Genomic DNA, 72,089 nt, shown 5'->3' on the forward strand with positions numbered 1-72,089 from the left:
TTTTTCTAGAACTTCTTTCATAAATGTTTTTCTGTTTTAAGGAACATACATAAAAAGAGTTCTAATACATATAGGTGGCAACAATGAGAACATTGGGGTGTGCTGTTCAATGAGTGTGCACGTATAATAGGTGGAAATTGGCTTTATTACAATAACAATTCCAGCATAAAAATAACTAAAATAAAATAACCATTAGGATTTAATTGGATTATTTTGTTTCACTTATGTTGCTTTTTATGTTCTTGCTTATTCTATAAAATTAGATACTAATAGCATCTATGTTTATACTTCTGGGTGTCTTATGTTGTCACTGTCAGTGTTTCATAATTTAAAACAGTACTTATTGAGCATATATTTATTAGCCTGACCACTGTGAATTACAGTCTTTAATTTTTATAACACTGGGAGCTAGCTGACCATGCAAATGAAGTTTGTGTGAAACTTGGCTATTGTAAATAGCCTATTTAGAACTGTTAAGATTACTTCCTAGTTATTGGCAATCCTTTTGATGTCTGAAATGACCAAATATGGGACACTGTATAGTGGGGTGCTGTGATGTAGTTTAAAATATTGGTTAGGAGTTATATTTTTTTTGAAAACAAAGACACAATTATATGCTATTCATCAAAATACATTAATAGTTGTCAACTTAAGCAAATACTTTCCACTGCCAGTTAAAATTTATACTTAATATTTATATACTAGTTGATTTGTTTACCTTCCTAGTATTAAATGATTTAGTTAATAATGCACTGATTAAGATCAATAAACTGAGATGCATCTCTTCATATGGAAAGAGCCCAGGGGGATATTGTGTACAATGAATAAATAAGACCCACAGCTAATCATACTCAGATACATATTCTACCATCACATCCTGCCAAATACCTCAAGTTTTCCCATTGCTCTTAGACTGTTCCACAGGACTGAGTTTTAAATATTTTCTTTCTCTCTCTAGGATTTTCCTGTATCTCCCCTTGGCCACATGTCTCCTAACTATTTGTAATATCTTTAGAAGCCACTTTTGTAGACTATTTAAAATGAATGGGCTTTTATAAACAAAAGCCAGGCCATTCCCCTAAACCTTTCCTTAGAGAATTTTATGGATGCCATGAAATAATAAATTTTCAAAATATATGATTTACAAATATCATTTTCTCCCATTCAGAACTTGAAAAATGTTTTCTCACATTCATCTAGTTATACCTTTTTATAACTTTGCAAACTTTATTTCTAATAAATAGTTTTAAAAATTACTTTGCAAATGAGATATTAATCATGAAGCATTACATTAGAATAAAATTTATTTTAGGACTCTTTTTCAGAAACTCTGATGATTAAAATTAAAAAAAAATTAAATACATCTTTATTGATTTCAGAGAGGAAAGGATTCTAGAGAGAGAGAGACCAAAGCATCAATGATGAGAGAGAATCATTGATAGGCTGCCTCCCTCATGCCCTACCCACACTAAAGATCTAGTAGCCCATAACCAAGGCATGTACCCTGACCAGGAACCAAACTGTGACCTCCTGGTTCATAAGTCAATACTCAACCACTGAGCCACAGCAGCTGGGCAGCTGATGCTTAACATTCAACTTAACAAAATATTCTTGATTTCAAATGTACTTTATGTCACTAAAAGCTGTCTATTTTCTTACCAACTTATCATGCATTTATCTAAAGTGTTAACCATGGCTTTTGTGAATAATGCTCTTCACATAAAAGAGAGAACAATATCTTACCTTGAGCAATTAACTTGAATTCAATGGATTTTCTGAGAAAGAGTGAATTCATCTATGTAAATAATGTTTTCTATCACAGTGTTATTACTTATATTCTATGAGACTCATTTAAGAAAATAAGCCATGTGGATTAGAAATATACACTTTATATTTACATCAAAGGTTCTTATTTGAAATGAAAATGGAAAAAAAGTTTATTGAAAATACAAATACTACTTAAAAGGGTCACTTTAAAATATTGTAAAACGTTCCTTTGCTAGTAAATATTTTGTGAATAGATAAAGAATGCATATTTTTGAATCATTTTTTGGTGCTTCCCCACCGATGTTTTCTGTTCAACATAAAGACAAAATAAAATTTTGTTTACTATCTTCTTTTATCCATTCCTAATGAGATAAAAGAAATAATAGAGAAATAATATTAAGCATGACATTTTCACCTCTGAAACATCTACAGCACCAAGGGCACCTAGAAAAAGCATAATCATTGAGTGAGTCTCATTCTGTATTAATTTCTATTGTAGTACTTCCTTTAAAGGAATAAAGGCTTTCTTTTAATATATGTACATATTTTTAAAAGTCAAGTAGATATTTTTAAAGTCTCTGCAGTATATTAAAAGTAATACAGCTCTATAAAAAAACAGCTATTCACAAATGTTCTAAATATGATAACTAGTATATTAAGGAGTCTCAAATCAGAGGGCTATAAATAAAATATTGCTTCACCATTCATTAAATTTAATCTGTCTCTGTCAAATATCCATGCTTACTTTTTAACTATATTTTGAGCTGAATCCACAATTCTCTGGTGACTACTGATTTTAAAGATCAATCAGGTTAAGGATGAATTGATTAAATCTTTCCCCTTCACCAACCTCAGTTCATGTTTTAGCTGTAAATAAATAAATAAATAAACAAACAAACAAATAAGTAAATAATAAACCGTTAGCTTTGAGTTACTGTTTCCATTTTCCCTCTTTAAAATTGATTCTTCCACATTATTGTAGAGAAAGGAAAATGGTGGGAAGTATCTTTTTACCCAAATGTCACTTGCTTTATTTTACTTTGCTGGTTTGACACACTGGGTTGCCCTGGTTGGCCATTAATGCTCTCTGTGAAGTCCAAGTCCAAGAACTTGCTTTTCCAATAGGTTCAGGTATGTGTTCTTAGGATCCTGGGATTCCCATTATGAAGATCCAGTTCTACTTAGTCCTCCTCTATGAATCCCCTTACCTCCTGCTACCTTTTGCATTCACAAGCTCATGCTTTTGGCGTTCATCACCTGGCAGGCAATCCTCTTGGGAGAAATAACAGCAGTTCAAGATCTATAACTCTCTGGGGTGTCCACTTCCCCAATGAAAAATTCACTTCTGTCCTAGAAATACAGCACGGAATGCTAGTACTTCCTGACTGTTTTTTTTCTCTGCTCTGTGATATCTTCCTCATTCTATTCTCTACTGTGCAGTTATGCACAGGAGAAGGTCCATAAGCGGTTTGTTTAAGCAAAAGTCCAGCTTTTATCTTAAAGTACAAACATCCTCACCCATTTACATACACCTGGCTAATGGGAGAAAGAAACACATCCTCATCAAAGCTTGGGCTTTGCAAGCTCACAGTTTGACTACACTGACGGTGTCTTTTTCTTCTTCACACAAGAAAACCTTTTCTCCTTCCTGGTAGCTTTATAGATCCTGGAAATTTAGGGAACATAATATGATCACCTCTTGGACCTAATAAAATCTCCTAAATCCCATTGACTCTCTCTTTATACGTTTGGGCTGCTTTTGGCATTTCCTAGGCCCCAATTCTGTTTCAATGAGAAATTCTTTATTTCTCATAGATATCAATATATATTCTGGATTTTAATTTGGACTGATTTTCAGTGACCTATTTCCAATGCAATTGTAGACTCAAAATCTGAGTAGATAATGTCCTTCTATAGTGAGTTGGCATATTCTTATATTCATACGCTGCTCTGTGTTTTTATGAGATAATTTTTAAATTTTATTGTTTATTTTTAAAATGTATTTTTATTGATTTCAGAGAGAAAGGAAGAGGGAGAAACAGATAAAAACATCAGTGATGGAGAGAATAATAGACCAGCTGCCTCCTTCACACCCTCTACTGTGTGAGCCTGCAACCTGGGCATGTGCCTTGACCTAGTTCCTAGGTTGATGCTCAACCACTGTGCCACACCAGCTGGCATATTGTTTATTTTTTGATATTTGAAAGATCTTCAAGACCAATCCCCTATTTATTTCCCTGTCTACAAACTAAATTCCTTTCTAAACAGAAGTACTGGTTTTAGAGTATAGAATAATTATGAGTAACATTTTAGTATTTCTACTTTCTTAATCTTATGAATATAGCTATATCAATTGTATTATTATATTATAAAATCCACAGAAGCAATATATATATATATATATAGCCATATTTTTCCAAATTTTAATGAATAATTTTCAATACACTTTATTCATCAGTTATTTTGCATTTTAAAACTGTCAAATTTACTTAAAGAAAAACTTTACATTCATTTGAAACATCTTTGAAAATAATACCTAATCATCACAGTGCCTTGTGGAATTTTCTATATATATGATAGAATAACTTAAGTAATATTAAGTTTCTCATTTAAAAAAAAATGATTTACCATAAAAAGGAAAACAAACTAAAATTATAGAGAAATAAGACATGGACTAAAACCAGCAATGTAGAAAAGAAATATGGTCAACCATTTAGGGAAACAAGTCATATCTTAACACCACACATTTATAATACACCTAGCTCTGTTTGCAGCTATTCACATGTATTAATTTATTCAATCTTCACAAAAATCTAGTGAAGTATATGGTAATATCTTCATTTCACAAATAAAGAAACTTAAACCCAGGAATATTATGTAACTTGTCAAAGTTCATATATATACAGGGGAAAAAAGCTGAGATTCACATTAGATTGTCTGTATTTTTAACCATTGCTCTCTACTGTTTCTTCATATGGTGTCCAATCACATTTTATCCCTTTTGTGTTTCTTCTAACTTTTAATTGTTTCTTGAAATGTGAAAAATGAATTTTCAAGTGATATAATAAGGTCAGCCACAATTCAATAAGTCTGTTAATTTTTCAGACTCAGAGTAAAAGCGTACGGACTTGGCAGAATGTATATTAAAATAAACACATTCAATTGGGAATAATTGTTTGTATGTCTCTTAAGACTTTTTGTGCTTAACTAACACTTCACTATCATTATTAGAGAACCAGTTATGTCCAATGCAATGTAACAAAATTCATCAAATTGATGCTAAATACCAAGAGACGATTTGTCATTTGTTACTCAATTTTTGTGGTTTCTTTAGAAGCTCATTGAGACCTTGTACCATTTTATTGTTTTTAAATGTAAAAAGGGGTTTTATTATAATAAGAACGGAGGATCGAATGGCAAAGGCAACTGTGTCACAGGTAGTTGATAACCTTTATGCGTTTACTTATTTGTTTCTTTATTCTCTAAGAAAAAGAATACTGTCCTCACTAAAGTGTTTCACCTTGTAATGCACTGGGTCATTTAACTTAAATCTGAATGGAATGCCAGTGCTGGATGGCTCTCTGCTTTCTACAGGCAGGGACTTTACCCATGACCTTATCCTAGGCCCTTCAGCAAATACCTCTAACTTTTTCATCCACTACTCAAGTTAAGTCAAAGTTCTTTAGTTACATTTTTCATTCTCACTAAAAAATTTAAAAAGTAAAATAAAATAAATAAATAAATACAAAGAGTTTTCAATTTTAGGTTTTCCCTTCCTCAACTTTTCTTATAATAAAAATTATGTGTTTTTTTTTTCTAATATGAGCAAAGAAAATAACAAACTTAAGCAGAAGGATGATTTGGTGTATATCTCAGACATACTTGACCAATAAATAAAAATAAATTTTGAGTAAAAAATTATTTCTAATATTATTTGTGGTATAGAAGACAAGATAAGTCAGGAAAGCTCATTGATCACTTTGCATGAAGCTCCCCCCCCCATTTTCTATTTTCTTTGTGGAATATTTTCTTAAATACATAAAATGGAAACTTAAGCTAAAATATTTTTGAAGTGCCATTTAAGAAAGGATTTTGGAAATTCACTAGTAGCTCTAAATGTGGGTAACAGGGTGTATGTAATCAGAATAAGCAGAATTTTGTGAACTTTTAGCTCATGATTAAGAGTTTTTAACTTCTATCCTTGAGACTCACAATAAACATCTCATTTCTTTTCATCCTCCTAGATTTTGCTCCTTGAGCTCTTTTTTTGTAAACACCAATCACTTGAAATTGAATATACAGAAGATTAGCCATTTCAAGAGTCATATGTCCTGCCTTACTAAAATATGCTAATATAGAAAATTATAAGGGATGTAGGGTTTTTTTTTTAATCTTTTGCTCTTTTCCATTCAAAGCAAATGTCACCACTAAATACTGAAATATTATTGCAGGCATATTTTATATATATAGCAAACATTAAAAACTGTGATTTAGTTGGATTTTTTTTAGGTTCCAAGATTGCTCCCAAAAATCATATACGACTAACTCACATTCACAGCAGATTTATTAAGGACAAGTAAAATATTAAATCCTTGGAAGTTATATTTTGCATTAAAGGTAAATTAAAACCATAAATTAAATTGTGCACAGATGAGCCCAGTCTTAGCAAACAGTAATCAGGTACTGTTTAATTTCCCTGTACTGAGGAGATAGATTCATCAGGACTCACTGAGTTTCTCTAGTAATTTTCAGGATCCCCTGCATGTTTGACATTTGCTCTATTAGAATCAGGTCTCCTTATAAACATAAGGCAAAGCATTCTTATATTAAAGAAAAAGAATGGCTTTGCCATACCAATATTTTAATCTAAAAAATATATATCTGCTGTTCTCTATAATGACATGCTCAGGAAGAAAAATATCCTTATGATAGAAGTTTACTATATTAAAGTCAGCCTTCTCCTTAAACACTTTAATAATGAATAGTTTTGTATGTGAGTGTGCTCAAGTTCAAAGTATACAGAATTTACAAAGTATCCCAAATTAAGTAAATTATTTTGTCAACAATTGATATCTTGAGCATTAATGAGTGAAGAAGACATCAAAATAAAAGTTGCTATAGAGTTCTTAGGCACAGTGTATGAACAACAAATTATACACACAAAATAATAAATGCAGTTTAGGATGGAGGCAGTCAGAAGGGGAGTGAATACAAACTATCGCATAGGAAGTCTTCCAACCGCCCTTGAAACAGGGCTGCTATTACTCTCATCTCTTCTTGTGACCTTGAACTCCTTTAAAAAATAGAAGTAGTGGAGCGACACAGTTGGTAATTCACAGTGTGTTCTAGAGGCTACCCAAGGCATAGACTGGCTGAGTTTCACGTGGTTTCCGTGCCATCTTGTTTAGCAGGATGATCGACTGGAAAGCATCCTCCGTTGCCATACTAGTCCACCTCTTGGGTGTTATCATTTCTTCCATACCATCATTGCTGTAAAGGGCGCCATAGCAACCTCCACCCAACTCTGCTGCTGTGCTGGCCGCCTCCACCACCAGGGCTGCTGCTGCTGCGACAGCCACTTTGGAGCTGGAATGGCTGGCATGCTACTACCTGGATAGCTCGGGCACCAAATCCTCCACAGCATTTATTCCTCTTAGAATGCCTGTGACTGCCATCTTTTGGCCGTGTTTCTATGCCATATTTTCTAACCAAGATGACACTTCTTGTTCAGCTTCCAGAAGAAAATCCAACAAATCCTTGATAATATTTATGTTCCTTTTGTTGAAGAACAAGAAGCAAGGCCATGATTTCCTACAAGTCCTGTACAGCCAATGCGATGTCCATATTATCATTCAGTAATTCAAATTGATAACTTGTTTCACATTTGAAGGATCCAGCCCTCTTGCTGCTAATGCTACAGACTCTGGAATTCGGCTTTTTCGTGAGAGAAACTACTGAAGGCCTCTGCTCTTTTTCTCTCTAAGGTCACTCTTCATGGACACACGTACAAGCATATTGTTCACGGAGTAAGAAACCCTTGAGAGACTCTGCCCTCTTTTTGGTTTCCACAAATATTGTCAGTGCATCTTTGCTGTTGTTTAATAAGGTCAAGCAGAAATGACTGGCTCTTTCTGTGTGATGTCCTCAGAGCTAAGGCCAAATCTTTCCGTAGCCAAAAAGCTATGTAAGAAATCATGACCAAGAATCAGTATTTCCTTAGAGGACACTACATATCATGGTGTGAATTTCCTTGGGTGGCATTGTATCTTGTTTATGTATTCTACTTATTTGAGATTCAAACCCCATATTTAACTTTGGGTCAGTTTTGTCCAACACCAAATATTTGTAGAAGTCTAATCCAGTATTTTATTCTTCCCATCATTTCAACCAAGTGTCTGGGAGAAGATAGTAGCAAGTGGCATCCATGTTCTAAATCTCAAATCTACTGGCTAACATCAGTACCACAGTGACAGTGAAAGGACTAACTAGATCTCTATAAAATTTTTCTGGGGTCATTATCCATCAGTACTGCCAGATCTTGTTGGTGTTAATACCAAAGAGATGGGTTATTGTTTGCAGCACCTGTACCTTCCATTTTCCTAAATGCCCTCAACGTCTCACCTGGGCTATATAGATAAATCTGACTGAAGATGGGCAAGAAAAACGCTGAAGTTTTTCCAGATGTTGTTTGAGCACAAACTACCAAGTGTCTTTTCTCTTTGATAACAGGAGTAGCATACTTTCACATTGGAACTGGGTGAGTCGAATGAGTAAACTAAGTTCCCCATGGTAGTTTTTCCAAGTGAACATCACTGAAACTTTCAGTATATGGGGACAGTTGTTACCTGTTGCCTCTATTGAAATGCCATATTTCTCCCAGGTTATCTCTAGAAGAGTTCCCTCCGCCAAATGCTCACTTTATGGGAGTGGGTTTGACCAATCATCTTCATCTGATTTGTTACACCAGTGACTGTATTCCCTAAACTCAAATTCACCAGGCACTTCTCAACATGCTGCCAAAGCTGTCATAGACACTTCATCTGTGATTATCAAATCTTCCCCTCCATCCACTTCTACAATCACTAAAGATACTAGACTTTATGAATCACTATGAGAATCAAAACTACTGTATACATTTTTATCTATATTAGAACTCCACCCTGAATTGTCTTTATCCTAGACTCTTTGTAACTTCTCTGTTCCTTAAGTGAGAAGGAATATATCATCCTGAGCTCACTGTACTTTTTCTACTCTATCTGAAGAATAAAGAGGAATCAGAATCTTCCATTGCTGAGAGAGTGTTTGATTCACAGAGAAGGTCTTCTTACCAGCAAACAATGACTCTCTAAAATGTATATTATTTTGTCTAACAAATGAAGTCTCCAGATATATACATTTTTGAACAATTTATGATTCAAAAGAAGTTTTAGGACATTACCTCCCAATAATCAGCAGATATGGCTAAGCAAATTATTAAATATAAGTATGATATAATGTTTTATATATTTTAAATGGATTCTAAATTATTTAATTTTAAGATAATCTCTTTAGATTTGTTTAATTGATACTCTAATTATCTATCATTTCAGATCAAAGATGATTGTATAAATTTTATCAGAAAGGCTGATTAAGATTTTACAATTTTGGCCCTGACTTGTGTTGCTCAGTGGTTAGAGTGTTGTTCCACACAAAGAAGGGTTGGTCACAGGTTCTATTCTGGGGCACATACCCAGGTTGCAGGTTTGATCCCCAGTAATGGGGCATGTGTGAGGCAGCCTATCAATGTTTCTCTCTCACATTGATGTCTCTTTCTCTCATCAATTAAAAAACAAAAACATATCTTTGGCTTAAAAAAAAAATTTACAATTTTGTATTAAGAATGACTTACTGGTCTATGCTTTTCTGTGATAAGGAATTAATAGAATTAAGTTTGGGGCTACTAAGCAAAGAACTGTGAATTCACTTAATGATTTGCAAGTAGCACAATGCCACATGGTAATTAATAGTACAAAGTTAAAACTATAATTTTAGAGGTAACTCTGAATTCCAGTATTGACCATAAATGGTTTTGTGTCAAACAATATCACAATTGGAATCACTGTAACTAAATGTATTTGTGAATATATTACACAAACAAAGTCATCATGGCTAATACTTCTAGTCATATTCAAAGTTAAATGATAAGTTCAATACAAACTTTTCATTCTTGCATATAAAATACAACATATGTAAATGCTTTAAGTTCATAGATTTTCCTAGCCCTGAATCTATAAAAAATATTTTCTTAGGTCTCAAGATACAATGATAATAAATAATTCAATGCCCAATACAAAATAAAGTATTTTACTAGTGTTATTTTCTGGAAATATCAAAACATTCCTCCTTATAGTTATTTAAATGGATAACAAACATTCCCAAAGCCGTTTAGTGTGGTTTTGTATTGAAGAGATTAGTGGTCCCCGGGGTCTCCTGAATTCACTAGTTTGCTCAACTAAACTTAGAAAAATGAAAAACTACATGCTTGGGCTTATATTCTTCAAATTGTAAATATTTCCAAAACTAGCATACTAGTTTTAAAAAAATTAGCATAGACAATAAAAGTCTACAAACTCTTCTAATACTGGCATATCCAACCCAGCGGATAATCGGGCAACTGGTCTTCACATTATCACTGAGTGGGAGCTAGATAGGTGAGGGAGTCTTCCTGAGATCTGCATATTGTCAAACCATTAAAACTCTTTTCTTCAAAGCCCCAGGATTGAAAGCTATATCATTAGGTGCATATAATTTTTAATTATGATTTCTTTTAATATATATTTTATTGATTTTCTTACATAGAGGAAGGGAGAGGGATAGAGAGTTAGAAACATTGATGAGAGAGAAACATCGATCAGCTGCCTCCTGCACGCCCCCGACTGGGGATGTGCCCACAACCGAGGTACATGCCCTTGACCAGAATTGAACCCGGAACCCTTCAGCCTGCAGGCCGACGCTCTATCCACTGAGCCAAACTGGTCAGGGCAAAATTATGATTTCTTAATCCTTTTAACCATTTCCTCCCACTGAAAAATAAAAGCAAGAAAACTATCAAATATCCTAGCTAATGGTTATGCAGAATTATTTGGATTATTATTACATTAGTGTTATTAATATGTAACAGATTAGTCTATGCTTATAAAAAATTCTATACCATATGTAATTCAGGGGGAGATTCTTACCCAGGACAAGGTCATATCTGTCAGTCAACTCTTATTTAGTTTCCCTAAATTTATTTGTCAAAAACGGTAAAATAATGCAGAGTTTTATATTTTCTCTTCATTTTTATTTTTCCTTGCTCTTGTCTTCTTTTTAACTTTTACACATTTCTGCTCCTTTGACTTTCACTAACTGATTATTAAAAAAATCACCAAGCATTTAAAGAACCTCTACTGTACGCTACACCATGTGCCAATAACTTTTTCAAACATTTCATTTTTTTTCACCTTTGCAGCAGTATCATGGACTCAATAATCTTCCAGTATTTCAAATGAGGAAATTGAAGTATGGAAAAATGAAGAGTGTTAGCAAAAGTCAAACACTATAAATTCTAGATGAGGGTTTGTATTCAGATTTCCTGATTATAAATCCATAGGCATTTCCTTTAACTTGGGTACCTTTGTTAATTTTTAAATTTATTTCTATATTTCTATATAGTGATGATGTCTAACATCATATTGCTTGGTCATTTAATTTCTTCATTCTTCTTTTCTTTTCACAAGTCTTGATGTGTTAATAAATTTGTCTTCAAAATAAAAACCTTTGGCATGAGAGATATGGAAAGTAGAAGTATCTTATGAATTTGAATAGAATACATACCACAAAATCTCCATTCTGAGGAAATATAATTCAGGATCTATTTCTTACTACTTTTATGTGGTTTTTTTTTCTGTCTTCTGAGCTCTTAACAGAAGTTTACTTGACTTAATCATATAAACCATTTGCACGGTGGGTTCAGTGTTAATATCGTTTATTATACAGTAAGTGGGGACACAAATATATTAATAATTTGTCTAAAGTCAAGAGGAAAGTCTAAATAGCAGTTGCAAACTTAGCAAAAAATGAAATTTATTTTCTTGTCTTTCTGTTAAGCACTTACCTTCCTTTAATATCAATATACAATCTATTTATATTTCCAGGTTTTATTAGTTATATGTGAACCTGAAAATGGCCACACTATTAAAACTATTTACTTAAGTTTATACAAGTCATCTTCTCTCTTTGTCCATTCTGGACATTATAGCAAAATACCACAGACTGGGTTGCTTTTACCCAATAGATATTTATTTGTCACAGTTGTGGTCTCAAAGTCTGAGACTTTTCATTGTGTTCTCACATGGCAGAAGGGGCTAAGGATATCTCTGTAACCTCTTTTATAAGGCACTGTTCCCATTCCTGGGGCTCCACCATCGTGACTGAAGCATCTCCTAAAGGTCCCACCCACTATATCATCTTAGGGTTAGGATTTTGACATATGAACTTGGGATGGGGGACACAGACATTCAGACCATAGTATCTACTCATACTAAAAACAGCACCAGCGGTTCTCAACCTGTGGGTCGCAACCCCTTTTGCGGTCGAACGACCCTTTCACAGGGGTCGCCTAAGACCATCCTGCATATCAGATATTTACATTACGATTCATAACAGTAGCAAGATTACAGTGATGAGGTAGCAACGAAAATAACTTTATGGTTGGGTCGCAACACTCAACATGAGGAACTGTATTAAAGGGCCAGAAGGTTGAGAACCATGAGCTAGATGCTTTGGGACTTGGATTGTCTTTTGCCTTATGCTTGGTTGCCGACAGGGAAGTTAACTTTATCATTTGGATTTGCTTCTCAGTATCTTTATCTAGTATGCTACAGGTTTTTTTCTTGTCAAGGTTGTTATGAGATCAATTAGATTATATAAATACCAGAATCCAGAAGATAGTCATCAATGGCAAGATTAGGTTTTGCCTCTCTTTAATTACTACGTATGCTTGCCTTTTTAGCTGGTAAATTAAATCAGATAATATTGAATGTCTTTAAGTGTCCATTGGTAAGTTATATGCACCTAGAAAAGAAATGTTATCTGTATCATTTATGTTGCATCCCCTCATAGTGGATTCCTGGCACACAGTAAAATTTTAGTGAACATTCACTAAACAAAAAATAATTCTGAGGTTTCTAGTTCTGCTTATAGTAAAACCTTGATATAATGAATTAATTCGGGCCAGGGGGTGTCCATTAAAGTCAAAATTCTGTTATTCAATAAAGTAAGTTTTCCAAATGTGTACCTTAAAAAGTTGACAAATTAGTTTACCTATTTTTGCTCCTATAGACATGTTTGTGTAATTAAAATTATGTATGAAAAGTTTAATTTCACAGAAGAGCTTTCTATATACATTACAGTAATTTTAAATTTATACTAAACAGGTCTAGTCAATGTGTGCATTCTCCAGTCACTGGGAGTAAACAAATGCACATGGCTGGGGCGTGGCTCAGTGCGGTTGGAACATGGGTGGGCTTGACCTAAAACTGCTGCAGAAAGTCAAGCCATGTGACAACAGAACCAATTACTGTGTAAAATGTGGTGTGATCACGAGCTAAGCATTCATGGACCATTGTTTATGAACGGTGACTTGCATTTAAATATGTAAACTATAGTTGTAGATATGCAATGTTTTTTCATGTTGGCAAATTTACTAGTGTTTTTTTTCCAACATATGGCCTATTTGCTAAAATTTGTTTAAAATAATAGTGAATTAATAATAAAAAACCCTGCTGACTTAATATAAGGAAACCTTGGTTAAAAGCATTTTAAAATGAACAAGGTGAAAATGTCATACATTCTACAAACTTCTTCATAATTATAATTTTTTTCGAAAAAGTAATTTTGTGAGTTATTTTATCTACTGATATTACTAGAATTATTAGGACATAACAGCTATTAAACAGTAGCGAGCTGTAGGATGTCAAGATAGAGTTCGGAAAACACTTATTAATAATCAGTGGAGTTTTCTACTGCCTGCTGTTTAGGAAAGTTTGGTCCTGAGGATATGTAAACCATTAGACCCTGGAAAAAAGAAGTGTCTAAAAAAAATGTGCTCTTACCACAATACATAGCTGGCATATGTTGCACCTGGGTGTCTTGAGCTGTGCAAATTAGCATGTGATCACAAACCAAGACCAAAATAAATCCAAGCCATGAGGGAAAGATATCAAACAGAGAAGATGAGAGAAAAGTAAAGAAGAACCCCTGTCTCTTTTTCCAATTGCTTTTCTATTAGCTTTTCAAGGAATCTGTATTGGGTGAGAAAGATTTTTATTTTCAGATTTACAGATAGATTTTCTTATATGGGAAACAGTGGGGGGTAGAAAAAAAAACATGGACTCAAGATAGGATGAGAGAGGCAACAATACTTGAAAAGATTCAATGAATTAGAAAGAATTGTCTACTCTTAAACCATTTAAAAGCTTGGCTAAATTAACTGCATCTAAAAATAAAAAAACACACAATTCTTTCTAATTAGGGAATATTTAACAACATCAAATATATTTAACTATATATTATTGTAAACTAAAGTAAATGTTAAGGCCTTTATGATAGTATTTTTGATTACCTGTTATGGGTCATTGTGTTTTATTCCACACATACCACATATACCAGTGATGGAGAACCTATGACATGCGTGTCAGAGGTGACACACGAACTCATTTTTTTGGTTATTTTTCTTTGTTAAATGGCATTTAAATATATAAAATAAATATCAAAAATATACATCTTTGTTTTACTATTCTTGCAAATATCAAAAAATTTCTATATGTGACATGACACCAGAGTTAAGGTAGGGTTTTTCAAAATGCTGACACGCCGAGCTCAAAAGGCTCGCCATCACTGGACTAGATTGTGGTGAAGATTTTCAGAGTCTGGCCTTGTGAGGGATGAACTTCCCGCAATTGCCAAAGGGGGCAGTGCTCAGGCTTTCTTATCAGCTGGCCCAGATAAGTCGTTTTATGGCCTGAATGTGGTCGAACTGTAAATCTTTCTTGAGAAAAATGTGTTTCTGTTTTTGAATGGGTTATTCTATAAATGTTAATTCAATGAAGTTAATTTATAATCCTGTTCAGATCAACTCTATCCTTACTGATGTTCTACCTGTTTTATCTATCAATTTATAGCAGAGAGGTTTCAAATTCTCTTTCTCTTTGATACCATTTTATATTTTCTCTTTGTGTATTATTTTTCCTTCGGGCTTTTTTTTTTTTTTTTTTTTTTTAGAAAAACTAGTTTACTTGTTAGCCTAGGGTTTACAGTTTGTGTGTTTAAATAATGCATGTGCACCATCACATCTATAATAATAAAAGCGTAATATGCTAATTAGGCCAACATCTTCCGGACATCATTCCAGACGTCCTTCCTGACCAAGCCCTGGCTGGAGGGAAGCCAGCCCGGGTCCCGGGTCCCGGGTCCTGGATCCCTACCAGCAGCCAGAGGAGGGAAGCCCGGGTCCAGGGTGCCAGAGGAAGCCAGTGCTGGCTGCCGGGAGAAGGAAGGCCTACTCTTGCATGAATTTCCGTGCATTGGGCCTCTAGTATTGCTATTACACAGTATGTGTGCTGCAGTTACTATTAGGAGCTCAGCTGAGCTGGGTGAGAAAAAGCTGAGCTGTCAGATGTCAGAGTAGTCAATTCAAGCAACAATCCAGGAAAAAAATAAAAAAGCTAAGTATGTAATTATTTACTGCAATGGAAAATCAGCAAGAGAGCCCTCACCAGTTTTGCTCAATGGTAAGTGGGCCCGAGGACTGAAGGATCTTATGTTTGATTTTGGTCAAAGGCACGTACCTCAGTTGCAGGCTAAATATGCAAGTGTGGGAGGCAACCAGTCGATGTGTCTCCCACACATCGATGTTTCTCTCTGTGTCTCTACTTCTCCCTTCCACTCTCTCTAAAAATCAATGGAAAATAATAACCTCAGGTGAGGATTAACAATAAAAAAGATAATCAGCAAGAGGCTAAAAACAAAGAAGCCCAAAAGACTGGGAGAGGGACAGACAGACTCCGGCACTGTTATGCACTCTGAGGTTGCGGAAGGTACAGGAGTAAAAGGTATAGGTACTGAGTCAGCATGGAGAAAAGTGTCTTCATGGATTCCTGTCCCCTTCACACCCCCAAAAGGCACCTCAGAAGAGGACCCTGAAGAAGACCCTTGCCCAAGGCCTCATATAAATCAATTTAAGAATGAAGCTGCTGGGGTTAAAAATCTAAATATATGAAGAGCATGGATGTCCAGGGGGTCTCAGACCTTGCCTACAATTCTCTTCATAGGCGGCAAGGCATGGGCTATGCCCCAAGTCTGGTGTGGGGAAACAGCATTCCCATGTGAGACATGACAGGCACAGCTTTTGTACTTGCCTATTGTCAGACCTGAAAAATCACAGATAAGTTTTTAATCAGGAGCCACGTGTTCAGTTAATTGCCTTTAAGAAGTTTCCTCAATTCCTTACCCCCATACCTATGGCATTGCTGTCATTTATGTCAATTATCCATAGGTTATACATACCTGATATACTATTACTAGATTGCTTTAAACAAGAAACTGTTTTTTTATATCAACAAAAAACAAAAACATAAAATACTTTATTTTGTTTTCACTTATACCTTTGTAAACCTCTACTTTATGTAGTTCCAAGTTTCTGACTTATATCTTTTTTTCTCCCTGAAGAACTTTTAACATTTCTTTCAGAGCAATTATGCTAGAAATGACTTCACTCTTTTTTTTATTTCTCAGCCTTTATTTTCCGTTCAATTTCAAAAGTTAATTTCACTGATTATAAATTGGATATAGATTTCTAGGTGTTTTTGTTGTTGTTTTCTATTTAACACTTGAAATGTTCCAACACACCACTTTTTTGCAAGGTTGTTTGATGATAAGGTTGCAGAAACTCTTGTTTACTGTTTATCTATATGTTAGACTTTTTTAAAATTTTTATTCAATTTATTATTTTATATTTTTCCTACAGTTTGAATATGAGCCTAGTTTTTTGTTTGTTTGTCTTTACTTTGCTGTTGTTGTTGATCTTGCTTGAGCTTCTCTGAGATTTTTTAATTTAGGGCTTAGTGCCTGTCATTAATTTAGTAAAGTATTTGGCCATATTACTTCAAATATTTCTTCTACCTTTCTCTTTCTTTGCTTTATAGTGCACAAATTATTTGTTCTTGAATGTTCTTTTTTTTTTTTCTTCTTTTTAATTCATATTTCTCTTCTGGGAGGTTTCTATTGATCTATCTTCAAGTTCACTGATTCTGTCCTCAGCTGTGAAAAGTCTATTAATAAACCTGTCCCAGACATTGTTCAGTTATAGTACTGTATTTTTAACTTCTGGAGTTTTCTTTTTATTCTTGCTTAGAGTTTTCACCTCTTTCTTATGTTATCTATGTAGTCTAACATGTTGTTTATTTTTCCTATCGGGCCTTCTAATACTAACTTTAAATCACCTCTCCAATAATTCCTACATGTGTCATGTCTGAGTCTGGTTTTGGTAACTTCTTTACTTCTTCAGAATATTTTTTCTTGTTTTTTGCATACCTTGTAATTTTTTTAAAATATATTTTATTGATTTTTTACAGACAGGAGGGGAGAGGGATAGAGAGTTAGAAACATAGATGAGAGAGAAACATTGATCAGCTGCCTCTTGCACGTTCCCTACTGGGGATGTGCCCGCAACCAAAGTACATGCCCTTGACCGGAATCGAACCTGGGACTCTTGAGTCCACAGGCTGACGCCCTATCTGCTGAGCCAAACCGGTTAGGGCCACCTTGTAATTTTTATTGAAGCTGGTATTTTATATTGAGTAATAGGTACTGAAATAAATAGACCTTCACTGTGAGGATTTATGTTAATCTGACTAAGACTTGAGCTATGCTGATGTACTTTGTAGGTATTGATAGGATAGACGTCAGACTTCTTTAGTGTCCTTATTTTTTGTCACCTAATGTGTGTTTTTTTCAATTGTTGATACTATTACAGATGTCCATCACCGCCCCGCCGCCCCCCCCCCCCAACACCTTTTGCTTTTCTTTGTATAACTCCTAAGAGAGAGTCTGTGCCTGACATTTCTTTTGGCTTCACTTTGTATTTAGTATCTTGGAGACTCATGGTATGGTGGTAGGACATAGGGAAGAGAGTATTCCATAATTTCATGACTTTGTCTCAGTCTTTTCATGGATTATTTCTTGGGGTTTGTCTTTCACAAGTATTTCTGTCCCTACTCCAAGGGTATAAGTTTTTGTCCCTCAGACATCTATTCCCTTTCCTAAGAGCAAATTCACATCTACTTTCTGAAACCCTGTCTTCTATTGAACTTTTACCCCTTCGGTAAGACAAGAAGACTGGAGCTGGGGCAGAATTATTTCTTCAAGTTGTGGTAAGACTTTAGAATTTCCTTCTGGGGAATGTATTCCCCCCTATGATTAGAAGTTTTATAGGGAGAAGATTTGGGGCAGTTTTCCAGATCGGTGCTCTCCCACCCCCTCACCTTGACCAGGGCTATGAAGGGATCTTCCTCAGATCCTCACATGAGAAACTGTTGAGAATCCTTATGTAAAATTCTGCATATCCGTGGTGGGCCACTTATGACAGTGGACCCTGGGAGTTTCTCACATGCACAATATTCTGAACTCAGCCTACAGAAATTATGTGAAATAACCATTTTAGTTTTCCTATCATCCTATTGATTCTAGCAGCTTTTGCTGCAGGTGATAAAATCTCAGGTTCCCTCTGGATGTGCCAGTCTTCTATATGTCAGTACTATGGTTTGTCCAGCTAAGTCAATTATCTGATGGGTGTTAGAAAAGCCATAGGGTTTTAGACTGTATAGCTTTTCATTGTTGTAAGGACAGTGACATGTCAGATCTGATACTGGCAGTCTTGTAAAACATCTTTAAAAAAAATATATATATATATTTGATTGTTACAGAGAGGAAGAGAGAGGGATAGAGAGTTAGAAACATCAAAGAGAGAGAAACATTGATCAGCTGCCTCTTGAACAACCCCGACTGCGGATGTGCCCACAACCAAGGTACATGCCCTTGACTGGAATCGAACCTGGGGCTCTTCAGTCTGCAGGCCGATGCTCTATCCACTGAGCTAAACTGGTTAGGGCTAAAACAGCTTTTGCTTCAGATCTCTAAGCAGGTCCAAGCAATGCTGATCCAAAAGGAATTATACATCACACAGTAAACCCTTGACTGCATACATAGGAAAGTGAACTTTTAGTCAATTTAATTAGAAGTCTTAAAGAATATTTGACTTTCACACCATTTGGTCAGGGAGAAAAATATTTTAATTATATATTTTTTAATTTAAAGTGCAGTATTTTACCTATATAATATTAATATAATATGGATGTTTGGCTTAGGAAATTAAATTAACCATTATAAGATACCATTGCTCATATGGGAAAAATATGTTGTAGGCTTTTTATAAGTAATGGTAAACAAGTCTTGGACTACAGCAAGGCAATAAATTATAGCCTGCTGTCAGAAGATAGATTATATCTGAAATCTGAAGAAAGTTCTGGAGCTTAATCTTAGCATGAAAACTTCTAAGAAAAAACTACTTAAAAAGTATTTTTATTATTTTGACACATCGTGATAATTACTTGTGTTTTATCTCTTCATGTCATTTAGTTATTATAATATTTATTAATTTTTATACAGATTGAACATGGAGGTACATTGCTTTGGAGTAAGTGGTGTATTTGACTGAGGCTTCAGTTATCTTAAAGAAATCAATAAAAAGTACCATGACTAAGGGGATAAAGAGAAAAAAGAGAACACAAATCAACGGTATTATACTGTTATGAATATCTAAATCTAAGGGGGAAAATAAGTGCATATTCAGGAAAACCCAAAATATATGAGCCATCGGGACGCCCTTGACTCATATATAAAATCTGATTTCTACCTATACTTCACGATAGAACAAATAACTCCACTCAAAATGAATTTCTGAGTTTTACAATATACCTTACCCTGAAGAGTAAACAGAAGATAATCCTTACAGTATAAAGAAAAGCTTACACTGAAATAGTTTTGTGGAGTTATATACATAATAGGCTTGGGTAAATTTATTGTTTGATTCACATAATCATCACTGTCAAATTCCATGAAATGGCAGGCATGACAAATTGCAAGCATAAGCTCCCTGATGTTTTTTCCTTGTTTTCTGAGATCGAGCTGTTGTTTTTAGTATTGTGTTTCCTACAAATCCTTCCAATTCCCTCTGCCTTCTCTTCACCAACTTGAATAGTGTCTAAAGAAACTAGCTTGACAAGTTTTAGAAACTTTTGATTTTGGGCGATTCTAGATGCCATTAGAGATAATCATAAAATGTGTTTATTTCTTTCAGACCCAAAATTTCAGGAAGTGTACTCTATATATGCCCAAGGCATGTCTTCCAGAAAACACTGGTTCTTGAATATAGGCAAAGAAAATAGATTAACAGAGCTACCCCTCAAAAAATGAAAATAGCCTATGTGTCACTAACTTCCAAAACTGTTTTCTAAAATTTAATTTCCTGTTATTTTAATTTTTGTTTTTTAGGTTCATTGATATATGGTTTACAGACATAGCTTTTTAGCTATGTGGTTTGTTGAGTTTGGCAAATTTATGCAGCAAGGTATCCAGTTCCAACATCAGTATAGAAAATGTTAGCACAAACTCAAAAAAAAAGAATAAAAAAGTCTGCTGTCTTTAACACTGTACCCTTCCTCATTCCTCAGACTGTGCTCTCCACTAACTGGCTTTCCATCATTATAGTTTTGCCTTTTTAAGACTCATATAAATAGAATCAGCTGTCAATATGTTCCATGTGCCCATTCCTCTGATTCTGTTTTGTTCAGCAGTTTATTTTGTTCATTAGATTCGCATATAAGTGAAATAATATGGTATTTGTCTTTATCTCACTGGCTTATTTCATTTAGCATAATAACCTGCAGGCTCATTTATGGTGTGAAAAAGGTAAGATTTCCTTCTTTATTATGGACAAATACTATTCCATTGTAAACATTTACCCCAGCTTTTTAATTCACTCATCTACTGATGGGCACTTGGGCTGCTTCAAATCCTAGTTATTGTAAATAACGCTGCAATGAGCATGAGGGGCATATATTCCTTTTTTAAAAAAATACATTTTATTGATTTTTTTACAGAGAGGAAGGAGAGGGACAGAGAGTTAGAAACATCGACGAGAGAGAAACATCGATCAGCTGCCTCCTGCACATCTCCTACTGGGAATGTGCCCGCAACCAAGGTACATGCCCTTGACTAGAATCGAACCTGGGACCCTTCAGTCTGCAGGCCGACGCTCTATTCACTGAGCCAAACCAGTCAGGGCAATATTCTTTCAAATTAGTATTTCAGGTTTCTTCAGAGAAATTCCCAGAAGTAGAATCACTGGGTCATAGGCAGTTCCATTTTTAATTTTTTGAGGTAACTCCATACCACTTTCCATAGTGACTCTACCAATCTGCATTCCCATTAACAGCGCACAAGGGTTCCCTTTTTCCACATGCTCACTAACACTTGCCATTTGTTGATGTATTGGTGCTAGCCATTCTGACAGGAGTGAGGTGATATCTCATTGTGGTTTTAATTTGCATTTCTCTGATAATCAGTGAAACTGAACATTTTTTTATATGTCTATTGGATATCTATGTCCTCTTTGGAAAAGTGTCTAGTCATGACCTTTGTCCATTTTTCAATTGAATTATTTGTTTATTTGGTGTTGAGAATCATAAGTTCCATATAAATTTTGGGTGTTAACCCCTTGTCAGATGTATCGGCAAATATATTATTCCTTTCAGTGGGTTGTCTTTTCATTTTGTTGATCATTTTACTTTACTAAAATTTTTTTTTAGTTTGATGTAAATCTGTTTTTTGTTTGTTTGTTTGTTTTTTCAATCCTCACTCCAGGATATGTTTCTATTGACTCTTTTTTTTAGAGAGAGAAACATTAGTGTGAGAGAGAAACATCAATCAACTGCCTTCCATACTGTCCCAATAGGGGATCAAACCCACATCTAGGTATGTGCTGTCACCAGAAATCGAACACTCAAACACTCAATCTTTTGGTGAATGGGACAATGATCCAACTAACTGAAACATTAATATCCCTCAAATGTTTTAAGATTAATTCTTCCAATCTATGTACCTTTTATAGCTCTTTATGTGTTTTGTTTTGCACTAATTACTTTTACAAATGTTTTGTAGATTTTATCAAATAAATTTTGCACTTTTATATTAAACTAGAGGCCCAGTGCACAAAAATTTGTGCACTCAGTGGGGAGGGGGGTCCCTCAGCCCGGCCTGTGCCCTCTCGCAGTCTGGGACCCCTCAGGAGATAACGCCCTGCTGGCTTAGGCCTGCTCCCGGGTGGCAGAGGGCAGGCCCAATCCCTAGGTGCAGCCCCGGGTCAGGCTCAGAACAGGGCTGATTGGGGAGTTGGGGCGCCGCCCCCTGTCATGCACAGAGCAGGGTGGAACGGGAGATTGCGATGCCACCCTCAGTCACGCACAGGGTAGGGCCAATTGGGGGGTTGGGGCACCGCCCCCTGTCACACTCAAGGCAGGGTCGATGGGGAGGTTGTGGAGCCACCCCCAGTCATGCACAGAACAGGGCCAATCAGGGTGTTGGGGCACTGCCCCCTGTCACTCACAGAGCAGAGCCCATGGGGGGGGGTTGGGGCACTGCCCTCTATCACCCACAGAGTAGGGCCGATCAGGGGGTTGAGGCGCTGCCACTATCACACTCAGGGCAGGGCCGATGGGGAGGTTATGGTTCTACCCCGTCACACACAGAGCAGGGCCCATGGGATGGGGGGTTGGGGCACCGCACCCTGTCACACACAGAGCCGCAGGGTGATCAGGGGGTTTGGGCGCTGCCCCCTGTCATGCTGAACCCGGTGCCGGGAGGCCTCACGGCTCTGCTGATCCCAGGGCTGGGAGGCATATTACCCTTTTACTATATAGGATAGAGGCCTGGTGCATGGGTGGGGGCCAGCTGGTTTGCCCTGAAGGGTGTCCTGGATCAGGATGGGGGTCCCCACTGGGGTGCCTGGCCAGTCTGGGTGAGGGACTAGGGCTGTTTTCAGGCTGGCAGATGACTAAAGCTCCTAACCGCTCCTTTTTTCTTTTTTTTTTTTATTCTGGGCCAGCTTTAGCTCTGAGGCTTGGCTCCAGATCTTAGGCCTCTGCTGCTGAAAGCAGGTATCTTTTTTGTTTGTTCTATAATCGAAACACTGTTTCAACTCCAGCTCTGAGATCCCGGCTGGCTGAAACAGGTTTCTGGGGTTTTGTTTAGCTTCTATATTTGTAACAGTGTTTCAAACTGCAAGCTCAGAGGCCGGCAGTGGCAGGCGGGGAACGTTGGAGTCCTCCGTCACTGAAGCAAGCAAGCCTCCTGTTCGCTTCAAGCTGCCTGGCTGCTGGCCACCATCTTGGCTGGCAGTTAATTTGCATATCTCCCTGATTAACCAATGGGAAGGGTAACGGAGGTACAGCTAATTACCATGTTTCTCTTTTATTAGATAGGACTAGAGGCCCGATATTTGTGCAAAAGTAGGCCTTCCTTCCCCTTGCTGCCGGCACTGGCTTCCCTCCAGCACCTGGGACCTGGGCGTCCCTTGCAGCCCTGGCTTTGCCCTGGAGGTCATCTGGAAGGATGTCCTGTCAATTAGCAAGTTACACTTTTATTATTATAGACTAGAGGCCCAGCGCATGAAATTCGTGTGACCGTACAGTCCCTAGGCCTGGCTTGAGATCAGGGGCATCTTCCCCAGCTTCCCGCAGCCAGCATTCCCCACCCCCGCCACCTACCCCAGATTCCCCATTTGCCATTGAGCAATCAGAGCTTGCCAGCCAAGCAAAAGTACCAATAGGTGGTCAGAGCACCTCATAGTGACTGTTCCGAGCAGTCGTTCTGGTCATTCTTCCGTTAGGGTCAATTTGCATATTACTGTTTTATTACCAGGTGTACCAGTTAATAATGTGGATTTTTTAATCAAAGAAAACATGATAATTTCAAGAGAAACATCAAAACTGCTGTATTCAAAGTAATGTCCATCACTAGCTACATATTTCCCCCATCTTTCAGGTAATTTGTGGATACCATTCCAATAGAACTTTTCTTGTTTTGAGGCAAACCATTCAGAGACACAATTTTCCACTTCTTTGTACATTTTGAAGTGCTGCTCAGACAATGCATGTGCCATCTATCAGAACAAGTGGTAATCTAAAGGAGCAAGGTCTGATGAATATGGTGGGTGGGTTAATACTTCTGAGGCAAGATCTTTTAACATGTCTTTAACAGGTTTTGAAGTGTGTTATGGTGTGTTATCATGAAGCAAAATTACTTTGCCGTGTCTTCTGGCCCATTCTGGTCCTTTTATGATCAAAGTGTGGTTCAAATTGATGATTTGTTGTCAGTAGCGATTAGTATTAATGGTTTCACCTGGTTTTAGAAGCGCATAATCACCACACCTTCCTGATCCCACCAAATGCAGAGCATTATATTCTTTTCGAAGTGACTTGGCCTTGCAGTCAATGTTGATGGTTGACCTTGATCAACTCATGATTTTGTGCCTTTGGGATTCTCAAAATAAATCCACTTTTCATCACAAGTCACAATTTGATGCAAAAAAGACTTTCTTTCATGCCATTGAAGCAACATTTTACTGATTTTTTGGTTTTCCATTTGTCTTTGGTTCAGTTGATGTGGCAGCCATTTTCTTTCCTTTAAAATCTTTCCAATTGCTTGTAAACAATTGGAAATTGTTGGCTGAGCAATGTTTAATCTTTCTGCAAGTTGTTTTTGAATTTGACACGCATCTTCATCCAATAATGCTTGTAATTGTTGAACTTCAAACTTTTTTGATTGACCTGGACATTCTTTGTCTTTTACATCAAAATCATCACTTTTAAAGCGTTTAAACTAGCATTCACAAGTATGTTGACATAGAGCATGTTCACCATAAGCTTCCTGAAGTACACGATAACTTTCAGCAGCACTTTCCTTCAAAATAAAGTAACAAGCTAAAACTTCCCACAAATCCTCCTTTTTTCACATGAAATTCAACATTTTTAAGCATAAAAATATCTATGATGTTAAGACCTTCAGAAAATTTGACATATGAAGTTTTGAAGCTTGTCAATACAAAATAGCAAACATATCAATGGCATATATATCAACATATGTGTAACTCCATGTATTGAAAGATATCTGCATTATTAACTGGTTCACCTGGTATGTAGGATACAGGCCCAGTGTACAAGAGGGGGCCCCTGATTGGGGTGGGGGAACCCGATAAGGGGTGGGGCTATCTGGGGCAAGGGGCCTTGGGTAGTTTTCAGGCCACCATGCCCCTGATCAGGGTGGGAATCCCCGCTGGGATGCAGGGCCGGCCAGGGGGAGGGATTTTCAAGCTGGCCTTGCCCCCAATCGGGGTAAGGGTCCCCACTGGAGGGTGGGACAAGCCAGGACAAGGGGTGTGCAGGCAAGCCCCAACCCCAATTGGGGTGGGGGTCCCTGCTGGTGGATGGGACCAGCCAGGGCAAGGGGGGGCAGTCATTCTGGTCTCTGGTCATTCTGGTTGTTCCAACGTTTCAGTCGCTAGGCTTTCATTATGTAGGATTTATTAGTTTGCTATGTTAAATTGATTCCTAAAATTAATTTTATTTTTCTATTTTTTAATGTTTAAGCCTAGATAATTTAATTAAATGATTATTTTCTTGTGTCATACAAGCATTTAATTCCATGAATTTTCAGCTAGGAAAGACTATAACTGCAACTAAAAAATAGTTATATTTTGTTTTCACCTTTCCTCATTTCAAATATTTTCTATTTGCTTGTTAGTTCTTCCTTGACTCAGAGGGAATTTTGAAATTTATTGATGATTTCAAGAAGCTTTTTCATTATTAATTTCTAGTTTAATTTTTATGGTCAATATATTTTTATATAATTATAATTATTTTGCATGTGGTGAAGCTTTGTGATGGTATATCTTTGTGAAGGTTATTGATACCCATGAAAATAATACAGGTGCTACCACTGGATGGGTTATGCAAGTAAGTTAATAGTGTTGTTCAGATCATTTATATAATTTTTATATTACCTCTATTTGTTCTAAAACTTATTAAAATTTGAAAATAACCAAAATTTATCTTAAGTGTGAACTTGTTCTTTCAGTTATATATGTACTATTTGTTTTATGTATCCTGAAGCTCCCTTGTTAGATACATATAACTTGTAGATGGTTATTTCTTTCTAGTGTATTGACCCCTTTTCATAACATAATGCTCATTATTATCTCTTTTATATAACTATACTCATCTGATGCCAATATAGACTCTAGTTATCTATTGGATAGAATTTTGTTTTGTTCCATTTACTTTAAAAAATATATATTTTATTGTTGATAGTATTACAGATGTCTCCCATTCCCCTCTTATTCCTCTGCTCCCAGCCCCTACACACACACTTCACAGGTCTTCACCACCCTATTGTCCTTGTCCATGGGCTATGCATATAAGTATATAACTTCTTTGATTTATCTCTTCTCATCCACCCATCCCCACATTGAAATATGTCAGTCTGTTCTAGCCTCCATGCTTCGGGCCTTATTTTGTTGGTCAATTCATTTTGTTTATTAGATTCCAGGAATAAGTGAGATCAAGTGATATTTATTTTTCTCAGATTGGCTTATTTAATTTATCATAATAGTTTTTGCAAACATTCATAATGTTAATAATATGCTCATCCAATATAATGAAAGCCCAGTGACCGAAATGGCGAAATGACCAGAATGACCAGAGACCAGAACAACCACTGCCCCTCTACCCGGCCAATCCCACTCCCCACTGGGGTCCTCCAACCTGGTCAGGGGTGGGGCTGCCAGAAAACTGTCCCTGGCCCCTTGCCCAGGCTGGACCTGCCCCCCAGCAGGAACTCCCATACTGATCTGGGGCCCCCATCAGGGCAGGCCAGCCACCCCGCACCCATATACAGGGCCTCTATCATCATCATGTATAATAAAAGGGTAATATGCAAATTGACCCTAACATGAAACAACCAGAATGACTGTTCAACCAGTTACTATGAGGTATACTGACCACCTCTCGGTTCCTTTTCCTGGCCTGAAGACTCCTATCTCTCAATGGCAAATGGGGAGCTGGGAGTGGGTGGCAGGGGGTGTGGGTGGTGCCAGGCCAAGGCCCCCACCCCACCGGTTGCCCCACACCCATAGGGCAACCAGTGGAGAGGGCGAGGCCAGCGAGAGGGCGGAACAGCCGACCTCTTGGCTCCTCTCCCCGGCCAGCAAGGCTCCAATCACCAGATGGCAAATGGGGAACTGGGGGTGGGTGGTGGAAAGAGGCAGAGCTGGCTGAAGGCAGCTGTGGAAAATGGCCCTGATTGCAAGCCAGGACTAGGGACCATACCAGTGCATGAATTTCATGCACCAGGCCTCGAGTATACTATGAAATGCAATGACTATGATTATCTAATCATATAGGATAGTGCCTTAAACCAATTACCTCTTAATGATTTGCTTACCTCTATTTTCTCTATGTTAAGTATAATAAAAATGAGATTAACAAATATTTAAAATACTATATCAATTACATTTGTGATGAATTTTCTGTGTACATATCTGATTAATTTTTAGAATAAATACTGAAAAATGGAACCACTGAGCCCTGGTAAGAGTGGCTCATTTGGTTAGAGCATCATCCCAGGAATCCCTGGTTCAGTTGCTGGTCACAGCACATACCCACCTGCAGATTTAATTCCTGGCTCAGGTGCAATTTTTCTCTCTCACATCAGCATTTCTCTCTCTCTCTCCCTTTCCCTTTTTCTTGCTGTAGAATCAGTGAAAAATGTATTCTCGGGCTAGGATTTTAAAAAAATGGAACCACTGAATCCAAATAAAAATTGCATAAAAAATTTCAATATCGGCTTTCTACTACACAACAAATTTTCATAATAAAGTGGACATAAATTGGTTGCTGTGTACTATATAATTTACGCAATATATGTATTCACATATTGATTTCAGAGTGGAAGGAAGAGGGAGAGAGAGATTGAAAGGTCAATGATGAGAAAGTATAATTTTTTGGCTGCCTTCTGCATGCTCCCTGCTGGGGACCAAACCTGCAACCCTGGCATGTGCTCTGGCCAGCATTTGAACCGTGAACTCTTGATTCAGTGGTCTATGCTCAACCACTGAGCTATACTGGCCATGCTATTTTACACATTTCTCATAGTACAACATCGCTTAGATATAGTAATCAGTAGAAACTCACATTGTCAAAAAAACTATTAGTCTCACAATACATATTGGGTATTATAATATTACTAGTGACCTGGTGCACGCATTTGTGCACATTGAAAGGAAATTAATTAGAAGGTGGCCAGCAGGGAAGGACTGGGCAAAATGGGACGGACACACCCTGGAGTCAACCTCCTACGGTCCTTCCCCAGCGTCTGTGGAGTGAGCGGAGTCCCTCCAGCAGGGAGCGTCCCTCAGCCTGGCCTGTGGGGATCTGGCCAAAATAAATTTTCTGACATCCCCCAAAGGGTCCCAGAGTTCAAGAGGGCACTCTGCCAAGTTTCTATTGTACAAGGTGTGGAACGCAAATGCAAGTGTGCAGTAAATCAGATTCGGGCCGACAGTACCTCAGCAACAACATGACCCATGGCCGGAGGTGGAATCAGGAGGACCTGCAAGGAATCGGGCTCCCTCCTCTCTTGTTTCGGGGTGCATCACCCAAGAACTGCCACTAACAAGTCAATGCAGCTCCGCAGCTCCTCCATTGAGTGTCTGCCCCCTGGTGGTCAGTGTGCAACATAGCGACTGGTCTGATGGGCAGAGGGAAACTTAGCATATTAGGCTTTTATGTATATAGATGGAATAAGGGCTGTTGAGATTTGAATAATGGGCAGTAGCTTTTTTGCCAATTATTATACTGGTGATGGTGAGAAAAAAAAAATAAGTTTTGATAAAAAAGAAAACTGTTTTAATACTCTGGATTTTCTCAAGCAAAAAAAAAAGGATAAATGTAATAAGTACATTTATTGTTGACAGACCTGAATGAAAATAACTGTTTGTTACACTGTATTATAAAAAATTATAGTTTGCCTGGGAAAAAGTGGTTATGAACTAAAAAGTCTGAAAATTTCTATTTCTTAACATCTTTTTTACCCATTTGCTTTCTGATATCAGAATTGCTTTTTGTTGTTATTTTTTAATGTTTTTATTAATTTTTTAGAGAGTCAGGAAGGGAGAGGGAGAGAGAAACATAGATCATTGCCTCCCATACACATTCTGCCTGGGGATTGAACCCGTAATCTGGGTGTGTGCCCTGACAGGGAATGTAACCAGTCACCTTCTGGTGGATAGGACAATGCTCAACCAACTGAACCCCACTGGTCAGGGCTCAGAGTTGTTGTTTTTTTGTTGTTGTTTTTGTTTTTTTGTAATATATTGTTATTGATTTCTAAGAGGGAGGAAGGAGAGAAAGATAGAAATATCAAAGATGAGAGAGCATCATTGGTTAGCTGCCTCCTGCACATGCCCTACTTGGGATCAAGTGCACAACCTGGTCAAGTGATTTGATGGGAAATTGAACCATGACCTCCTGGTTCCTAGGTTGATGTTCATCCATTGAGGAGCCACACTGGCCAGACCAGATTTTCTAATAAGAGGAAAGTTTTTAGAAATTTAAGTTTGTATTATAAATGAGCCCTGCACTTGTATTCCCAAACTGACTTTCTAAATAACCAAATCATACTCTTACTAGAGGCCCGGTGCACAAAATTCATGCAAGAGTACTCCTTCTTCTCCCTGCTGCTGGCACCGGCACCCGAGGCCCGGGTTTCTTTCTGGCTGTGGCATCCAGGACCCGGGCTTCCCTCACAGAGAGAGGCCCCACTCACCTGCTGCACCCGACAGTCAGTGGCCTGGACCTCCCTCTGCAGGGTGATCACGGGGTGATGACTGGACCCCTGACCAATGAATCGCATTGCACCCACTTTGGCTGGCCTGGTGCCAGTGGGTGTCACAGCATGTTCCCAAATGGTTGCCTGGATGGTCTTTCCACTGTTCAGCTTTTATTGTATAGGACTAGAAACACTGAAATGGGTTCTTTATCTGCTTTTTCTTTGTTTATTCAAATGACATTTTAAAAATGTGAAATAATGGAAATATAAGTGATCTAATTTGCATTTCTTTGATTGTCAAGGCCCAAATTTTTCCCCTTTAACATTTTATATATTGTTAACAGTGTTTTTATAAAGAAATTGTCCTATTTGTAAAAATTACCTATTTTTCTATTCACTTGTTGTCCTTTTAAATGGATCACTTCATCGACACCCACTGTTTATACCAGCGATGGCGAACCTTTTGAGCTTGGCGTGTCAGCATTTTGAAAAACCCTAACGTAACTCTGGTGCCGTGTAACATATAGAAATTTTTGATATTGCAACAAGAGTAAAACAAGGATTTATATTTTTTATATGTGTTTTATATATTTAAATGCTATTCAACAAAGAAAAATCAACCAAAAAATGAGTTCCCTTGTTACCTCTGACACGCGTGTCATAGGATCGCCACCACTGGTTTAGACAGTAGTGAAAGAGATCAGCTAGCTATTTATGTTATTAGTAAAAATATGGATGCCCCAATGTAAATATTGCAAAAAATACCCCTCACACTTTGATATTATATGTGTTTAATTATATGTTATAATTGGTTGTATACCCTTTGAGCAGTATTGACAATGATGTTATGGGTGTGGATATTTGTGTTATTTATCATATGTTCAAACATGACTACAAATGCATACTCTACCCCTGGCTGATGTGGCTCATTTGGCTGGAGCATCATCCTGTGCACCAAAGGACTGCAGGTTCAACTCATACCTCACATGCTGACAATGGAGCCCAACTGAGCCTGGAACCCAGGTAACCAGGCAGCCACATTCTGTCACTGCCCCTCCCAGCTCACTCGGATAGAGTCATTGGAGAAGACACCATGTTTTCGTGTTGTCTCCCCTTGTCCCGAGGCCCATGCCTCAAGAGAGGTAGCAATGAGAGTGTGTTTAGTCGTGGTCGCCGCTGGATGCGCACACAGAGGAGAGGACGCCTGTGGCCCTTTTCCCGGCGGGATCAAGAGGTAACACAGGGAGGTTTGGTTTGGGCCAGGCCACCTCTCTGATCCCAACTGAGCAGCCCTATGTCCCCTCCCCGTGTGTTTGGGGGCTTGGGGGATGAAGGGAGTGTTCACGTGGGGAGGTTCTGTCCAGAACAGGAGCAGGCTGGGTTCCGGTGTCAGGACCATTCATGTTCACACCCCAGGTCAAGGCTAGCTGGGTGGACGTGGAGTGTGGGTGGCACCCTCTGCCCGAGGTCTGTCCTGAGCCCTGGAGGTGAGTCTCCTTTCCTCTCAGATGGATGTCTGTGTAGACACAGGGCTGGACTCAATCCAGGAGCAGAAGGTCCGGTGGGCAGAAGCAGCAGTGACTAGGGCCGGGCTTGAGTGCTCCCAGTCAGCTGCCGGTCCCTGTCATTGCAGGCCTCCAGCCAGGCCAAGAAGAGGTCTCAGCTGGTCAAAGAGGAGCAGCAGCTGGTCCATGAAGACCCCCGCCCCACGCCCAGCAGGGAGGGGCTGGTGAGCCACACCGCTTCAGGCCAAAGCAGGCCTGAAGTGCCTGTGGGCACCCGGGCGTCTGGGGAACCAGGGCCCATGGGGGCACTGAGAAGGCCTCCTCCACCAGAGCCACCCAGGCCCCACAGGCCTCCAACCTCGAAGCCTCTCTGTCCTCACAGGCGGATGGCCATTGTCAGCCTGGCCCTGCAGTGCTGGGGCTATGGCCATCGCAGCAGGCGTCAAGTCCTTCAGCCTCAGGAGGCCGAGCCGAAGGGTGAGAAGGTGGGATGGTGGGGTGGGATGGTTGGGGAGGTCCACGTGAGCTTATGGGGAGAGATAGTTGCTAGACACACAGGGAGCACCCCAGAGCCTGGCTGGGAGCAAAGACTGGCCTCAGACCACCCAGCTGCTGGGCTTTGGGCTGGGAGGTTGTCCTGAGGTGGATCCTGGGCTCTAGCTGTGTGCTGTGTCTGGGGGGCACAAGGGAATCCTGGCATGTGGGTGACTTTTTCTCCTCTCACAACTCCAGCACCAGCCCAGGGATTAGGTGAGGCTCCTCTTGGAACACCGAGAGTCCAACCTGAGGAACCAGAGGCAGAGCTGGAGCCGGGTGAACCTTCAGAGCCCTTGTCAGCTCCAGCCACCTGTCCAGCTGCAGCGGCGGAGCCAGGGCCGGCCCCGGACAGAACTGAGGCACCACCAGCAGAGGAGGAAGAACCCTCCCTGGGACCCGTGCAGGGTCCTGTGTCAGAAGAGGAGCTGCCTGTGAAGGGACCAACTCAAGGGCCTTCTGGGAAAACGGCCCAGGCTGTCCCAAGGGAAAATAGCATTTCCCTCGCACTCCTTGAGATCTCCGTTTTATTTGTTGTTCTTACTTTGTTTGTATGGTCTCGATGGCGTACTTTCTTTTGGTCGTTTTCTTACTTTAGGGTTTGGGGCGAGTTTTGCTTTAATTCTTTTCTTTTGTCTGGTGTTGGCCTTCATCATTCCTTGGTATAATCCCTTTTAAATAATAAAATTATTGTGTTTATTCAAACCGGTGTCATTCCTGATCAGGAAACACATTCTCGATGCTGATCAAGCATCACCACTCTCCTTGTAGAGGCAGTGCCCAAACCAGCACATCTCAGAGATGCCCTATGTCCCCAAACTGGAGCTATACACTGTGAACTCTGGGGAGAGACACTGTTACCATTAGACTGACAGGCTTCTTGTCTGGTGGGGACCAGTCCTGGGGACAAAGTGAGACAGCAGAGGGGTTAGCAGATTTACTAGGGAGCATGTCAAGAAAGAATTGCCCTGACTGGTTTGGCTAGTAGATAGAGCATTGGCCTTAAGACTGAATGGTCCCTGATTTGATTCAGGTCAAGGGCATGTACCTTAGTTGTGGGCGCAGCCCCTTTAGGGGATGTGCAGTAGGCAGCTGATCGATGTTTCTCTCTCATGGATGTTTCTAAGTCTCTATCCCTCTCTCTTCCTCTCTCTAAGAAATCAAAAAATATATTTTTTTAAAAAAGAAAGAATGAATGAAAAAGGAATCGTATATATATAATCTCCTCAGAAAAATTTGAAACTCCATTCAGAGAGGAATATATTATGTTTCTTTTCTAATTGCTAAAGTAAAATATACCCATTGTAAAACATTTGGAAAAGGTTTAAAAAGCTTAAAGAATGTTTTTTTTATAATTCATAGTTGATTTATAATCCCTGTTGAGTAGACATTTTGATATGTACTTTTAAAAATACTTTTTTTTTTTTGAGAAAGAGGAAGTTAGAGGGAGTTAGGGAAATATCAATGTGAAAGCGAGTCATGAATTGGCTGCCTCCTGCTTACCCCCTACTGGGGATTAAGCCTACATCCAAGACATGTCCCTTGATGAAGAATCAAACTGGTAAACTTTAGGTTCTGGATGATGCCCTATCAACAGAAGTTCCATATTTAATTTTTCTGAGGAAACTTCATAATGTTTTTCATAGTGGCTGCAGTAGACTGCAGCATTACCAACACCAATGAATTAGAGTTCCCTTTTCTCCGTGTCCTCATCAACACTTGTCATTTGTTGATTTGTTGGTGGTAGCTATTCTGACAGGTTTGAGGTTATACCTCAGTGTCATTTTTAATTGTATTTCTCTTTTGATCATGATTTGGAGCATTTTTTCATACATCTCTTGGCCATTTGTATGTCCTCTTTGGAGAAACATTTAATTAGGTGCTCTGCCCATTTTTAAATTTTATTGTTGTCTTCCTTTTGTTGAGTTGTCTGAGTGCTTTTTATACCTTGGATATGATCTCTTTATCAGATGTATCATTGGCAAACATGTTCTCCCCTACAGTGGGTTCCCTTTTCATTTTGATAGTGGTTTCTTTTTTTTTTTTTCCATTTCAGAGAGGAAAGAAGAGGTAGAGAAAGATAGAAACATCAATGATGAGAGAGAATCATTGATCAGCTTCCTCTGCACGCCCCACACTAGGGATTGAGCCCACAATCCAGACATGTGCCCTGACTGAGAATCAAACCAGTGACCTCCTGGTTCGTGCTGTGATGCTCAACCAGTGAGCCACGGCAGCTGGGTGATAGTGGGTTCTTTTGCTGTGCAGAATTTTTTTTTTATTGTGTTGTCGTCCCATTGTTCCATTAGTTTATTTTCTCCTTAGTTTACCTTGCCCTAGTTTACCTTACCTTGCAATATGTATCTGCAAACATATTGCTGTAAGTGATGTCTGAGATTTTGCAGCCTATAGTTTTTTCTAGGATTTTTATGGTTTCATAACTTACATTTAAGTCTTTTTTATCCAATGTGAGTTTATTCTTGTGTATAGTATAGGGTTCTTTGAAAAGATAAACAAGATTGATGAACCTTTAGCCAAACTCATCAAAAACAAAGAGAGAGGACCTAAAAAATAAAATCAGAAACAAAAGTGGTGAAGTAATAACTGACACCAAATAAATACACATAATAGTAAAAAAAAAAATACTATGATATAACAACAAGCTCGACAATGTGCACGAAATAGACAAATTCCTAGAAAAATACTATCTTCCAAAACGGAAACAGGAAAAATCAGAAAACCTGAATAGACCAGTAACAACTGATATAATAGAAGCAGTATTCAAAAAACTACTAACAAACAAAAGCCCTGGTCTGGTTGGCTTTACAGGGGAGTTTTACCAAACATTCAAAGAAGAACTAATACCTATCCTTCTAAAACTGTTCCAGAAAAATCCAAGAGGAACACTTCCAAGCTCTTTTTATGAGGCCAGCATTATCCTAATTACAAAACCAGATAAAGACTCCACACGAAAAAAGAAAAAAAGGAATTACAGGCCAAAATCCCCGATAAAAAATGATGCTAAAATCCGAAATAAAATATTAGCAAATCCTATCAAGCAATCTATACATATAAAGAGGTAATATGCTGATTGTCCATTACAGTGTCCCAGTAACGACCAGTTTGCATATTGACAGACCAGCAGAAGGCTGGACGTGCAGCAGGGGGCGGGTGGCCAGAGCCAAGTTTCCAGTGGTCTGAGGAGAGTGCCTGACAGGAGCCCAGACTGCAAAGAAGGAAGGGGAAGTGACCACAGGGACCTCTTCCAATCCCCCTGGATGGACACCCTATCCCAGCCCCCACACCCCTGGGACAACAAGGAGGCTGGCCGGATGGGGAGAAGACCCAGCTTTGTGGGTAGCTGCAGTTCGCACCTCTGACTCCCTATCTCTTCCCCGCCACTAGGGGCGCCCACAACAATAGCACGCCAGCGACCACCTGTCAGTGCCACCGAGGTACCCGGGGCCCACAGCTGGCCCCTGCTGGGCCCCCTCCACTGGGGCCAGGTACGCCTCTCCTCCCTACAAATCCAGACCCTCACAGTGTATCCTACATAATAAAAGGCCAATATGCTGCCCCCTGGTGGTCAGTGTGCTCCCACAGGGGGAGCGCTGCTGAGCCAGAAGCCTGGCTCATGGCTGGCAAGCACAGCAACAGTGGTGGGAGCCTCTCCCGCCTTTGTGGCAATGCTAAGGTTGTCTGACTGATGGCTTAGGCCAGTGATGGCGAAACTTTTGAGCTCGGCATGTCTGCATTTTGAAAAACCCTTACTTAACTCTGGTGCCGTGTCACATATAGAAATTTTTTGATATTTGCAACCATAGTAAAACAAAGATTTATATTTTCGATATTTTTTTATATATTTAAATGCAATTTAATAAAGAAAAATCAACCAAAAAGATTAGTTCACGTGTCACCTCTGACACGTGTGTCATAGGTTCGCCATCGCTGGCTTAGGCCCACTAATCCATCCATTGAACATCCCCCCAGGGCTCCTGGACTGTGAGAGTGTGCAGGCCAGGCTGAGGGACTCCCCCACCCAAGTGCACAAATTTCGTGCACTGGGCCTCTGGTATATTAAAAAGATCATACTCCATGACCAAGTTTGATTTATTCTAGGGATACAAGACTGGTATTTTATTTGTAAATCAATAAATATGATACATTACATAAACAAATTTCAAGACAAAAATACATGATCATATCAGTAATCACAGAAAAAGCATTCAACCCAAACTCTCAGAAAAGTGGGAATAGAGGGATCATACCTCAACATAATAAAGACCATGTATGACAAAACTATAGCCAACATCATACTCATTAGGCAAAAACTAAAACCATTTCCCCTGAGAATGGGAATAAGACAGGGATGTCCTCTTTCACCAGTCTTATTAGACATAGTACTGGAAGTCCTAACCACAGCAAATCAGACAAAAAGAAAAAATACTAGTAAAAGGTACACAATTTGGAAAGGAGGAAGTAAAATTCTCGTTATTCACAGAAGACATAATAGTATGTATATAAAACCCTAAAGGCTCCACCAAAAAACTATTAGATTTAATAAATTAATTTGGCAATGTAGTAGGATACAAAATTAATACCCAGAAATTGGTGGCATTTTGATTCACCAATAGTGAACTCTCAGAAAGAAAAAATAAACAAATAATCCCATTTTCTATAGCCACCAAAAAATTAAGATATTTAGGAATAAACTTAATCATGGAGGTAAAAGACATACTTGGAAAACTTTACAGATTATTGAAAAAAGAGACAGAGCAATATGTAAACAAGTTGAAGAATGTACTGTGTTCATAGATTAGAAGAATTAATGTCATTTAAATGTCCATACTATCCAAAGCAATCTATAGATTTAATGCAATGGCTATCAAAATGCTAATGACATATTTCACAGATCTAGAACATGTCCTTCAAAAATTTATATGGAACCAAAAAAAGACCTTGAATAGCTGCAGCAATCTTGAGAAAGAACAAAGTTTAAGGGATCACAATACCAGATATCGAATTATACTACAAAGTCACTAGAATTAATACAGCCTGGTACTGACACAAGAACAGGCATCTAGATGAATGGAGCAGAACCAGAGACCCCAGAAACTGACCCAAGCCATTACAGTCAATTAATATTGGACAATGGAGGCAAGACAATCTTTTCAAAAAATGGTATTGGGAAAATTGGACAGATACATGCAGTTCCCCCTAATTCTGGCCCTCATGTTTAAACTTCTTCAAGAGTGTGCCTTTGAAATTATTTTCTCATGTCACTGAAAAGAACTTACTTTACCAGCAACACCACAACTTTAATAAGGGTGATTAGCCAAATTGAATTGACATAATTATTGATCTATATTGCAGTAGTTTTATGGGCTCTATTTGTTCTTTCTTAATTTTTTTTATTTTAATGACTTATTTAGGATTATTTCAGGTTTGTTTTTTTTACACAGTATCATTTATCTCTACATATGGTTTATATGATAGATTTGAGTGTGTGTGTGTGTGTGTGTGTGTGTGTATGTGTCTGTATGTGTCTGTATGTGTGGTTTCTCCAACAATTATTCTATGCATACATAACTTTTTATAGCTTATCTTTCAATAATATTTTACCATGCCTGTTATAAGAGTCTTACAACAATATACTTCCATTTTTTCCCTCTTGTCCTTAGTACAAATGTAGTTGTGCTTTTTTTACAGTAATAAATAGAAATAAACATTGTATTTATGTTTTCCATTCTACAATGCATTATTTCTCTCAATTATATTTCAAATTGACTTTTTAAAAATCATTTAAAAATCATTTACCTAAAGTTTTATTATTTCCATGTTCTTTTGTGTTCTTCAAACATGTAGATTTCCATCTGTTATCATATTCTATCAACTAGAGTAATTTTCTTTAAAAGTTCTTTTAACTTTTTGCAGGACATAAAATTATCACAGCTTCAGTGTTTTTAAAAGCTTCTTTATTTTTCTTTTCCAATGGAAACTATCTTAATAGAGTATACAATTTTGGTTTGTATGATTTTTTTCTTTTTTCTTTTCATTATTTTCAAATTACTATCCTGTTGTGGGCTTACATGTTTTCTGAAGAGAAGACTGTTGTAACTGTTTTGTTTTTGTTTATTTTATGATTATTATTCCATTGAGGATTTTCTCTTTATGTCTGTTTATCTACAGTTTATGATATTATCTAGATGCATTTTTTATTTCTGTGTTTATCTTCTCTAAATATCTTGGATCTAGCTTTGTTTTCTTTCTCTTGTTTTTTCCCCCCATGATTTAATTTTTGAACATTCTCATCCATGATCTCTTTAATTACTGTGTGTGTCTTTTGTAGTCTACTGATGCTTGATACTGATAATATTCTGTTCTCCTTGTCAGACATCAAGCTTAGCCTGGCTTTTGTGCTTCAAAAGGATCAAGCCTCCTTCACATTCTTATTTCTTCTGTGGGAGGCAATGCCTTCTCTATCTGCCAGATTATGCAGGAGAATCCCACCTCTCCCCCCGCAGTAGCAAATATCTATTTTGTGTTGTAAGATTTTTACCTTAAGGGAATTTCCACCTATTTTGTTTGTTTGTTTGTTTGAACTTGTTTCTCAGAAGAAATAAATTCTCATATAGACACTGGAGATTGGGGGGTTTGTCATCCTTATCTTAGCACATTAAAGATTTTGCTACATATAATGCAGGAATTACAGAAGAAGTAGAATTTTGCTCACGTCCCCACAGCTGGCAGCTAATCATTTTATTCCTACACCACTTACGGTCCCCTCTCCTGTCTCTTCCTCTAATCTCTCTAAGCTCCAAGTGAAGGCCCATGGAAAAGACTGATGAGGAACTGCTGACATCCCTTTTCCCTGGGGTGGAGGGTCTTAGCAATTTCAAAATGACACAACATTTATGTTTGACCTTTAGGAATTTATTAACTATTTAAATTTAAATATTAGCTGATATACTTTTTTATCCACCTGGGTGATTCCACCTTTTCTCTTCTTCCTGAGTTCATCCAATTGTGAAATTGTTCACATATCTTCTCTCTCTTATAATGACCATCCCACTTTGGAATTCAGTTTAATTGTATGCCTGTGACTTTGGCTTTCTGATAGACTAAAAAATACTATTTTGAACATAATCTGCCCTTTTCTCCTTATTTTCTCCTTATGGCAGCAGAATTGTCTTGTGGATAATATTCTAAGTAGAAATACAACTCCTCATGTCAGGTTTCTTGCTTTTGGCATCTGCTATATTACAAATAATCCTTTATAACTGCTATAAAATTGAATGTGGGTGATAAAATGCACAGAAACATACACACTGATATGTAGTATAGATGAAAAATGTACCCTTGTTTATACACACATACATAGTTTATTTTAAAATCAGTGTGACGAGCAGAGAAAAATTTCCAGAACTTATATTGAATATCTATTCTACTTACAAGCAGACTTGGTAATTTTTTTAACTATTACTATACTGGCATAGTGTCAAAATCCACAAAATTAAGTATTTCACAATGCAGCTTACTAGAAATATTTCTTAGTATTTTTATTTTTTAAATAATTTTATAAAATAGTTCTAAGAATACGAGCTTATACAACTTACCCTTTTCTTTATGCATTTTTCTTAGTTCTCTCATTGTTTTTAGATTGACGGAGAAAATCCTTAGATGTTATGGCTCCTCCATACATAATAATACAAGAACTATGTAGAAAATATTTCTTAAAAGTTTATATTCTTTTTTCATATTTCATTATCTTACTGTAAAATACCAAACTTAGAATTTATATGTTGAATGTACTCTCTCATAAAGATAATTTAATGTTCAGCATTCTAGAAAAAAGTCACATATATAATAAGTCAACTGCTGTTATTTCAAGTTCATGCAAATGAAATAATAACAAATTTCAAAAGTTAAACATGATTTATTGATATACCAAATAAGCTATATACCAACCAAGACATTTAAACTGAAAAATCAGACTAACTCTCTGTGAAAGTATATTCAAGACCCCTGACTAGCAGACACTTTGCTCAAACTCATGTTGAGCAGTAGTCTTTCTGATGAATCCTATATAATAAAAGAGTAATATGCAAATAGACTGAACAGCAGAACAATCAAACAACCAATCAAAGCATAATATGCTAATGATATGCTACAGTTGCTCAACCACTCACTATGAGGTGCACTGACCACCAGAGGGCAGACAGTCAACTGGTCACCAGTTGCTATGACATGCACTGACCACCAGGGGACAGATGCTCTGACCTGTAGGTTAGCTTACTGCTGGAATCCTGCAAATCTGGACTGAGTGAGATGGGCCGGACATACCCTGGAGCCCTCCCACAGTCACTCCCTGGCCCGATTGTGTGCACCGGTGGGGTTCCTCAGCCTGGTCTGTGCCCTCTTGCAATCCGGGACCCCTCGGGGGTTATTGGAGAGCTGGTTTAAGCCCGATCCCGCAGCCCACTCCCTTTAGGAGGGCACCAGACACAGGGCTCATGGCTGGTGAGCGCTGCTGTGGCAGTGTGAGACTCTCTTGGGCATGAGTCCGCAACAGAACAGTGAGGTTGGGATGAGCGGTAGTGGCAGGTAGGAGCTGCAATCAGTGTTGGACTGTGGGTTTTGGCTTGATCCCTGCAGGTCTCTAGTATATTTATGATTAAAAAGATGGTAGCAGTTAAGTATGCAGAAGATATAGTTAAGAGTGGGAAAATTAAGCATTAGTAATAAAACTAAGGTCTGCATATTTTTAGTAATTCATTTTTCTAAAAGAATGCATTTATTATCTATTAGGGTAATGGAAGGTCAGTGTTTCATAGTTTAAAGGCAAACTGAAATGCAGAAAAATTTTACTAATTATCACTATCACAAAAGTATAACTTTAACCTTCATGTCTTGGAAATGAAAAAATAAAGAGATAAGATAGATACATACATACTTAAGTAGATACATAGGAAGAAAGGAATGTATACCTAGTTGACTCTTACATTTTATTCAAATTTGAATAAATAGATCAATTTCAACAACTTTACATTGTTTTTATCTAATATTAGACTTTATTCTTAAACATCATTGTGTATAACAATTGTTTATGAGAAATAGAACACTGGAGAAGGAGAAATAAGATATTATGTAAATAAGTACATTTATCAAAATAGATGCTTGTAAAATATTTTTCCAGTACATAAATTAATAAAAAATGCCAAATTCTACTAAAATTGAAAAAAAATGCAGGTATTAACTTAATCCAATTCATCTATACTTCTGTTTTATCAGATGAGTTCTTAAAGTATGTTATGCTTAGGGATCTAGGGAAATAGAAATGAAAGAAAGTTCTCTAATATTTAATCAGAATACAGTATTATCTGACAAGTACTCATAAAAACTGGTATAACTCTATGGTATTTTCTATTCCAAAAAGAATATGATATAGATAAATTTGGTTAAAAAAGATGACTTATTGTTTTTTTGTTTTTGTTGTTGTTTGTTTGTTTCTTACCATGTCATTTACTTAGTTAAACTAGCTTTCGGAGATTTGAAATTTAACAAATTGGAGTTTCTGCACATCTTTAAAGCACAGAGAAGCCCTGATCAGTGGTGCTCAGTGAAACGCTGGCTGCCCTCTTAGGGGTGGAGGGTTTCATTCTCAGTCAGGGTCATGTACCTGGGTTATGGGTTCACTCCTGGTCCTCAGTTGGGGTGTTTGCAGGAGGCAACCAGTCAACGTGTCTCTCTTGCATAGATGTTTTTCTCTCTATCTGTCTCCCTCCCTACCTCCTTTCCCTCTCTCTGAAAGCAATGAAAAAAATATCCTTAGGTAAGGATTAAAATAAAATAAAATAAAATAAAATAAAATAAAATAATAAAATAAAATAAAATAAAATAAAATAATAAAAAAAACACAGGAACAAAGACACTGTCCTCCTTACTTTCTTCCCTTAAAAACGTTTAAACTTTTAAAAATATTTAATTCTAATTTCTTTTTCTCAGTGTTTCCTGTTATAGTCTGACTGAGTTCTCTATGAGCTACCCTCTGAACCTCTCTGTAATCTAGCTCATACTACATTGTACTAATAATATCCCCACTTCCACATTGCAAGCTTCTCAAAGACAGATAACAGAGATAAGCTCAGACATTACAATGTGACTGAAGCACTGTAGATACTGAAAGCTTGAGGGATGAATGAGTAAGGAAAAATGAATATATTTAGCATAGTGTTCTGTTTGTAGTCTTCAAATCAGTAAAAACTGCTGGCTGATATATCTGTACAAACATATGAACATATATTAAAGGAAGAAAAAAATGGATATCTACAGCTCATTAGTCAGGGCAGATTCAAATTAAGACGAGTTTTACGGTGTACTGCCTGCATTTCTGGGTGTTCCATCATTTCTTGAATCATAGACAATGCATAAAAGGAGAAAAATAATGTTTTACAGAGTAAGTGTCACATAATTTTGCAAAATATATCTCCTACCAGTGTTTCTAATTATACTTCCAGTATTTGAAGGTATAATTGAGACTATATTGTAATGATTGGGGTTTGATGAGAATTGACTAATGGTGACAAATATTCTGTATTTTTATAGAGTCGTGGAATAAAAGAGCATACACATTTGCCAAAACTATCAAAATATAATACTTAAGATCTGTTAGAAAAATATATTAGAAATTTGCTATTTCTCTACTCAATAGAGAATATATCAAATTCAGTGTTGAATGGCCCTGGCTGAGTAGCTCAGTTGGTTAGAAATTTGACCCTATAAGCCCAGGTTATTGGTTTCATTCATCCCTGGTCAGGACACCTACAAAGAATCAACCAATGAATGCCGAAATAAGTGGGAAAACAAACTGATGTTTCTCTCTCAAACAAATAATAAAAATAAAAAGCACTGATGAATGGTCTCACAAATCTAACTTTTGAAGGCTGTGGTGATAGATTTCTTCAATAGTTCCAAATCTCTGATTTTATACAAGATTTGTAAAAATTCAGGCTTCATTTAGCATACTTGTAATAATCATGTAAATTTTAATGCATAAATATCTAATTAGGTTTCTAATGATGGAAATGCATTTTCTATTAAACTGAGTTTCTTTCAATAACAACAACTGTATGTTTTGTGTATTAAAATGCATACACCCTAGGTGTGGTATATTAGGAACACATTTAATTAGAGTCTTGATGCTTATGATTTCAACATTCAAGGAGATAGGTATAATAATAAAAGATAAATAAAATTTTAAACGTTTTCACTTTCAACTTTGTTATATTTAAAGCCACTAGAGAAAACTACTCCATGAAATATGAAATATGACAACATGAGATTAAATTAGAATATGAGATACAGCAAAATGTTTCAGTTTTGTTAAATTTTTGCATTAGGTGTCAAAGCAATATCAGCAAAAATCTTAAATAATGAACAATGTAGATCAAACATAATAAATTGCTTTCCAAAAGATAGTGCTAAAAGAAATCGAAATAAATTCCCTCTGAAAATAAATGCTACACATTTAAACAGAAAAAACTGTCAACATAGTACAACTTTAATGTTATCTTTATATTTCACACATCATGCTGATAGATGGCATATGATATTTGATGTGGCAAGAATTTCAAAACTTCCAATCTAGGAAATAATATTATAATAAAAATAAGGCCAGCTGCCTTGATAAGCTTAAGTATTACATTTTTCAAGAATTCAAATACATAAAACCATTATAGAACATATTATTTTATGTAATGAAAGTAAATACATTAGAATGAACTAATAGCAAATGCTCATATGTAAAAATGAGTTTATATTTCCACTAATTTTCTTATCTAAATAACTAGTCTCAAGTAATTCCTTTCTCCTTCTAAAATACCTTTTAAAAATGCATTTTGAGATGCACAAGTTATTCTAAATAACTTCATCATTTCGAATCCTCTAAAATTTAATTTTAAGTTTACTTTGAAAATCATAGATTTTTTTATTTAATTTGTCATTTTCATTTAATGTTTTTGAAATATGCAGACTCTGATAGTTTACTTAAAATATGCTGATGTTCTAATTTTGTTCTTTGAGAATATGAATAAACATTATTTTTGTTAAAATGTCTTCTTTAGAATTGCTTTCTTCAGAAAAGAATATAAGAAATAGTATTTAAAGTGTTTGACTTTCTTTTCAATGCACATATACAGATAACTTTAAATGGCATGATATATTTAAGTGTGTGTTTTTTAAATATTTTCAAACATGAAAGGGTTTGACCCATTGAAATAGAATCAATGTGACAAACCATGTGATGCAGTCAGCCTGCTTACCTCACAATACATCATGAAAAATTTTCATTAGAAGCTTACATTAACAGAATGACATTCTGCTGGAGTAGTATATGGAAAGAGAAAAGAAGCAGGAGTTGTGTGAGCAAGTTTAGATTTGATTTTCCACATGGTGTGAGTCCATTCATGTGTGCACATCGCGTTTGCTACTTCTGAGGATGAGTCTTCTGCTCTAGAAAGAGAAAGTTATACTGTCTCTACTAGTTCCTGGGCATTTCAAATAAAATAAAATAAAATAAAATAAAATAAAATAAAATAAAATAAAATAAAATAAAATAAAATAAAATAAAATAAAATAAAATAAAATAAAATAAAATAAAATAAAATAAAATAAAATAAAATAAAATATATAATATAATATAATATAATATAATATAATATAATATAATATAATATAATATAATATAATATAATAATAAAATACTTAATACATTCCAAATTGCTGTGCAAGTTGAGAATTAATGTAAATAAAATATTGTGTTGTTTTAATGCACTGTTCACACACACACACACACACACACACACATCACACACATAAATATTATACAATGGATTCCAGTTTAAACCTATATGTACAGCTGATTTCTAATGCTTTAATATGCTAAAGTTTTCTGAATGTGTTCCTCATGGATGTTGGAATTTCCTTGCACCAAGAACCCACTGACCAAGAATAGAGAGGTACAATAATTCAAACCTGTTGATCATTCTCAGTTCCTTATGACCTATGAAAAAACATAAATTTATTTTGCTTTCTACAGGTTTTACACCTTTTGGGCTTAATTTTATCATGAACCCCTCCTGCTTTTGCAAACCAGTTAGCGATGATGATTATAATGATTCTGAACCCAATTCTCACCTTAAGAAAATTAAAAATAATTTTGTCATTGTAGAACACAATCCTTGGTAAGACACAAAACTACTCTTATGGTGAGGAATTATAAAAAACCACCAAAGAAAAATTTCAATTTTTTTCCATGTAAACATGGAAAATAAGCTATTTTGAATAACATAGTAAATCAACTGCTTAATAGAAAATAACTGTTTCTACTAGAAGTGAAATAAATGTTAAGGTTTATTTTATTACTTGCATTCATTTGATCAAACAAATTTATTGCACACCTACATTAGCTTCAGGGACTACTAAATCAAGTATCAGATAGACCTTTTCCTCTAGTTCATTGATTTTCAAACTTTTTCATCTCATGGCACACATAAACTAATTACTAAAATTCTGCAATATATATATATATATATATATATATATATATATATATATATATATATACAAAAATAGGTATAATTTTATTTTGTTCATGCCAAACAGCTATTGTTGTGTTGGCTGTTGTTATTTTTAAAATTGTATTGACAATCTAAGGGAAAAGAGGTCAGTGCCCTTGACTAAATAGTCAGGTATTGCATGTTTAAAAAAAATCATGCTAGGGCACACCGGATGAAAATTGCTGCTCAAGTTCAATGAAGAAAACAATAAAAATTCAGACTAAAAATGAGAAAGGGATCTGATGAAAATATATTCAATATATATAGGAGCAATGAAGAGAAACTTCTTCATAAAGAGATAAAAATCCAAAAAGCTTTTTCAAAAAACAAAACAACATGTTTATTTTCTTTTATGAGTTTTAAATATGAGTTAGATAAAGAGGAGAACTCAAAGGCTTAAACTTACTAGAAAGAATGAAGGTCTGACACAGCTTGGTATGTTAAAAGAAATGTCCTTTTATTTCTTTAATATTCATATTTATTTCATTCTGTTAAATTCAAGTAAATTATATTTAATTCTTCTAGCTATATTGTATATGAAATGATCACCATTCAGCTATCCAAAATAGATATGTAACATTTTTAATTTTATGTAATATATATGAGCTCACAGAAAGTATATTTCAATGTTCTACATTGTGAAAACAAAATCAAATCAAATCAAATGAAATATAATTTAAAAAACACACACACTGGTTCAGTAATATCACAGAAATGGTGGAAAAGGGAGTTCTAAGATTTGCTTCCATTACTGAAGTAAATTTTATGTTGGCAAAACTGATAAAAATGATTTTTGGAATGTTGAAATCTAATAAAACATTTACAGTCACTAAGGGTGTGCTTACTAAACAATGAGTTTAAGTTTCAGTAAACAATCATTGTGAGATGTATGCACAAAACAACAGAGCCTCAAAATATATGAAGCATACATTGAAAGAATTTAAGTGAGAAATAGATAGTTCTACAATTATAGTTGGAAACTTCAAAACTTCATTTTCAATAATGGACAGAACATCCAGACAGAAAATCAATAAGAAAATTAAATGCTTAAACAATATTATAAGTAAACTAGACCTAACAAACAGATATAAAACCCTCCAGCCAAAAACTGTAGAATTACATTTCTTTTAAAGCACATAAAGTGTTCTATAGCATAGACCACCATGTGTTAAGCCACAATAAAAATCTTAACAAATTTTAACATTTAAATCATATAAAGTGTTTACTAAGACAATAGTGGAAAAAATCTAGAAATTAATTGCAGGAGGAAAACTAGAAAATAAATAAATATGTGAAAATTAAATAGCACATCATTAAACAATGAATAGGTCAAAGAAGAAATGACAAGTGAAATGCTTGGAGACAAAGGAAAATAAAAGCACAAAATACCAAAACATAAGGGATGCAGTGAAGGTAATATTCAGTTGTAAATTTAGAACAGTCAATACCTACATAAAAAGTAATAATAAATTAATAGCCCAATTTTACATCTTGAGAAATTAGGAAAAGAAGAGTCAACTAAATCCAAAGCCAGGAGTTGGGAGAAAATAATAAAGACCGTAGAGAAATGAAACAGATAATGTAAAAAAATTGAAAGAGTAAATAATATCAAAAGTTGGTTCTTTAAAAAGATCAAGAGAATTAGTAGACCTTAGCTAATATGGCAAAGGAAAAATAAAGAAGGTGGAAAAAAATAAAATCAGAACTGAAAGTGGGGATTTACTACCAAATTTACAGAAATAAAAAAGATTATAAGAGAATGCTATAAATAGTTATATATTGAACAAAAAAATACCCAGATTAATTGGATATAAATATCTGCAAACACACATTCAAGAACAAATAGAATATTTCTTCATACTATTAGAAGTAAACAAGTTTAATAGTTAATCCAATATATCAAAATAAAGAAAAGTCCAGAAACAGATTACTTCACTGGCATATATCTTAAAAATTTAAAAATGAATTAACAACAAATGAATAAAAAGGCGGAACACTTATTAAATCTTTGAGGACAGCCTTTCACTGCTATCAAGACATAAAAAATCACAGAAAAAATAATTTCAGATTAATATACTTTATAAATGTAAGACTCAAGAAAACATAGCAAAATAAATTCAACAGCATATTAAAGAGTATATATTATGACCAAGGACAATTTATTCCAGAAATGCAAGGGTAGGTCAACATCATAATATAATACATACAAGATACCCCTTAGAATGAAGAAAAATACACATCATATAAATTGATACAAAAAAGGCATTTGATAAAAATTAATATAATTTCATGATAAAAGCTCAGAAGAATAGGAATAAAAGAGGACTTACTCAACATGCTAAATTACATTTATGAAAAATATATAACTAACATCATGATCAATGGTAAAAGAATGAAAGAATTTTCCCAAAATCAAGAACAAGATTAAAATACCAATTCCCTTTTTGTTAAATTTAAATTCTTCATTGTTTAATGTATTACATATGTCTCCTTTTACCCCCATTGGCCTCTACCCGGCCACTCCCAACCCCCAGCACTTGCCCTCACTCCCCTACTGTATGTGTCCATTGGTTATGCTTATGTGCATGCATACAAGTTCTTTGGTTGATCTCTTACTCCCCCTTTATCCTCCCCTGCCTTCCCTCTGAAGTTTGATGGTCTGTTCCTTAATTCTCTGTCTCTGGATCTATTTTTGTTCATCAGTTTATGTTGTTCATTATATCCTACAAATGACTGAGATCATTTAATATTTATCTTTCTCTGACTGGCTTATTTCCCTCAGCATAATGCTCTCCAGTTCCATCCATGCTGTTGCAAATGGTAAGAGTTCATTCTTTTTTACAGCAGCATAGTATTCCATTGTGTAGATGTACCCTTGTTTTTTAATCCACTCATCTGCTGATGGGCACTTAGACTGTTTTCAAATCTTAGCTATTATAAATTGTGATGCTATGAACATGGGGATGCATATATCCTTTCTGATTGGTATTTCTGGTTTCTTGGGATATATTCCTAGAAGTGTGATTACTGGGTCAAATGGGAGTTTCATTTTTAATTTTCTAGGAAACTCCATACTGTTTTCCATAGTGGCTGCACCAGTCTGCGCAAGGGTTCCTTTTTTTCAACATCCTCACCAGCACTTGTCTTTGTTGATTTGTTGATGATAGCCAGTCTGACATGTGTGAGATCATATACCTCATTGTTGTTTTGACTTGCATCTTTTGGATGATTAGTGACTTTGAACATGTTTTCATATGTCTCTTGGCCTTCTGTATGTCCTCTTTCTAAAATTAACTATTTAGGTCCTTTGTCCGGTTTTTGATTTGATTATCTTCCTTTTGTTAAGTTGTATGAGTTCCATATAAATTTTGGAGATTAAACCCTTATCAGATATAACATTGGCAAATATGTTCCCACATGCAGTGGGCTTTCTTGTTTTGTTGATGGTTTCTTTTGCTGTGAAGAAACTTTTTATTTTGATGTAGTCTCATTTGTTTATTTTCTTTCCTTAGTTTCCATTGCCCTAGGACAGTATCAGTAAAGATATTGCTATAACATATGTTTGATATTTTGATGCCTATGGATTCTTCTCGGATTTTTATGGTTTCCTGTCTTATGTTTAAGTACTTTATACATTTTGAGGTTAATTTTGTGTATGAGATAAGTTGGTGGTCTAGTTTCATTTTTTTTTGCTTGTATCTGTCCAACTTTCCCAATACCATTTATTGAAGAGACTGTCTTAACTCCATTGTATGCTCTTGCCTCCCTTGTCAAATATTAATTGAGCATAATGGCTTGGGTTGATTTCTGTTTCTCTGTTCTGTTCCATTGGTGTATATGTCTGTTCTTGTGCCTGCACCAGGCACTTTTGAGAACAATGACTTTGTAATATAGCTTGATATCTGGTATTGTGATCCCTCCAATTTTGTTCTTTTTCCTCAGGATTGCTGTGGCTATTTGATGTCTTTTTTTATTTCGTATGAATTTTTGGAGAGTTTGTTGTAGGTGTGAAATATGCCATTGGTATTTTAATGGTGATTGCAGAGAATCTATATACTTATTTGGGTAGTATGGACATTTTAATAAAACCTTCAAGATTCAACCATTGGAAAAAATGTTGAGCAAAGCAAGATATATGCATATTATACAGCAATTTCAAGTAATTTGCTCCAAGAATATTCCATGGCATATGTAAGGGTTTTTATTATAACATCAGATTTGAAGAGCATCATATGAAAAACTATAAATGAAAAAATATTTTAAAGTAATAAATCAAAATGTTTAAGTCAGTTGTATGTGGGTATTACTAGTAGAAGTGAATAATATTCTTCTCACTCTACTTTTCAATATTTCTATTTAATAAAGTATCCAGTTTCCTGTCTTCCCAGATTGTGGTATACTTACCTGTACTCCGTGTGCAATGCTCTTTTAAAACTTATAAATATAATAATTTATTAAACAATTTTCTAACTTCTGAATAAGCAAAAATAACAACTTCCAATCCTGATCTTCAACCTTGCACTGAATATTTTAACTAGAATAATTCAGCACGAAAAGGAAATATAAGCATTTAAACAGAAAGAACTAAGTGAAAGTATCTCTGTTTACTATGACATGATTCTATATATGGTATATTATAAAGAAGCTACAAAAATACTAGAAATAATAAAACAAATTAATCAAAGCTACTAAGTACAAGATAAACATGAAAACATATTATGTTTGAGTGCACTCAACAATAAATGAAATTAAACAGGGTATTGAATAAACAATTCCATTTACAATAGCATCTAAAACAGTGGTTCTCAACCTTGGCTGCACATAAGAATCACCTGGGAATCTTTTTAAAATACTGATTTCTTGGCCTCATCCTCCAGAAATTCTGTTTCTTTGTTATGGGGTGGGACCACAATCTCCTCTTGTTCTCCTCTAATGAACTTTAGATTCCTCCACAATTTCCTCCTAAAACCTAATAAAAGTTGACCTTCTCTTTGTCTCGTTGGACTTGCCTGTCATTTTGCTGATCCTGAATTACAATTCTTTGCCATCCCTACATAATAAAAGCCTAATATGCTAAGTGTCCAGTCATCTGTTTGTCCATTCAACCAATAAAATTGTAATATGCTAATGATAGACAAAGGCCACTCAATCGCTTGCTATGACATGCACTGACCACCAGGGGGCAGATGGTCTGATCAGTAGGTTAGCTTGCTGCTGGGGTCCAACTGATCAGGACTGAGCGAGATGGTCCTGACACCCCCTAGAGCCCTCCTGTGATCCCTCCCCAGCTGGCCAACCTCCTGCATTCCTCCCCAGCTCCAATTTTACACTGGTGGGGTCCCTCAGCCTGGCCTGTGCCCTTTTGCAATCTGGGACCCCTTAGGATATGTCAGAGAACTGGTTTCAGCCCGATTCCATAGGCCAGGCCAAGGGACCCCACTGGTGCACAAAGTCATGCACTGGGCTTCTAGTTACTGAATAAACTCATTTTGTTTGTAAAATAACTATTTTCTTTGTGACTGTAAAAAGTCACATAAATGTGAGCATCCTCCTCCTTTTCTTGTTTCTTTTGAATTTGGCTTCTTTTTTTTCTTCTTCTGATTTTCCTAACCACTGTTTCTGTGTTATCAGTTATGTTGTTATACGAATAGATGGTGCAAATTGGAAGAAAATGGGTAGACAGTTGAATGATACAGTCTCAATAATCTGAAGACTGTAAAACTGTCCTTCTCATACTCATATTTTATAGAAGAGGTAAATTGCTTCCTTGATGGTAGTAACAACTTGTTAGTAAAAATATTACAATGCTCTTTGATGCAAATAGCTTATCACCTTCTCTATGTTATGTGGGATGCCACATTTGAATTTAGCACCCCAGTTAATTAGCATAAAATTTTACTCTTCACTATAAATATGTGTTTTTTTCTATTGTAAAATGTGTAAGGTGATAAATAACATTAATACAGATTCACCAAATAAAATAATTCAGATGATACTTTTAATTTTATATAAATCTATGCATGGTATACATTTTGGAAAAACAGAAAAACACGTTTTTTTACCATTGGAGAATTAGGCAACATATATACAATGTACTAATTAAATATTTTTAAAAGTACTTTAAAAATTTATTAAAAATTACTTAAGGAATAACAATAAACATTGAAATGCAGACAAAAACGGAAAGAAAAAATACAAAGCGTATTTACATTTCACACATTTAAATATAAATGGGAAACTAATTTGTATTTTTCTCTTTATATGTCAGTGTTAAAGTTTCAGATGATGTCATAAGAATAAATGTCATGAGATATTAAACAATAATTAAATTAAAATGTTCATTCCTTCACACTTAACAAATTATTTAGTAAACAAAAGAAACATTTTGTGAATGACAACTTATATAAAGTACAAATGTCCTGAAGTAATTGTTTGGTTTTATATGAATGGAGGTTTCACTTACTTAGCATATGGTTGCTTTTTACGCTGTCTAAATTTTGTGTATGAGATTTTGAAGATAATGCCATTAAGCAGACTATATCCTGCCAATCTCAATATCATTTGAGTAATGTATTCAAGAGTTAATTTCATATCATATATGAACAAACAATATGAGGAAACTTACTTCAATGCACATCCAAACTCATACTCATGTCTATATCTAGCACCAGAACATAGTGGATGTGTTTCCTTCCTGCTTCTCGAGATGTGTCAATTTACCCCACTCCTAATTTCCACTATGTTCCAGTTTTGTTAGTTATCTTTTTCTCTCAATATTTATTTGTTCTATTTCCATTGACTTCTCTCCTAAGGTTTATAACATAAACAAAAACTTTATAAAAATGAATGACCTAATGAAACACATTCAAACAAAAAGCAAGCAACTTTTGACACTTTATCTCCCTCTAAGGTCCTGGAATCATCACTTTCTTCACCTCACATCTAATTCTTGACCTATCAGAATCTAGACATCCATTTTTTTTTTCCCACATAGCCATTGTCATATCTTATATAAGTTAGAACGGATGTGTGGGATAGAATAAATACACAAATTTGAAAATTTCTCAAAAGAATCTGTCCTGTCTATGACCGATCTGATTACCTACGCACATACTTATAGTGACAGATCTTAGCTTTTCCCTAGGTTGTCAGAGATGGTACAAAGATAAAGGTGTCTTTCCTAAACTTAACTCCATTGTGAAAATATTTAAGTATTCTCTTGGATTTCATATAAATACTTAACAGATTTTAGAATTGAAAACAAATGTTTATGAAAGTCTTTAAAAGTGTTCAATTTATAAAAACCTTCACACACAGTATCAGCTTGAAACTAAAGCATTTTAAGATTTTTTATAAAGCTTGAATGTCTCCAGTGTATGGGATAGTTTAGGACAATCTGTTTAATACTTTATAGAGGAAACTAGAGGCCCAGTGCACAAAAATTTGTGTATTCGGGGGGAAGGAGGGGTCCCTCAGCCCGGCCTGTGCCCTCTCCCAGTCTGGGGACCCCTCGGGAGATAACGACCTGCTGGCTTAGGCCGACTCCCGGGTGGCAGAGGGCAGGCCCAATCCCTAGGTGCAGCCCCTGGTCGGGCTCAGAACAGGGCTGATTGGTGAGTTGGGGCGCCGCCCTACCATCCACAGAGCAGGGCGGATCGGGAGGTTGCGTTGCCACCCTCAGTCACTCTCAGGGTAGGGCCGATTGGGGGGTTGGGGCACCACCCCCTGTCACACTAAAGGCAGGGTCGATGGGCAGGTTGCAGCGCCACCCCCTGTCACTCACAGAGCAGGTCCCATCAGGGGGGTTGGGGCTCTGTACCCTGTCACACACAGAGCAGGGTCGATCAGGGAGTTGGGGAGCTCCCCCCTGTCACTCACAGAGTAGGGCGGATAGGGGAGTTGGGGCACCACCCCCTGTCACACACAGAGCAGGGCGGATCAGCGGGTTGGGGTGCCGCACCCTGTCACACACAGAGCAGGGCAGATCAGGGGATTGGGACACCACACCCTGTCACACACAGAGCTGCAGAGCGATCAGGGGGTTGGGGAGGTCCCCCCTATCAGGCACAGAGCAAGGCTGATCAGGGGTTTGGGGCGCCTTCCCCTGTCACGAACAAAGCAGGGCAGATAGAGAGGTTGTGGCCCCGCCCCCTGTCACACACAGAGCCTTAGGGTGATCAGGGGGTTTGGGCGCTGCTGCCTGTCACACTGATCCAGGTGCCAGGAGGCATCTCGGCTCCATTGATCCCGGTGCTGGGAGGCATATTACCCTTTTACTATATAGGATAGAGGCCTGGTGCACGGGTGGGGGCTGGCTGGTTTGCCCTGAAGGGTGTCCCGGATCAGGGTGAGGGTCCCGCCTGGGGTGCCTGGCCAGCCTGGGTGAGAGGCTGAGGGCTGTTTGCAGCTGGTCACACACCCTTCAGGGTGGGGGCCCCCACTGGGGTGCCTGGCCAGTCTGGGTGAGGGGATGAGGGCTGTTTTCAGGCTGGCGGGTGACTGAAGCTCCCAACCGCTCCTTTTTTTCTTTTTCTTTTTTATTCTGGGGCAGCTTTAGCTCTGGCTCCAGCTCTTAGGCCTCCGCTGCTGAAAGCAGGTTTCTGGCCTTTGTTTACCTTCTGTATTTGAAACAATGTTGCGATCCTACTGGCTGAAGCCCAGCGACTAAAGCAGGTTTCTGGGGTTTTGTTTAGCTTCTATATTTGTAACATAGTTGCTTAGAGTTGCAGCTCAGAGGCCGGCAACGGCAGGCGGGGAACGTTGGAGTCCTCCGTCACTGAAGCAAGCAAGCCTCATGTTTGCTTTAAGCTGCCTGGCTGCATGCCGCCATCTTGGCTGACAGTTAATTTGCATATTGCCCCTGATTAGCCATGGTACGCTAATTACCATGTTTCTCTTTTATTAGATAGGATGATTTGCAAAATATGGCAGTAAATCTCATACTTTAAAACTGGAACCTAAATCATTTGATTTTATCTGAAAAAAATAATTGAAGTGTTGGAATTTGGAAACAATAGTTTAGCATATTCTTTGATATAGTTACACCATTAAAAAATGTCAACCTTTAATTATATATTTCGAAAGCTATATAAATAGACTTGATATCAATGTAGTTTATTTATTTAAAAGATAAAAGTTCCTCTTGAAAGAAATCATTTATGGATAATATAAATATATTTTTCATAAAATAAATGTACTACATTTTATTTGTACATGTAGCTAGTAGTTATTGAGGTACATAACTTATAAAGTATTAACTGTCTTGTATAATTAGAATATCTGAATGAGTAATATACTCTGTATCAGGAAAGTTTTGGTACTGTGTTTTTACTCAAACTACTGACATATTTACTGATACTAATGTGTATACCATGTACTGAAGACTATAGTTATTGAGTATAACATATTATGTCTCATATATGTGGATAGAGGTCATTCATATTTTAATGTAAATAAATACAATTTTGCAGATTGATGTTTAATTCAAGGCCTGTCGAGATACTACTGTTGGTGATAATTGTAATTTTAAAACTTTTCTCAAGTGGTCTATGTAGGAAAAAAAAACATATTTAATCTATCACAAACAATTATTTTCAAAAAAAATAAAAAACAATAATAGAAAAATAAAATGAAAGATATATAGAATAAAAATTCATCTATTATTTAAACACACATAAAATTATGTTCAGTTGCTATCATAGCATGTATATTATTACTCTCAATTTTAGTGCTTGTGTCTGAAAATATGACTAAACTGTTCTCACAACAGCAAGGACCCAAGACCACTGCTTTATAATATCACAGTTCAGATATTTTTTTTCTCTCACATGTACATTATAAAGCTATATGTAGTGTCTAGGTTCCATGAGTTGGAAACATCAATATACCATTTAAATGATGTATATAACGACTGGATAGAGGACCAAAAAGAAATAAAAGACTTGAACAAAATTACAAACCAATTAAACTTAACGGACATCTGTACAATACTCTATCTCAGAATAAGAATGCACATTCTTCTCAAATGTACTCTAAATAATCTCCATGATATATCATATTTATAGATTAGATATAGATGATATTGATATAGATATAGATGATATAGATATAGATATAGATTGCCTATTAATTAAATAAGACATCTAAAATAAAATTAGATCATAATTTGAGGTGAATAAAAATGCAATAACAACATACCAATGTTTACGTGGTTCACCTACAGCAATATTTAAATGAAAGAGCTACACAATTTTGAAAAAGAAAAACAAAGCTGGGGAAGCTGGGATCTCACTTATCCTGTGGGATGATAAACCTAGATGATATATGCGTGATGGTTTACTCTACAAATCTTTTTACTTTTATGTTTTAAGATGCTCATATTAATTTTTTAAGTTGGCAAACCTTATCACACTTTAGAATATAAAAGAAGATTAAAAACTTGAATTCTATAAAATATTTTCATAATTTCCAACATGTTGCTGTTTTAGGGCTCTATGGTATCTGTTTCTATGATACATATGAACGTTATTACAAAACACAGTAAAATCGAAGTCCAATAAATAACTCTGATTTTAACCTTGCTCATTTGTAAAACAATTATAACAGTGTCCATTGAAGAGGCAACTTTTAAAACTTAGATCTAGTCTTGGGTCACTGATTTTAATAGCTCATTCGCCATACCCAGCAACATTGTGCTTTGTTTTATAGTTTATATAGGTCTTAGTATTTAGTATTTTGTTTGATTAAAAGTTACATTTAAATGTATGGTTGTCTTAGGCTTAACACTTCAATTTTGTGCCTCAGTTTTCACCTTTGTTCCTGACAGACATATTCTGAAAATACAAATGCTATTTAAGGGCTAACAACAGTTATTACTGCCTCATCAATATTGTTTCCTCACATTTAGCTAGGTATCAAAATATGCCTGCATTTATAGGACAAGCTTTAAAACAAACATATGAAGAATAAGTTAAATTTTTCTTTCATCTTGGGAAATGAACTATTATTAAAATGAACTAGCTTTTTTTTAAGTGTTGATGACTGATTGCTTTAAAAATTACTTTATCATTAAAATAGATACTCAGATACTAGCATAAAATTGTATGTGTGATATTTTCTTCAGGAATGTCAAGCAATCAAAAGAAATGATTACTTCTCTCAAGTGCATAAAGCCTGTAACCACTTTCTTTCTATATCTTTCTCTTGAACTACAGCTATTCTTCTATTTGTTATTAGTTTCTCTTCAAATGACACCAAATAAACCTACTCCATATCATCAAAATGCCTCAATTCTTCACTCTTGCAATAGAAATAGGAAATCTATAAACTTTGCCCTTTCCTATATCTAGCTTTTTTTGTTAATGTGAGATATTTGCTCTTCACTATGTTAAAGATATATGTCTTAACAGTTTCTGTGCATACAATTTTGCAAGAGTCTAATACAAAATGAAAATGAGATCTGAGGCATTTACCTTGGGCGAAACAATAAAACACCAGCTACTGACACTTTTTTTAAATTATATTTTTACTAGAGGCCCAGTGCATGAAATTCTGCACGGGGGGGGGGGGTGTCCCTCAGCCCAGCCTGCACCCTCTCCAATCCAGGACCCCTCAGACATCCCTCTCGCAATCTGGGACAGCTGGCTCCTAACTGCTTACCTGCCTGCCTGCCTGATTGCCCCTAACTGCTCTCTCCTGCCAGCCTGATCACCTCTAACAGTCTCTGCCTTGGCCCTTGTCACCATGGTTTTGTCCGGAAGGACGTCCAGAAGGATGTCTGGAAGACGTCTGGTCTAATTAGCATGTTACCCTTTTATTAGTATAGATTGATTTCAGAGAGGAAAAGAGAGATAGAAACAGTTATGAGAGGGTATCATTGATAGGCTGCCTCCTGCATGCCCCACATTGGGGATTGAGCTTGCAACCAGGGCATGTGCCCTAGACTGGAATTGAACCCAGGACCCTTCAGTCCTCAGGCTAATGCTCTATCCACTGAGCCAAACTGACTAGGGTACTTACTGAACTGACACTTTTGAAAAGTTTGTTTAAAACTCAATATGATCAAATATCTTATTTGATAGGCAATGACACATATATTAAAAGTTTATTATTTCATATTTGATTACACATAATGTCATTAATAACCCTAAGGCAGTTACCAATAATGAGGTATTATCATTATTATGAGTAAATTGAGGACATAACATATGCTATCACCTGTTATTTTAAAAAGAGTAAAATGCTCAAACTATTATATACATATGTACTATGTTGAGTATATATACACATCTTATCTAATAAAAGAGTAATATGCAAATTAGCCATAACTCTGTGACAAAGATGGTGGCAGCTGGGCCAGGATGCTTGTTGTCACCATGGCGATGATGCAGGTGTTCTGCCCCAACCCGCTGGTGGAGGGCCTCTGGGCCTGCTTGGTCAGCGCTGCCGCCGGGATGGAGGAGCAGAGACACAGCCTGCAGGGGGGCTGTCACCCAACAGTCCCAAGCCCCGCCTGGGCACCTGGGTTGGAGGAGCAGAGACATAAGCCTTCAAGGAGGCCAGAACCCAGCAGCTCCAAGCCCCGCAGCTGTGGCGGTGCTGGGGCCGCTGGGGCCGGAGGAGCAGAGACATAGCCTGCAGGGGAGCTGGCACCCAGCAACTCTAAACCCTGTGGCCCTAGAGGCACTGGGACCGCTGGGGTCAGAGTAGCAGAGACACAGCCTGCAGGGGGGACAGCACCCAGCCACCCCAAGCCCCACAGTTGCAGCGGTGCTGGGGTGAGAGGAAAAGAGACAGAGCCCGCAGGGGGGCCGGCACGCAGTAGCCCCAAACCCCGCCTCTCCACTGGGGTCAGAGGAGCAGAGACACAAGCCTTCAAGGAGGCCTGGCAACCAACAGCTCTAAGTCCCGCAGCCACAGAGGGGCTGGGGTCAGAGGAGCAGAGACAGAGCCTGCAGCGGGGGTGGGCTCTGAGCAGCCCCAAGCCTCGTCTTGATGCTGGGGTCAGAGGAACAGAGACACAGCCTGCAGGGGGCCGGGCACCCAGCAGCCCCATGCCCCGCGGTGGTGCTGGGGCTGGAATAGCAGAGACACAGACAATAGCAGGGGCCAGCACCCAGCAACCCCTAGCCCCAAGGCCACAGAGGCGCTGGGGCCACTGGGGTTGCAGCAGAGACACAAACCGGCAGGATACCTGTGGAAAGGGAGATAAACTATCATAACTTTATCTCCCTTTCCTCAAGATGAGAAAACTGACCCTGATTATTTAGTGATATGGCCCACACCTTTCTACAAGCACAGGGTATGTTATGGCCACTCCCAGGAAGGTTTGTTCAGAATACTGTCTCCAGGGAATAACACTACTGTGGCAAATCATCTAAGAGAGGAAACAAGCTTTTGTTGGGTTTATTCTGAAGGTCAGAGAACAGGCCACCCCAACATATGCCATGTTGTTATATTGATGATCTTGACCTGCAGATTCTTGAGAAACAGCAAAAGCAAGGAGAGGCTTTCACTGAAGTGTCCTGCTCTGCCTAAAATTGGACCCTGCAAAAGGCACTCTTGGTGGGGAAAGTGCCATCAGCCAGTGAAGACTGACTCCTGTCACAGGACAGGAGACTAGAAGTTGACATCACACCCAAACTGTTTTATAAACTATCTCCCCCACCCCCATTCATCTTTCCTAAAAATCATGTACTCTCCTCTAAGAGGCCTACATCTCCCGTCCCCTTTCCCTAGAAAGAAGGTATTTAAATCTGGATTCTAAGCCACCTTGGGGAGTTATTCATTTTTCCCTGGGATCTCCCACATATACATGAGGTACACATGTTAATGAACTTTGGTTTTTCTCTTGGTAATCTGTCTTCCATTACAAGGGCCTCCGCTAAGAACTCCTTCATAATTCTATCTCAGGAAATCAAGTCAAGGGCTGAACAGTGAGTTTGGCTCAAATGCCAAGCAGTCCCGGCTGAGGGGAGGGAAGCTTCTAAGGGGAAGTCAATGATACTGGCATCAAAGTAGGACAGAGGGCACATGCATGGTTGCTGGTGGGAGTTTAAAGTGATTCAACATTTTTGGAGGATGATTTGGCAAAATCAATAGAAATGTTCAAGGTACATCCAAGAGTCTTCTAGGAATCTCATCTGCTGAGATAAAGCACGAGTGCATAAGCCCTGGTCAGGACCCAGGATGCTACTGCGGGCTCTCCTTCCATGATAGGAAAACCTGCTAACAACCTGCATTTTTAGGCAAGGTGGCATCTATACTAATAAAAAGGTAATATGCTAATTAGACTGAACATCTTCCAGACAACCTTCCGGACAAAGCCATGGTGGCAGGGCTGAGGCAGAGGCGGTTAGAGGTGATCAGACCATCAGGGGAGAGCAGTTAGAAGGATCAGGACGGCAGGGGAGAGCAGTTAAGGAGATCAGGCCAGCAGGGGAGAGCACTTAGGGGGAATCAGGCCAGCAGGGGAGAGCAGTTAGGGGGATCAGGCCAGCAGGGGAGAGCAGTTAGGGGGATCAGGCTGGCAGGCAGACCCAAGGGGTCCCGGATTAGAGAGGGTGAAGGCCAGGCTGAGGGACCCCCCCGCTCCCATGCATGAAGTTCGTGCACAGGGTTTCTAGTTTATATATAAATAAATTTCAAGAAAATATATTTTTTAGAAAATATTGTACCGAATGACTGAGCAAAGTGGTTTAAATTAGAGATAGGAAAGAAATATAAAATATTAAATAAAAATTATCTAGCTCTAATGTTAGGTAGGCAATATTAAGAGCAATACATTAAAGAAATCCTGTATAACAAAAGAACCATTATGAAAAAGACAATACAAGTGTAGCTGCTTATAATATGTTATTTTTGATATAACATAAAGTCATATTCATGCCAGTAAGTATGGCGGTTTCTCTATGATGGAGACTCTAAAGGTGGCAAACTTCTTGCTGAAATGTGGAATCTGAACCAAAATGACAAGACTTAGATGTTAATTTACAACTAAATAGATAGTAAGGACTCCAGAGAGATTACTTAACTACAGATGCATTTCTATTTAAAAGGGTTTGAGACCAATGTAATGTAGGTATTCCAGCTTTACAAAATTAAAGTTATAGCTTTATCTTTCATCTAGAAATATTTATTTATATATTAAAATATTAAAGTAAATGTTATCCCCATTTAATTTCCAAGGTGATTTTCTCAGAAGTGTTTGAAAGTTAGTAATAGTTGCCTCTTTCCCCTATATAAAAACACCAAATTTATTTTTTTAATATGTTCTTATCCTAAAGTGCAGACCTCTAATATACACTGTGGGCATTTGGTTATTAAAATGAACATTCTAAGGTAAGAACTGGATATAGGAATCACATAGATATTATTTAGCTGTAAGCAAATAATAATAATAATCCTATATAATAAAGAGCTAATATGCTAATTAGACTGAATAAAAGAATGACCATCTGGATGAAACCAGGGTGGCAAGGGCTAAGGCAGCAGCTGGGGTGACTGTGAGAGCAGAGGCAGCAGCCTGGGGGTCTGGGGGGCTGTGAGGGCCTACCCTAGCAAGGATTTCATGCATCTGGCCTCTAGTAATAATAATAATAATAATAATAATAATAATAATAATAATAATAGTCTGTTCTACTTCAGAACTGGTTACAGAAATCAGACAGATATTATTTGCTTATAAGTAAATAATAATAAAAGTCTGCTCTACTTCGTTACTTGCATGCAAATTCAGGGACATGAGTTAATATGGATATAAAAAACCTAGCATACTTGTTAGCCAGAATTTACTACAGGTCATTTCTTGCTTCAAAAGGAGGCTGGGGTCTTTAGTTTGGCTTCCAGCCAAAGCTAAATTCTATTACTAAGTAAAAAGGGAAAACCACATTGGGGCAAGGCTGGCAATTTTGGCCATAGTATACAATAGATATATATCACTATAAAAAACATGATGTTTACATATGCCAAAACAATAAAAATGTATTAAGGTTTATCAATTTATTAATCTTACAATTATTATACATTTACTGATACATTTATTGATTCAAACTATACCTTTTCATATTTCCTGTTATTTTTCATTATCTTCTGATTTGTGTTTACTTCTAGTTTCTGTTTTATCAAAGTGAATAAATCATTATTTCCAAATCACCTCTTTAACCTAGAAAGAGAAGCCAGCGATATTAAATTATAATGAAAATGAGAATTATTAAAAAAATTGTTATACTTTTATTTTTAAAGTTAATTATCTCATTTCAGAAGTTAATCTTTTTCTTTCTGTCTATTCTATCTGTTCTCAGAATGTTGGCATAATCCTAAAATGTCTTCTGTGACTGCATTTTTTTGGTCCAATAGGAGAGAGTAAGCTTACTTTCTTCTTTCACCCAACATATATTTTGGGTTTAATGCAGTTTAAATAAATTGTCATCTATTCATTGCTGATTACCCTAGACTATGTATATCAGAATAAAAATGTGGCAATATGTATTAACCTGCTTGATTTAGGCCAGCCATGGTCCAGTCTGGAAGAGTGAATAGACTCCATCTCACCTTCACTGCTTGAGACTCCAATGAGGGAAGAATGGAATAAATTCTGGTAGAGAACCATAATGATTGAGCAAAAGTATAGTCAGATTATCAGCCCCAACATATATTTACAGAAAAAATAATAGTTAAAACAGACAAGATTGAAGCATAATTACAGCACCAAATTATATTAAATCTTTTCTTTTTAAATATATTTTATTGATTTTTTACAGAGAGGAAGGGAGAGAGATATAGAGCTAGAAACATCGATGAGAGAGAAACATCGATCAGCTGCCTCCTGCACATCTCCTACTGGGGGTGTGCCCGCAACCCAGGTACATGCCCTTGGCCGGAATCGAACCTGGGACCTTTCAGTCCGCAGGCTGACGCTCTATCCACTGAGCCAAACCGGTTTCGGCATATCTTAATGGTGTTTGAACTGTTGCGGAATTGGCACTGAAGAGCAATAGTAAAGCACTCGAGGAATCAGGAGAGACCTTTATTCAAGCAGCGGTGCTGGCTCAGGGGATTCAAAGATCCAAAGCCTGAACAAAGGATACGATGAGATTGCCCCTTATATATATATATCCCCGGGTTTCTTTGTTTCCTATCTGTTTGCTACCCACCAGGCTTTTGTGGCGGGCTTCACAGCCCCTCCTGAGTCAGTCAGAATGGGGAGCTTAGATTGCATCTAAATGCCTGTTCTGGGTAGTGCCTATAGCTAATCTGCTGCATTCTTTGTTTGTGGCCTTTGTAAATTGGGAGTACTTAGGAAAACAGGTCTTGCAAGACCAGATTGTTAAGAAGGGCGCTGATTTAATCATAGGCTACCAAGAATGTACACTAGGATACTGATTAACAGAGTCAGGCTGTTAGACTTTCTATATTCTTTCTCAGAACAGTTGAATATGCATTTTTGAGGGCAAAGATGAACATGGTGTCTACTTCATACCATATGGAAAAAAAATTAAGTTGATGTGAATAGACAGATTTAAAACCTGAAATTATGTCATCTAGTAAAAATCATAAAAGAACATATTTTTCTCCCTGAAAATAGACCAAAAAAAATCTAGATAGAACATAGGAGGCAATAATGACAAAGGGAAAACTAGATAATTTAGACTTTATTGAAATGAGCATTGGTTAGGTGTGCATAACCAATGGACACAAGACACTGTGGGGTAGGGGAGGCCCAGGGAAGGTCAAGGGGGGGAAAAAAAGGAGACATATGTACTACTCTTTGTAATACTTTAAGCAATAAAACAAAATTTAAAAAAAAAAAAAGAAATGAGCAACTACTACCAAATAGACACCAATAAAAAAATGAATAACCAATTCATGGATTGAGAGAATATAGTCTTAAAGCATAAATTGGACAAAAGATTTGTATCTAGAATCTACAAGAAATGTTTACAACTCAACAAGAAAAGAAAACAAAAACAAACTGCTAAAAATAAAAAAGAATTGAAATAAGTTTTGCAAAGTGTTTTACATAAAAAGTACCCAGCATTATTAACCTTAGAGGAATTATAATTACATTAAAAATGGGTTACCACTACAAACTTCAATGGCCAAACTTAAAGTGACACCATATGATAATAAAGATATAGAGTAATTGGAACGCTCCTATATATAGAAGGTGGGATGTAAAACAGCACAATTTTGTAAAAGGTTTATTGCAAAGTAAACTATGCTCTTACCCTGTAGACAAAAATAAAAAATTTATTTTTAGGGATCTTTGACAATAAGGGAAAAGAAGAAAAGTCCATAAAAAGATTGTATAAAAATATTCATAGTGACCATGTTCATAATAGTCAAAAGCTGAAAACAAGCCAAATGCCCTTAAGAAAATGAATAAATAAATGGTGGTATAAAATGGAATAATAATTAGACATAAAAATAACTGAAGTTACCTACAGCCACAAGGATGAATCTCATGGAAATTGCCCTTGAGGGAAAGAAGCTAAACGCAAGACTACCTTCTAAATGATTATTACATAAAGAGTTGGAATAGGCAACACTAATGTAGATTGAAAACAAAGAAAAGTAGTTGCCTCTCTAATGGGAATTGGGTACAATGGAACTTTAGAGGGTGTTAAAATGTTGTATACATTTATAGATCTACAAAATTTTCAATAATTATTTGACTATACCCTGAGATTTGTTCATTTCACCTAATAAAATGTTACTTAAAACAAATGACAAATAAATAATGAGCTCTAATGAATTACTAATTTCTGAAACTACTTTCTTTCTTTCTTTGTATTCTAAACTCAAGCTAATAAACAAATCTATTATAGATAATGGGAGCTAGATTATTCTCTATTGGAGAAAGGAGTTCCAAATATGAAATTTAGGAGGACTAGATTAAAAACTATAGTATTGAAATGGAATTAGATATCTAAATGCAATCATCTTGTATGCAATATAATGTAATATAATATTTTCACTGCAAAGGACTAGAAGGAATGACACCACAGAGATACATGAATAAAAGAATGATTCTAGGGCTGAAGAAGATAAAAATCTATTCTAATAGAGATGGAATATGCAAATTAACCACTTCATGACAAAGATGGCGATGCCCACAGCCAATAAGGAAGGAATATGCAAATTAATATGACAAAGATGGCAGCGGCCAGCCCCAGAATGAAGGTGGGAGGTGGCTCCCAGCCCAGGAGTGAAGGTGGGAGGCGGCGGACTGAGCGAAGACCCAGGTCCAGGGTGCCAGAGGGAAACCGGAGTTGGCAGCCAGGGGAAGGAAGGCATATTCTTGCACGAATCTTTGTGCAAGTCAGGCCTCTAGTAACATAAACCTGGAACATCTCGTAACACCAGAAAGAATACAAAGTCTGTAAGCCTAATAGAAATGTCAAAGACAGCTTAAGGAGTTCCTCACTGGTTATATCAGGAAAAATTAAGTATCAAAATGAATAATAGGTTACAACCCCTAGAAATAAATATAATCCACAAATCTATAATGACAGAAATAAATGAATCAATATGTAAAAAAAAAAAAAAAAAAAAAAAAGAAAAGAAAGGTTTTCCTGAGAGGAGAATGACAGATATTAAATTAAAAATGTAGAATTAGAAAATCATCAATGAACTTTAAAACTACTACATGAAAGTTTGATAAAAGAAAACCTATACTTAAGCATATGCCAGAAACTATCCTATATAATAAAAGCCTAATATGCTAAGTTTCAGGTCGACCGGTTGTCTGTTCAACCAATCAAAGTGTAATATGTTAATGATATGCTAAGGCCGCTCAACCACTCGCTATGACATGCACTGACCACCAGGGGGCAGACAATCGACCGGTTGACCAGTTGCTATGATGTACATTGACCACCAGGACGCTGACGCTCCGACTGGTAGATTAGCTTGCTGCTGGGGTCCTGCTGATCAGGACTGAGCGAGACTGGCTGGACATCCCCTGGAGCCTTCCCATGGTCCCTCCCTGGATGGCCAACCTCCCATGTCTATCTCCAGCCCCGATCATGCACCGGTGGGGTCCCTCAGCCTGGCCTGTGCCCTCTCGCAATCTGGGGGATGTCAGAGAGCTGGTTTTGACCCAATCCCACTGAATGCAGAAGCTGTCCTCTGTTGGTCAGTAAGCTCCTACAGGGGCAGCGCCACTCAACCAGAATCTGCGCTCATGGCTGGTGAGCACAGCAGCAGTGGTGGGAGCCTTTCCCTCCTCCACAGCAGCACTAAGGATGTCCAACTGTTGGCTTAGGCCCGCTCCCCTAAGCTGTCAGTTGGACATCCCCCAACGGTTCCTGGACTGCAAGAGGGTACAGGCCGGGCTGAGGGACCCCCCAGCCCTGAGTGCATGGATATCGTGCACTGGGCCTCTAGTCAATTATAATGGAACAAGTATAATTTTATAGTAGATAACTGGTAGGCACTACTTTAGGCATGTGATAACCAGCATTGAGACAAATCTTCATTATGTGCTTTGTGATGATGCATTGAAAAAGATGATTACATATGTGCTCTCTCTGACAAAAATATAATAATAGGGTTATTTTTAGCAAATCCATAAGAAAATATCTAAGAATAAATGGGCAGAATATCTTCAAATTACTCTCAAATAGTTTAGTAAATATGTATGCATCTAGAGAGTAAAGCAAATAGGGAAAAATGTAAAAAAAAAATAAGAGACATTTATGTAAAGTATATATACAGATTCTTTGAAATAATATTGATTATTCTATCAAACAGAAAGTCACCAAAACAAACAAAACTTAAAGTTTCCTTAAAATACTTGTAGCTTTGACCTATACTATTACTATTTTTAAAGTCTTGTTTGTTTTTTAGAAAAAGGTACTGAGGAGCATACATGAAATCTTGTGACAGTGAGTAAAAGTAGTACCAAGGTAGGAACTGGTGCCATGTATGAACCTGTGATGAGGTGACTCATCACTAACAATTCTTTACATTACTCATATTGTGGTTGTTTCATACCATGATTATGCATATATTTAGAGATCAGGCAGGGAGCGTGTTGAGCAAAAAAATAGAGTGAGTCAGAAAGAGATGAGTAACATATTGTATCCAGGAAGATTAAAAACTCAAGTTGACTCAAAACTGGGAATTGTTAAACATTACACACTGATATCAATAATGTACAAATTACCAAAACAATGAAATAAATTAAAAAATTTTATGAGTTATTAGGAAGGAAGATGTTATTTTATGATATCTATTAGGCAAGCACCGGAATTAAAAATAAGTAAAATAAAATCCATATTTCAATTCTTTTTATTTTTTAATATTTGAATTTGTAATTCATTAGACTTTGTTGGGTATATGTGATACCTGAATAGTGATCTGAAGTTCTTTCTGGGTTTGAGTCTCACAAAGTTGAAGAATAAAATCGTGGACCAGAAGAGTTAAGCAATAGCATGGAAATTTTTTTTTAAATATATTTTATTGATTTTTTACAGAGAGGAAGGGAGAGAGATAGAGATTTAGAAACATCGATGAGAGAGAAACATCGATCAGCTGCCTCCTGCACATCTCCTACTGGGGATGTGCCCGCAACCCAGGTACATGCCCTTGACCGGAATCGAACCCAGGACGCTCTATCCACTGAGCCAAACCGGTTTTGGCAGCATGGAAATTTATCATAAGCGGTTACAAACACTCTGCATGGGAGGGGGTCCAAGAATAGGTTGCCACAGAAGCCTATTTGTCTAGAGGTTTTTATTGCCATGGACCCATTCTTTGTGTGTGTCTATGTGTGACATTCTCTGATTGGCTTCTTCTACCCTCCTTGTCAAGCAACAATTTCAAAATCCATCTGGTGCTTTCCCCTCCTTCTTCCCTCCTCCCCCTCCTTCTCTTAAAATATCCTGCACCTACATATACTAAGCATCCTTGGTTTGGAGCTTGGCCCTGCTCGACCCTGCTTGGCCCTGCAGTTATGTCTGCACTTTTCTTCTTTCACCCCTATCTCTTGTAACCTTCTGCACAGGCACAGTAAGTGTTCTTGTCCTGTGGCATTCCGTGTTTCTGCAAGACCAGCATTCCTGTGGTTTTAGTTGGCTCCAATTGTGTCCACACTCCTCTTTCCTTTTACCCCTTGCTCTGTCTGCCTAACCCTGATTTTAACCCCTCTCATAAGTGTGTGTGGTGTGCACATATGGGTATGTGTTGTATGAATTTGAAGAGTCACTCCTTTCTGAATATATGTATAATTTTCATTACTTTTCCTTACAAACCGCATGGGGAAAAGTAAGTTTACTATTGAGAGTACACAAAACAGTTTATTCTTGTATTACTATTTATTCATGATTGTATTATTTTCCATAAAAACAACTATAAACCTACTTTTGCCTTACCCTATATTTCAACAACAAAAATCTTAAATAATAGTGGGTTAAAGAAAATAGAAGTTTTTATTTTGGATGTAAAAATGTCCTGAGATTTTTCAGGCCAGTATGCTAGCTTCATGGTGTCTTTAGTAACCCAGGGTTCACAAGTTTACACCAGCAGATTTGTAACTGATAGTGAAATCCAAGATGTCTAGCTGAGTTTAGGGAGAGCATGGGGAAATGTGAAAGTTTTTAATTGTTTTAAATGAAAAATACTGATCGTTATTAAATATAAATATAATCATTATTTTTATCCATATTCGAACAGTGTCAGACATATAATAAGCCCTATGTAAGAAACTGTTAAATAAATAAAAAAGTTAAGGATTTATTCAAGAAACTATTTCTTTACTTGTCTATAATTGCCATGAACACAGAGCCTCACATTTATTTGGGTTTTCTAAGTGATTGTGACATGGATAGTTAAATGAATATTAAAGGTCAGACATACATATAATTTTTACAGACAAGGCAACCTTAAGAAGAGATAATTGATATATTAAGATAATCTCTTCTTTCAAAGATTCTGATATGTTGACTCACATCAGAAAAGACTCTTAAGGGAAATGTCTTTTAAACCATAAATAATAAAAACATAAGTCTTGCTGGGATCTTCACAGCTTCAGAAATTTTATGGAGAAAAAAAAATTATCTTCCATTAGTTCAATCATCTAAAAAAATGAGTAAGCAATAAAAACAATGTCTGAGCTCTTTGAATTAATTTACTTGAATTTATAATTTCTTTGGAAAAGTTATTGCAATTCACATTGATAAAAACATTTACATCCTTGTGGTATTCATAAAGATACTAATTTTTCAAAAGTGAAAACACTACCTGTTTCCCCTACATTCATTGTCATTTATCATCAGTTTTTGTTTATGATCTATTAGTCAGTTTCAGTCCATGTGACAGTGTTCATATTCAAACAAATTTTTAATAATTTCTTAGTAAGATTTTTGAGACATAATGGCAACTGATTTATTAAAGTCACTTAACATCAATACTCATCACTAATTTTATCAAAATAACCTATTTTTTTCTGACATTTCTTATTTAACATCTGTTATTTTTCTACGGTGAATTTTATTACATAATATAACATTTCTATTTTATTTTTCCCAAAGTCTTTCAGCTCCCTAGATATGCTGTGGTTAAAAATAATTTTGGTTAACCATTAACAAATATAGCCCTTCTTTCTTTTTAACAAAATCCAAATTTCATTCAGGTATCCAGACTGCATTGGATTCAGAATATGCATAACATGAGTACCAACTCAAAAAAGAAATTATGATTGTTTTATTGTAATCATGAAATCCAATTTACTTGGCAGTGAAAATAAAATGCAAATATATATTAAAAAAATTGGGGCAATATGATTATGGGGAAGTATATTGACAATATTCTTTAGTTTGATTTTTCTTGTTTTAAAAATTCTTATGACACACCAGTGTGCCATGGCACACTCGCTGAAAATCTCTGTTCTAAACAAACTAAAACATAAATATAATAACTACATGTAAACATCTCTTAGAGGCAATAAGAAAGAAAAATGCTTTATATTATTGCAAATTTGAAGAATACATTATTTTGAATTATAATATGTATTTTTATTCATCAATTTTCACAGTAATCTGCATAAAATTACAACTTTGTTTATATTCAGAAGCATATGAAATAAAAAATGAATTTGACTTAAAAGTGTAAAGATCATAATCTTAGTTTTCCTTTAGACTTTGGTATACTTCACAAACTCATTTGTTATATATTTGTAAAGTTATGATATTTTCCAAAAGAATTGCTTTTATTATATGTTCAAAAAATAATTTTTCATATTGTCAATTTTTAGCAATAAGACCAATTTAAAAAGAATCATTTTTTGCACCTGCTAAGTTTCCATATCTGTAGGATGTAAATTGATTTGGATGTATAGTTTTACCAGTCTGAGAAAACCACAAATCTCTTCTGTTTCCTGAATAATCAAAAATGTTGTATAATCAGAGAAGCTGATTAAAGTGAAATTGACTTCTACCCACCAAAGAAATATTTTAGGAATTTCTAAATTTACAAGAAATATGTTTTTTCCCCTCAAATTCCTATAATTTTGATACCAAGTTTTGCTTAGAAGCTAAGTTCTGTTTTAAGATCTGTTTAGAAGTCAGTCTATGCTTTCAGAGTGGACTAGGAAAGAGCCAGAGTGTGATAAAACATGAGAAGAATTATCAGTTGGTCATCACCCCTTTAGAAAATATAATGTACTGATTCAGAACTCCAGCTTTTCTATCAAACTTCTGTGTTTTGAGTTTTCATTTGCACCTCTCTCACTTACTAACTAGGTAAACTAGAGCAATATATTAGGGTACTAGCTAACATATGGTAACAAACATTAAAAAAAAAACACTGAAAAACATTGTGGGGACTTAACTAAGAATAGTGTTTATTTCTTAATTACATAAAATTCTAGAACTGAGACTATGGAGCAGTCCATATGGATGGCACATTTGCTCAAAAGGTATTTCACGGGACCAAGATATATAGTATTTGTTCTTTTACACACTTCGATATTGCCCCATTCTCATGGCCAAAACCGAACTTGACGTAGTCTCTTTTTAACTTGCTGAAAGAGTTAGGAAGAACAATGGGATGGTAAACAGTTTCCTTTTAAAGATGTTTAGCACATCACTAATAATTAAAGTTGGTTAGAACATAATTAAATAGACATAACTATATTCAAAGATGGATGGAATTTTCCTAAACTAGATCTAGTAAATAAATCTCTACTTTGGTATAATTATATTGGAGAAACATTATTCTATGTTTCACAATTTTTTCATATTTAAATTGTATGTTTATGAATTTGTTATGGCAAGTGACCATGTCAATGTATGCAAAATTCTTGGAAAAGTACTGGATATACCCCTGAGCTCTCAATATTTTTACATCTCATTTTCCTTTAATTCTTTCTTCTGTGGGCTGCTCCAGTGTATTAGAGATTGGTAATAGAAATTCTTTCTTTATTAAAACTGTATTATCAATTTTAATAAGAAAAGGGAGCAATCAATGATAAAAAAATAAATAATCAATTTAATAACTTATGCTGAAATCCCTGATTGGAAGAATATTGAAGAATTATTAGTTTAATGGATTTTTAAGTTGGTGTTCCAATGTACCTCATTTGTGCCTTTTGTCAAACATTGTATTGTGAAGGAATGTTTCAAATTGACTGGGAGAATCATTAAACTATTAACTAAACAAAGATAAAGCACCATTAGTGTTTTGAAAATTCTAAGTGAGGAGGATAAAAATAGATGATTTTAAATCAAATTTTGAAAATAACTATAAGTGAAATAAAAACAGAATTTTAATTTATAAGACAAAGGATTTATGGCAATAGAGTTTAGCAGTCTGTTATCAGAAACTTTATGTAATATATTCATGAAATTTTAATTTTAATTATTAACTTGAGCAACTGTTATAAGGGAGTAAGAAGCTAGAAAAGTTTCAGGACAAGCGGAATAGGGAAATTAAAATAGTTAAACAGCAGTTTGCAGCCATCTAGTAAACCCTATCTTCCCTAACCAAGGATACTTAAGAGTAAATGCTTTGCATATGTTCTTTATGAATGTTGTTTTGGGGTTCTTAGGATATATTCTCAGAAGTGGGATCATTGGGTCAAATGGCAAATTCTATTTTTAACTTTTTGAGGAAACTCCATATTGTTTTCCATAGTGGCTGCACCAGTCTTCATTCCCACCAGTAATGTACAAAGGCTCCCTTTTCTCCACATCCTCACCAGGACTTGTCCTTTGTTGATTTGTTGATGGTAGCCATTCTGACAGGTATGAGGTGATACATCATTGTCATTTTATTTATTTATTTACTTACTTACTTATTTTTATCTCTCTTTTTTAAAAGGTTTCTTTTTTATTTTTCCTTTATTGATTAAGGTATTACATATGTGTTCTTATCCCCCCATTGACCCCCCCAGCCCCCCACTCATACCTTCACCCCCCTGGTATCTGTGTCCATTGGTTATGCTTATAGTCATGCATACAAATCCTTTAGTTGATCTCTCCCCCTTACCCCCACACTTCCTTACCTACACTCTGAGGTCTGATCAATGCTTCTCTGTCTCTGGATCTGTTTTTGTTTATCAGTTTATGTTGTTTATTATATTTTACAAATGAGTGAGATTATGTGATATTTATTTTTCTCCTACTGGCTTATTTCACTTAGCATA

At 36.6% G+C, this 72,089-nt stretch overlaps 1 pseudogene; it reads right to left on the reverse strand.

The window, feature by feature from the left end:
• Positions 1 to 7,212: 7,212 nt before the first annotated feature.
• LOC132226705 (ATP-dependent RNA helicase DDX3X-like) lies at positions 7,213 to 29,871 on the reverse strand (annotated as a pseudogene).
• Between the last annotated feature and the right edge of the window lie 42,218 nt (positions 29,872 to 72,089).

The sequence above is a fragment of the Myotis daubentonii genome, chromosome 2 (genome assembly GCF_963259705.1).
Source record: "Myotis daubentonii chromosome 2, mMyoDau2.1, whole genome shotgun sequence".
Lineage (NCBI taxonomy): Eukaryota > Metazoa > Chordata > Mammalia > Chiroptera > Vespertilionidae > Myotis > Myotis daubentonii.